We start from the raw sequence: 67366 nt of genomic DNA on the forward strand, positions 1-67366 counted from the left end.
TTGCGGCGTTAAAGTGCGTTGCGTATTTTAGAGAGTACAGCACGTTATAGAGAGTGCTAGATTTTGCGGTTATCTCAGAATGCATATTATTTACAATTGTATTCATCAATTTACGCGTTTTATAGAATACTCAGAAATCCGAGGGTTTCCCAAAATTATAAAAGTGCTTAAGTATTAAAAACAATAGTTATTAATAAAATTAACTGTTTTTTTTTTTTTTTAAGTGATTGTGTCTTTTATAATCTCCAAATCTATACAACGAAGCCCATTTGGTTATCAGGAATAATGTGCACGATAAAAAAAAAAATAAAAAAAAAGGAAAAACCTCACTGACCGTTTTTAAACATTTTAGAAAGTACGTGCGCCGATTACTCCTGCTACAGATACGTTTTGCTTCCGAAATAACTCATTTGAACAAAAAAGAATCAGCCACGCCGAGTCCTGCGCACTGATAAAATAAAAAATGTCCGTGTTTTCGGGTCATTGTATGGGCCTATAGGCTGTATAGGGGGGTAAAGATAGTGTTTGTGTAGAATGTGGTTGTGAGAATTTTGTAACTTTCTAGTGTTTTTCTTGTATTGTATCACAAAGAAAATAGTGACTTCACAATTTCACTAGCTTGTCACAACACACAGACGTGTGTGTGTGTGTGTGTATATATATATATATATATATATATAGAATGCGCACTTTTTAATTTGTGTTAAACCCGCCACACTCGCGCTCTCACACCCCTGCACATTCAGAAACAAACAATGAGAACTTTCAATATTTCATCCATTAATACATTAACTAATACCCCCGCCCGGGGGGGGCTCACACTGGCCCACACCCTAATGCCACAGACACCCGGCTACCCACAGACTCTCACACTCCCTCACACACTCACTCACACTTACACTCACCTTCAAGAAGGTAACAGCTGCAATAAAAGGGGAGGGAGCAGCATTGGGAGATGTGGGGAGGGTGAGCGGCAGCCTGTGATTGGCCGGGAAGCTCCTAAAGGCGTGGTTTATGTGACTGCAGCATATGAGGAGCCAACGGTGTGAGAGGGGGGGAGAGAGAGGGAGCGGGAGGGATGTGAGAGGACAGCAGCCTCCCTGAGCACAGAGCTGATTCCTGTTCATCGTCAGCTGCCTCTACCTCTCCTCCTCTCTCTTTTTTCTCTCTTCCCCTCTTTCTTTTTTCTTTCTCTCTCTCTCTCTGTCTCCTTCCCACCTCTCTGGGGCTCGGTCTCTGTCCCACCACTTCCCTGAGGAGGATTCCGGCCACATCTGTTCCCTGCCTGGAAAAAAGACATGGGGGTGAGTATGAATCTTAACAGACCCTGAATGTGAGTCTTTGTAACTACGAAGGGTTGGTAACGTTCCGTTTGGAACCCTGTGTGATAATCTGCAGCTGTCTATGGTCCCGAACAGCTCCCCATGACATCTACCGCAGCTGTCTATGGTCCCGAACTGGTCCCCATGACATCTACCGCAGCTGTCTATGGTCCTGAACTGGTCCCCATGACATCTACCGCAGCTGTCTATGGTCCCGAACTGGTCCCAATGACATCTACCGCAGCTGTCTATGGTCCTGAACTGGTCCTCATGACATCTACCGCATTCACAGCCTGGGGTCTCTGTCCTTGGTCCTGAACAAAGCCTGCTTGCGGCACCTTCAGCTCTCCATGAACAGACGCCCTTCAATGCCCTAAAAGCCTTTACAAGCCAACGGGTTCACATGGCTCTGCGTTGTCTTATATAACGCTCTGCCTTCCAACGGGTTAGAAGGTGAACTCCATAGGGCAACTCTGTATAGGACTGATTGGGCGACTAAGGGTTAAAGAGCCCCAGGGTGATTTTGCTGGTGGATAATTGTGTGCGCGGCGCACTGCGGTGTCTGTCTGTCTGTCGTTGTACGAGGGAAGGGAGGGTTGGAAAGGAAAGAGGATGAGATGAGATCATTCTTCAGAGGGAGACGGAAGGGGCAAAATGGGTAGGGATGCAGGAGGAAGGATGGAGAGATGTTGGGGGAGATAAGGAAGGTGAGGCAAAGGGGTGGGAAGAGACCAGATAAGGGAGGGACACCTGGGAGAAGAGAGGGAGCGGAGAACTGCTAAAACCTCATCCTTCCCCTGGGCTTAGAGGGCAAATGAAATAATTAACCCTATGATAGGGTATAGGCAAAATAAATCAGTATATAATGTGAGAATAGAAGGGGATCTGGGGCAACGAGGCACAGGTCCCCATGTTAGGTGAGGCAGTATGCCGAGAAGGGCACCTGAAGGTCAAGGAGAAATTTGGCGCAGTGATAATCTGCAGACCTCCCCCCTCCTGCAATATACCCCTTCCTATCTGCCCCTGCAATATACCCCTTCCTATCTGCCCCTGCAATATACCCCTTCCTATCTGCCCCTGCAATATACCCCTTCCTATCTGCCCCTGCGCTGTCACACAGGGCAACCGGCGTACGAATGAGTTAATGTTTTAATTAAGTCTCCGAGGATTTAAAGCAGAAGGGCGGAATCCCAACTGCTGGCGGTTTACACGGCAGGGAATTATTTCCCTGGAAAAAAATGAGAAAAAACCCGTAATCAAGGAATTAACCCCTTCCTACAGGCAGATCGATACACTTATAGGTGTCGATATCTTTATTGCCAGCCGCTTCATGCCCCATCTCAAACCAGAGCAGGCCTCTGCGGGGTCATCCAGAATAGGGCAGAAGAGATTGGAACGATTTAACCCTTTGTCGGTTGGAATGTTATATTTTAGCTATAAATCCGTTTCCTGATTGGAGGGCCAAGAAACTGCTTACTGATTGGATTAAGATGCTTGTTGGTGTTGAAGTAGATGACATAATTGTATTCGGTTTATTAGATACGATTTGAAGGGCATGTCTGCTAAATATTGCGATAAGTGGCGACCGGCTGCTTAAACATGTGATGAAATATTACATGCTTCAGACCTTGTGTATGATGTCATCCTCAAGGTCACAATGCATGGCCACCGATACGCTTTGCCGCTGCGCCCCCATTAATACAAAACATATATATATATATACTATAACAACACAAACACCCCCGGCCCCCGGCCCCTGTATACAATACCCATATAGAGTCACATATACACAGCATATTCCGGTGTGTGTTTTATGTAAGGTTTTTATCTCGTTCGGCGCAGGCTCTGAAATCCCCCCCCCTCCCCCAGGAGACTGGGCTGTACTGGGAGTAACGGGGAGGGTGGTTGGAGGGAGAGACATATGGCGCGGATGTAAGAGTGGATAATCCCCACACTAGCCGGGAGGAGGGGGTCCGAAGCAATAACTCCGTTTTGAATGAGGCAAGAGATCAAAGGGAGAGACGTCAGATGGAAGAGCGATAAAAGGAAAGGAGAACAGAATGAGGAAAGATGAATAGGGAGGGAAAATGTAATGGAGTTTGGTACAGGAGCGGTGGAAGGTTGGGGATTGGTGATGCAAATGATCCTCAAGGCAGTTGGGCGCTATTGAAGAATTAGGATACTGGAAGCAGGGAGAGGTACAAACACTGAGGTGGGGGGGGAGAGGACAAATGATGGGAGAAAAAAAAAAGAGGATGGGGGCAAAAAAATATATATTGGAGGTAAAAGAATTGAAATTTTTATGTCTGATTGGTGAAGGTGACCCCGATCAGAAACAAAATCCAATGATTCGTGAGACAGTGTATCACAGATATGGGGCTGATTAGAGAGAATCAGGTAACGGTGGGGTATGTTAAAGACATGGGGAGGAAAAATACAAAGCGAAGGTGTGAGGATGAGGAGGGAAAAGAGGGAAAAGAGTGGGAGACAAAATGGAGGCTGGGAGAGGAAAAGGAGGTTGAAGATGGATACAGCGAGGGAGCGATTGTTGGGTGTCGAAGGAGACGCTGGGGGGAGGAAATATACATAACGCTGTGAAAGACGATGTGGAGGGCAAATCGGTAAAAGACAGAGAGGCGGTCATTTTGCTGACAGAATCCCAAGATGGCTGCCCTTCCGCTGTATAAGAGGCTCCGCTGTGCCTGTAGTAACTGTGATTTTTAGGCTTAACCCTTTTGCTGCTGGAACCGCCATTCATTGATTATTTGCATATGAACCAGACACCCCACTTGTGCACTCATTGCATGTTATTATTATCGTTTTATATAGCGCCATCATATTCCGTAGCGCTGTACAACGGGAGCATGTAGACACATTTAGTGTCACCCCTTTGCTCGTTGGTTCACATAGGGTTAATGTATAGTAATTACCCGTCTTGCATATTGACCAACGCTGTAGATTCTCGGCTGCGGACTACAACTCCCATCATCCTATCTGGATAAGCATGATTGTCTTTTTTTTTTTTTAATGGGTAGGTTTAACGTTGTTTATCCTCGGCTTTGAATGAAAATTTGTGAGGTCATTATGCATCGTGTGTGTTTTTTTTTTTTTTTTAACGATTGACAGAATTGAATATTTTTAAATAGAACAGAATACAAAACGGCAGAACTTTAAAACGTCTGATACGCGTGACTGTAAGAAGCGACAGAGCCCTGTAACCTTCACAAAGTCACGCACCATAATGCATTGCGACGGCCTCCACCAAATAAAACGATGGATCGTACGATCAAGGAGAAGACGGAGCAGCGGCTTCTCCAGATATCGCACCAATTGTCACTCCCTTCAGTAACCCATTCCCGGGCAGCAGATAACGAGCTCCTTGAAGTGGACTTTAATTGATCTGTGGCCCCGTCCTTCTACTGGGAGGTGATTCCATGTCTCCAACACCCTCTCAGTAAAGTAAAACCTCCTTCCATTCCATCTCAGCTTCTGACCCTCTAGTCAGGTTGTGTCAGGGAATATAAGGTGTTATATGGAGAGATGGGCGCTATAGCGATATGCTATATGGAAAGGCATTTCTAGGAGAAGACATTATAGGAAGGGGCTTTATAAAGCAAGCAAATGCGTTAGGGGTTAAACCCCAGCCCCTTCTCCCCTGTGTATGGGGCGGTTAGGTGTTCATGTGGCGCATTCTACTAACAAACACGTAACAGGGAGTTATACGGAGACGTTAATGGACCAGTATGTAGAGTTTTAGGGCACTTATAGAGCAATAAACATTTTTTGCTAGGTGGTAAATGATAAATGGAGGGAAGCAGAGAGACGCCATAAAGATGGTGGTGTGAGTGGTGAAGACGCACGGTGGATGCCGGCTGGGTTGTTTGGCACAGTTGGTGTCCGGGCGACGGCAGCGAGGTGTTGGCTCAACTGTAGTTTAGGTCCTCACCCCCAGCACCCGTTCTGAGACCTGCCGAAGCCCGCTAGGTACTCGATATTACTTATAAAGACTTTAATTTCTTCAAACCTTCTTGACGTTCCATACCGTCATGAGAACATGTGCCAGAAAACATATCATGGTGGCCTGGAACGTCAGGTTCTAGGTTTTTGAGCACCCTCGGTAAAGAAGGGGTTAAAGAATGGAACTATACCCACCATCATCCCCGGGGTGGACACACAATGGGGGAAAAGTACATTTATTGAAGGCATTGTGAGAATAACCTTAAATTATCCAAGGTTACTACAGAGTGTGGTGCCATCTTGGGCCAAAGCACCTGACCTCCTCTTCTGTATGTATCAGGTTTTTTTTTACTTGTATTACACTTTTGTGTAAAAAAAAAATACACAATAGAAGAGACCAACAAGTAAGATGAGGCCTTGTGTACGCTGGTGTTACGTTTAGAATAAGATTAAGTGTTCCAGGCTGAATAGAACATGGCCTCTTAACCCACATTTTTAAGACGATGATATCTTTTGATCTGATTGGATAATGTTCATTGTTACTTTGTATATATTATTATTATTATTATTATTATATTTATTTAATATATACCCATTACAGATGGCCCACACCTCCACATACTTATATTGTAACTTAGGATTTTCCAGCAGATCGGCCCTATTTGGCCCGTCTAGTCACTCGTCTTTAAGCCATGCATCTTTAAATCCCCTCACTGTATTAACCTATATCACTTCTGCTGGGAGGCTGTTCCACTTAACTACTACCAGCAACAGGAAATTAGAAGTGGATTACATCAGTACCTATATCCAAATATCATTTTTTTCCCTCAAAACAGGTGGGTTGAGATCATTTATAAAAATATAGCCCTATAGTTTTTAAAACTTGGACAGTTCCGAGTATGCAGAGGAATCCTCCTTCTTAAGGATTGGGGTCATTGAGATGGACGGCTGTTGGGTAGACCATTTTGGGATGAAATCTTCACTGGTGGTGTTGATTTGTTTCTTGAGAATTAGGTGTCATTGTGGAACTCCGCAGAATTCCACGGAGATAACCCTGTGGTTAGTTTGGAGGAACGTCAACCATATGGTCAACCGAAATGGGGGTCATCATTTACCAATTGTTGAGAAGGCCATTGAGTAGTTGATGATGTATAGGTGTAATCTAGGTAAACACGGTTTGGCTGTAAGGGAGTTGACCCTTTGCTGGTAGGTATGGAGAAAAGCGTTGAGAAGCTTGTTTCTTCTTGTTGAGTAGATGATTCCATTATACAAAACAGAAACATTCTCCTTGGCTGTTGGGAACAGATGGTTCTGTTTTGAGGAGTCCAATCAGGATCATTAAGAAGACAAATTTGCACAGGGCAAAGTACATCGGATGATATTATTACGTCTGCTTGTTGTAGAGGGTTATTTTATCAATGTCAGAGCCAAGAGTTTGAAGGGATGATGTGTCTGTTGAGTACATTGTTTAGGGTCATTGTTGTTTGTGAAGGATATCATTTGGTGTTGGGCACCAGATTGAGGCTAACTCTTGGGGTGGGCAGTGTGCCTTCCGGGACAGTAATTCTGTGCCAGGGACGCCCATCCTAGGTGTTTATTTCTTCTCTTTAGAAAGGCACGATCCGTAATCAATGACACAAAGTCACTCGCAAAATCTGTTTTGAATGTTCTGGAAAACATGTCAACGGTCTGTTGTTTGGAAATCGAACCCTATTGTTCAAGAGATGTCTCTTTCGAGAGTTGGATTTAAGGTCCTCACCAACTGACTCAGCCTTATCCATGGAATGATGATCCATACTAGACATTGTTGTGTCTGTACTTACTATGGATGTTGGGATTAGAGTAGATTGAGGTTAAATTGCATATGGAGCTAATAGGTTCTGATGACTATTGGGGTGCAAAAGTTGGAACTTTGCACCGTTGAGTTGATCATTCCGTTTTGAGGTTTAGAATTAGGTGTGAGATCTTTTTAGGGTGGGGGAGATAATTCTTTATTGGTTCCTGGATACCAAGACGAAGGACCTTACATCCCAGGTGTATGTCCATACTGTCTTTAGAGGTGAAGTTCCAATGCTAACCTTAACACTACATAATCCTCACGTCTTCCTCAAACTTAAATAACACATTTATACGGGGTATATTTATTTATATAGGGGTATGTACAAAAATCCCTTGGTTGAGGATATATTTTATTCGGAAAACATTGGATTTATTAACTTTTATTATTTCCCGGTTACTTGTCCGTTGTTAAGAAATCTGCCAGCGTGTTAAAGAATAAGGCACTAGGCTATTTTTGGGGGAAGAGTTTGGTTTTGAGCTGCGTTCTTGGATTCTACAGGGACTTTTCAGGTAACTAAATTCGAAAAACACCCTGGAACATGAGTGTAGAAGTACGGATAGCGTCTTATATCACCAGGGTTATACGATGCTTGAATCAGAGTCGCGTGTGGTCCGACGCAGAAAGGTCGAGCATTGTATCAATTAAAGTACAATGGTTGCGTCGCTTGTCCAGACATTAATAAATGAGTAGGTGACAGGTGGTCACCTGCACATAGTGTGCTGTAAATAGGGATTCCGTGTCATTATAACTGGGGGAGCCTGCTAATTTCACCCGTGCTCTCTGCGTGCTTCAGTGGTCGCAGCGTGCTGACAGCGGGATCCGGTTACTGCAGTATTGGCTCAGATCCAGAGGACTTCCTCTCGCTCCGGCTTCTCCCGCAGTGCTGTAAAGGCAAGGTCATTATAGGATTATCGTGAGCAAGGTTATATGTGACAGAGACAGAGAGGGCGGGGATGCTTTATATATTTTTTTGTCTTTTTTTAAATTCTGTATAGTCCTGTTTTTCCAGAAAATACAGAAACATTTAATAGAAGCAGATAGAGAATAATAAAATGTTGATTAGAATAAAGGGATTAGGTGGTGTGATTGGAATAGAAGCGAGACAGACAATGAGAGGGTTGGCCGGGCTTTGGGGCAGGTGGAGATGAACAACGATAATGACAGCAGAGAGAAGAGAAGAGATAATTGGAGAGATAGAGGGGTTGGGATGGGAAGGAGAAAAGAAAGCGGGGGATGAGGGAGTAAAGAGGAGTGAGAGAGAAGGAGAGAAAGGAAAAAAAGGAGAACAGTGTAGAGGAGAGGAAGGAGAGAAAGAAACACAAAGGCAAAGAGAGAGAGAGAGAGCGTGAAAGCATTGAGTAAGAATGAAAATAATTTCTAAAGATCTAACAGCCTTAGATAGATAGTTGGGTGGAGGAAGCAGGACCGAGGATAGAGGTTGCAGGGAGAGGACATGTTTATGGAGAGGTACTGTGGGGCAGGAGAGGGAGGGGAAGCCATCGCTGCGTCTCTCCTGCCTATTCGTCCGTGGCTTGGTTTTTCACCCGGCGCCATTTTAGGATGTTGATTTTCTTTCTGGTTCTGCTGCTCTCAGGGAGAAATTGAGTTTCGTTGTTAACCCCTTTCAGGCACATCATCTATTTACCAATTTAGAATCTAATTGTGGTGTTCAAGGCCAAATATCCCAAATATACAAAGTGACAGAACAAATTTCACAAAATCAACATATTCCAAAATGTCTCAAACAGATATTCAAATACAATTGTTGTCCGACACCTATCAATACATCTTGGAATCCTCCAACTGCTAAATAAGGTCCCAGTATAAAAGGATCATGTAATCCACCGAGCAAAGGTCGAGAACCCAAATAACATCAATGTTGGAAATCAAGTAAATCTGACCCAAATTTCTAATTTGACCCAAAGTTATTGCCAATAATACAATTTCTTTCTCAGCTCAAGCTGTTAACTCTCAAAATGGATCAATTTCCTTTGGACTTGTCACCTGAATGTCACCAAATAGGACATCTGAACCTTTTAGCCACAAAGTCTCCGTTGTGCTTATAGGCGATCGTGCTCTGTCGTACATAATATAGATATCATAGACGTTAGCGGCTTAATATAGTTATGGTTATAAGTGTCGGTTATTGCTCAGTTTATCGCCCAAGCCGAGTTCATCTCGAAAAATCGATAATAATTCTAGATGGGAAAGCTCCTGGTCTGATCTAATAACCACCAATTAAGGCCACATAATTAAACTATCTGTGGTCTGCGTGGATGATAATTAAACTGTGTGGTTTGAGATTCATTCACTAACCTCAGTAAGCAAAACAAAATATAATTTCCCTCTTCATATCTCTATTACCAGTAAGTGCCTGATTTTCCCTAAATTAGTCATCGATGTATCGTATTAGTGTAACATTAGGTGGAGATGAATGGATGTGACTTGAGCTGCTAAGGGGGCTCCCCTGTTGGGTATAAGCTTCATATAGAGGATCCAATGTGAGGTTTCATATAAAGCTATGTTCCTTGAGGGATTATACATCTAGTATAGGATCCATAAAGGGGTCCATAAATTATATTATATCAAGTGCCATGTTATTGAAGCCAGCATTAGAACATTGTATCTGATTACAGTAAATGTTTCAAAGACAGAAGCTCCTTGGGGATTAGTCTAATAGTTTGTACTGGCCAGTAATAAATCACCCCAAAAATCACATATATTAAATGAGAGGAACAGCAGATCATGGGGTTAGTTTAGGTTTCTTTATTGAGTTGTTCATTTACTTTATTCTGTTTGTTTTGGGTGATTCATTGTTTTTTTGCTTGACTTTCAAAGTATCGTCGGGGAAGATTCTAAAAGTTATCTCTATTTTTCATCATCCTCTATCAATTCATCATATAGAGATGTTCTTTGGTTTTTTTTTGATGTCCTTCGTCCACCATTCTTTCCATAGACTTCCTCGTGTTTCTTGGGAGTCTCTCCATATTACAAAGTTACCTCTTCTCGATTAACAATCAAAAGAATGTCGGTGACGAAGCTTATTGATGTGGAAAGTTAGTTATAAAATCATAAAATGATCACAGGTTGCCAAATTTTCAACTGGGACATGTATGAATCCAACACCGTGTCTAGGATACCTACAGTTTTTGGGCATTAGAGTTGATATCACAGACAGGAACCGTGTGAGATCGCAGGCTTATGGAAGATATAGCTGACGCCAATTATTAGTTTCTTATAACTGTTTGTTTTATTTTACTGGTGTGTTTTGGTTTTTAAGACCATTTACAATATTTACCCGATTTTGTGTGTTTTGAGTGGTTTAATTGATTTCTTTCTTATCATGGAGACCCTTAAATTGTTTTGGTCATTCTAGGTCATTCTGCTTTTGAGGAGTTATCTCAAAGCCCTCGCTGCTCTCTGCTTTTTGGAGGATCGTTTTGGTTGCATTGTCTTCCTGTAGATTTTTCTGAATCATGAGGGTCGGTCAAGGCTCAGGCCTCCCTGTGATTCAAGGAGATAATTTGCTTGGGCAGGCTGGTAAATTTAGACCCAACTTGTAAGAAAAGCCAGTGACCCAAATTCTTCAATTAGTTGCAGATCAGAAGTCCATAGTATCTTCTTCCGCCATTGTCAACCTGTTATTCTTATTTGTTTTGCTGGTTCTATGTCCTACTTGTTCCTCATCTCTATTTGGTTTGTGGTTCCCATTGTATTTTTTTGACATTTCTTACTTATAGATATGTCAATTTTCTACTTCCACAGTACGGCCGGTCAGACAGTTACCGCGTGGCCACCACGCAGGACAATAAGGATGACAACTCCCCTAAGAAGGGCAAGGGGGTGCAGAAAAAAGAAATGGACGAACTCAAGAAAGAGGTGGCCATGGTAAGTGAAGATCTTGATGTGATTGATGGGGCTATGATGGTAATGTCCTCCAGAATAGGTCTCTTTTCTCCTCGTCCTACAGAACCGGTGCTATAGAATAGGTCTCATGTTATCTGAACCTAGAGAGTAGGTCTCTCTTTTCCTGGTCCTCAGTCATCTAAGAAAAGCAGAGTGGACCAGTATAAAGGAGGAAGTATGGTTGATGTGTGACCAAAGAACCAGAAAGAATGATACAAAATGCTGAGGGACTGTGTATTATCATTTTTTTTTAACTTTCCTTTTCCTCTGCCCACAGACGGAGCACAAAATGTCGGTGGAGGAAGTGTGCCGGAAATATAACACGGACTGTGTGCAGGTCAGAGAACTCACATTGACTCAATCGTACCTACAGAGTCAATAAGACACGCCAATGTCCTCTCTGCCAACCGCTCCCTGAATGTCTGTCCTCTTACTCCTTCTTTATTGCCTTTTCAGGGATTGACGCTGAGTAAAGCAGCAGAGATTCTGGCTCGAGATGGTCCCAATGCACTCACGCCACCCCCCACAACACCCGAGTGGATAAAGTTTTGTCGTCAGCTGTTCGGAGGATTCTCAATTCTTCTATGGATTGGGGCTATCCTCTGCTTTCTGGCTTACGGCATCCTGGCTGGCACAGAAGATGATCCCTCGAGAGACAATGTAAGATTGAACCCCTGCTACGTAGTTTTAGCTCCCTCTGTAATGAGGCAGGGGTATTGTTTCCTATACAACAACAAACAAGATGCAGTAAATAGGTTACATTTCACATCATATGTATAAAATGCTATCGGATGGACGGCAATGCATAGTAATTAACGGGATACAGGATGACGGTAGAATGGACCATATTCCTTTAGTCTGTCCGAGGCCATGCGATATATATTAGTTCAAATGTCTGACTGCTGAAGTAAAACCTCCAGGTCTCATTGTCTCCTTTATTTCCTTTTCAGCTATATCTGGGCATTGTCCTTGCTGCGGTCGTGATTATCACTGGCTGCTTCTCTTATTACCAGGAGGCCAAAAGTTCTAAAATTATGGAATCCTTCAAAAACATGGTGCCCCAGGTAAGGAAGAGTAGAGCGAAGAAACATGAGCATGGCAAGTGAAAAAACAAAAGAAGGAGACAGGGGATTGTTGAACTCCAGCTTGGTTATTTTGTATCTTCTTCTTTCATCTGCTCTTCTTCATTCCCTATTTTATTCTACTTTGTTCATTTTTCCTTCTCCATCTTTTCTCTTCCAATGCCTCCATTTCATTGTTGGCTTTCCTCTCTCTCTCTCTCTCTCTCCAGCAAGCCCTGATTATCCGTGAAGGTGAAAAGATGCAGCTTAACGCCGAGGAGGTTGTGGTTGGCGACCTGGTAGAAGTTAAGGGTGGAGACAGAGTGCCAGCCGACCTTCGCATTATATCTGCCCATGGCTGCAAGGTGAGGTTCTAATACATCTTACCCCAATATGAAAATGTACTCTGTGACACTATCCTGAACGCACATTCTATAAATCGTCAAGACCTGGCTACCAAGTGCCCCAGTGGTTGACTTCTTGAAACCCAAGCTGGTTTCCACAATTACTGGATCTGTTCTCAATGTTTTTATTCACCCCTGACTTAACTAGTTTGGCAACTCTTTTATATTTTCCCTTTTGTATTTGTCATCTTCCAGGTTGATAACTCTTCCTTGACAGGTGAATCTGAGCCCCAGACAAGGTCACCTGATTGCACTCATGATAACCCTCTCGAGACGCGAAATATCGCTTTCTTCTCTACTAACTGCGTTGAAGGTAACATTTCTTTCACTACAAACTATATCAAACACAGGCAGATCACGGTTTCATTAAAGATGTATGAAGAGGGAATAATAATTTAAAGAACGCGTAACCAATCGGTATCATGCTGATTCATGTTGCCGACCAGTAGTTTTTGGATGAGCCTCAGTAGGTCTTTGGCTGGCCTGTGAGAGTAATCAGCGATGGGAATGCTGGCTAATGAGTATGGGGTTAGTGCGTAAACTTGGTGCTGACGTGAGTTGGTGGCAATTTGCAGGTACGGCTCGTGGAGTGGTGGTCGCCACAGGAGACAGGACTGTGATGGGTCGCATTGCCACCCTGGCTTCTGGTCTGGAAGTTGGGAAGACCCCAATTGCCAAAGAGATTGAACATTTCATTCAACTTATCACCGGCGTGGCTGTCTTCTTGGGAATCAGCTTCTTCATCCTCTCGCTCATTCTGGGATACTCCTGGCTTGAAGCCGTCATCTTCCTTATCGGCATCATCGTGGCTAATGTCCCGGAAGGTCTGCTGGCAACTGTGACTGTGAGTATACGGGGCAAAGGCCCCTTCTTTACATGTCGGGTCTGCAGCTGTGTGATATTATCAGATGGAAATTGGCATTATATACTCTTTACTGACCACAGAGGTATGACATCTAGTCTAGCTTCATATTTATTCATAAATATTGGGAAACCTAAATGATTATTTGGGATCAGATACTTTGTAGCCCTATCTCATCACATTCCGGTAGCGAGGCGACGGTCAAGCGTGAGGAAGGGCACATAGTCTTAACTTTTATGTCAATTTGTAAATTCCGATTTATGGTAGATACAATGGAAGAGGTGTTTGGGGACTTTAACCCATTGGGAACATAAGACAATGCCAAGGACCAGGACTGGTAGAAAAATGGCAGACTAAGTGATACCATTGGCGAGAACTGGATTATGACCATCGACCATGTTGTCTACTAAATCTGTTTCCTCGCTGTGTTACTAGGCCTCTCGGCTAACTTGATACCCTCTGGCTGAATACTTCCAGCCCTGTCCTGACGATATTCACAGGGTGCAAAGGCAGGGGCAGTTAAAAATGCTATTTCTGACTGCTTGCCCATCGAACGATGTTAGTTTTTGAAGGGATGAGACCCTGGTGGAAGCAGCAATGGATTTTACTTACCGCGCTTACTCTTCCCCTTCCCAGGTCTGTTTGACTCTGACTGCCAAGCGCATGGCCCGGAAGAACTGCCTGGTGAAGAACTTAGAAGCCGTGGAGACGCTGGGATCCACGTCTACCATCTGCTCTGACAAGACCGGGACCCTCACACAGAACCGTATGACTGTGGCCCACATGTGGTTCGACAACCAGATCCACGAGGCAGACACCACAGAGGATCAGTCAGGTACAGAAATAATAACACATATAGCGATATCACCTTTCACACAACATAACACTATAGCTCCTTTTAAGTAATTATAATGTCTATTCTTTTTATTTGTTTAAAGTTTTCCCCATTTAATTAACCAAATGTATCTTCTTATCCTGTTTGTACTCCCTTCTCTTATCTCCTTTTTTCCTTCTATGTCTATTACTGTGAACAATCTCCTTTTTTTCCTCCCTCACCAACCGTTGTCTCTTTTTAGGCGCATCATTTGATAAGAGTTCTCCTACTTGGGTGGCCTTAGCTCGGATTGCTGCTCTGTGCAACCGCGCCGCCTTCAAAGCAGGAAACGATAACATTCCCATACTGAAGGTGAGAGCCGTCACTCATCCACGGAGCGGGCAATGAGCTACGATGTGCCAATAACGCGCCATACGCCGTTACGCAGAGCATGTCGTCTCCTATCGTGTCTCCGGTTTCGGTTATGGAATGTTAAGGTTAAACCTCTTGGCCTAAATATTAATGCTTGACCTCGTCTTGATTTCCGTAGAGGGACGTTGCAGGTGACGCTTCTGAGTCTGCTCTCCTAAAGTGCATTGAATTGTCCTGCGGGTCGGTGAAACTCATGAGAGAGAAGAACAAGAAGGTGGCGGAGATTCCATTCAACTCTACCAACAAGTATCAGGTTAGTTACGCTTTCCCAAAACGATCTTCACGGAAAAAGGATCCTGAGGTGGATACTCAACGTTATTGGAGTAAACATAAAAGTGAGAAAATATTATATAATCATATAAACGATTCCAGCTTCACCAAAGAGAATACATCTAGTCTTATAAACTGCAGTATCTATGGTCTAATCGGTCTATGAGGTTTTTGATGCCATTAGAAGGCTCGTATCCTAGCTCCTCACACCTGCTCCTACCACCCTGACCTTCTGACTTTGAGTACACGCCTTCGGTGAAGCACATAGTCTGACCGCAATCTTGTACAAGGAAATGTGACTTTTCCAGAAACCATTTCTCGCTCTTGCATTGTCGGCATTATGGTGGGAACGAGAAGAAGCAAGAACTTTACATCCAGTTCTCCAACAAGGAATGGAGATAAGGGCAACTTATAGGCTTAATGCCACCCGTTGTCACTTTACACAAGATGACGTTAAAATAGTCATGCCGACATTATAAAGACCGGCTTCTTTTCTGTTTGGCAAGATAGTTCTCACCCACCCTTACTAGACCCCTTTCTCACCAAATCCACATCCCTTACTGTGACGCTCTTCCCCTGCCGCCTCTTTCATTGTTATCCCCCCTGCAGATTAGTCACAGCTGGTGCAGGATCCCGGCTTGATCCTTCTTAGCATTCATTTTAAAATGACATAAAAGCTTTTTAACCCTGCGTATTCCAATGACTAGTCCGAGCACCATGATCACACCATGTATTGTGTCTTTGTAAGGGTAGGCTGTCAGAAATTATGTATGTATGTATATATATATTATATTATATTATATTATATATAATAGTATTTATATTAGAAGAACATTTAAGAAATCAGCATAAATCATTTATTTGCCTCTCAAATCTGTATTTTTTCTACTATCCAAATGCGTAACCTTGATTTATTGATGTTATTTAAATGCTACTCGACTGAATAGTTTAGTTCCCTTTTAATGAATATACAAACCACCTTTCTCCTATCTCAGTTATCCATCCACGAGACTGAGGACCCCAACGATAACCGCTATCTGCTGGTCATGAAGGGAGCCCCAGAGAGGATTCTGGAAAACTGTTCCACCATTTTAATCCAAGGAAAGGAACAGCCATTGGACGACGAGCTTAAAGAGGCCTTCCAAAATGCCTACTTGGAACTGGGTGGCCTGGGAGAAAGGGTGCTGGGTATGTTGAAGAACTAGATAAATTGTTGGAGCTGTATAAAAAAAAAGATTATAATAATAATGCTAATAAAAATAATAATAATGCTAATAATAATGCTAATAATAATGCTAATAATAATAATAATGCTAATAATAATAATAAAATGCTTGTGTTTCTGGGACATGTGACTTCAGTGCATTTCTCTCCAACAGGATTCTGCCACTATTACTTCCCCGAGGAGCTGCATCCCAAGGGCTTTGCTTTTGATACAGAGGACCTTAACTTCAGCACCGAGAACCTTTGCTTTGTTGGTCTCATGTCCATGATTGACCCTCCCAGGGCAGCCGTGCCAGACGCCGTGGGGAAATGCCGAAGTGCAGGAATCAAGGTGAGGAGGGCACAGGCGGATATTATTGCACCGCCGTATAATCTATTCGTTATCACCAGAGCACCCTGGTTGTCCCCGAGGCCCGTGTCCAAAGATGTAGACGTTACATTTGGACCGAACATTTCTGAAAAAACATTTTATTCTCCATGTTTACACTTAAATTTATGGTATCCCACAGTCCCTTTTTCCCAGTACCCCCAAATCAACTTTTTTTTGCAATCTTGGGGTCAACAGTTCCAGATTTGTGTTAATGCTGCCTGTAAATTGTTACATGGAACATGGGGAATTCTAATCAGATTGTTCTTCTCATTCTAGGTGATTATGGTAACTGGTGACCATCCCATTACAGCCAAAGCTATTGCCAAAGGAGTTGGGATTATTTCTGAGGGTAACGAGACTGTGGAGGATATCGCAGCCAGACTTAATATCCCTGTCAGCCAAGTGAATCCCAGGTAGGTCATACAGGATAGACAAATGATTGGGAGCACGGCACTGTACTGTGTTACAGCTGTGCAGGAGAAGTAGTACAATGACGAAGCATATGGTCTAGATGCCAAGACAGGTTGGGATCCTAAGACTTGGTTGTAGTAGATGGTTGGGCTACTGTTTTATGGCTTCTGGTAATGTTAGGACTTCTAAGGACCACTTTCTAATCTAAAGGCTCTAGAATACATGAAAAGAAGATTCTGCACTTATAATTTAGCACAATTACTTATTAAACCCCCAACACTATCTCTACTAAAAATAAAAATGATAATATTTGGGATACATAAAGGTCCAAAATCTCCTGGGTTAATGTTCTCGGCGATGTCCTTCTTGAGAATTGTAAGATTAGACCTTGAGTATCCAAACGTTGCGGAACAAAAAACCATTAACCTTCCCCTTACCAGTAATGGAAAGATGGCTCCGATGTCTCTGTTGCCAGCTCTTACCACAATGTTTTTGTCTGTATTCTCCCCCCGTCAGGGATGCCAAGGCCTGTGTAATTCACGGGACAGATTTGAAGGACATGGGCACAGAGCAGATGGACGAGATCCTGCAGAATCACACAGAGATTGTGTTTGCCCGCACCTCGCCTCAGCAGAAGCTCATCATTGTGGAAGGCTGCCAACGCCAGGTAAGGAGGATGTTGACATGGTCCTTCTTAAAAGCGCTGCTCCCCAATCTTAGCTAAACTCAACACTATTTTCATATAAATAGATCTTTACTTCCTCAGTAACCCCCCAACAGGTTGCATGTGGATTTTGTAGATTAGATTAAGACCTTTTGATTTCAATTTACATATTTTTTCCCACCAGTCTGTAAGAGATAGTCGTCCATGCCCCATCACAGTAAGGCTACCCCAGCCTACTGCCAGAACCATTCTAACGCTCCTGCCCCATTAGGGGGCTATTGTTGCAGTCACAGGTGATGGTGTCAACGACTCCCCGGCTCTGAAGAAGGCAGACATTGGGGTGGCCATGGGTATCGCCGGTTCAGATGTCTCGAAACAGGCAGCGGACATGATTCTCCTGGATGATAATTTTGCTTCCATTGTCACAGGAGTGGAAGAAGGTAAGCAGAGAAATATATGTGTAAATTAAATTAACCCTATAAAGGCCAACTGAGAATTTATATTGTGCTGGGGAAGAATTTGGAGTTTCATGTGATACCACCCACTAACCTGCAGGGCGCCTTATCTTCGACAACCTGAAGAAGTCCATCGCCTACACCCTGACAAGTAACATCCCAGAGATTACGCCTTTCCTACTCTTCATCATGGCCAATATCCCACTGCCTCTGGGTACCATCACCATCCTGTGCATTGATCTGGGTACCGACATGGTGAGTAGGAAACTCAGACCTGAGTATCTTTTTTTGGATAGTTGTGTAAGCAGTCAGGTCTACAAAGATCATAGGGATAGGTGTGTATGATGTCATCCTCGTGATAACCTATGATGTCACATTTTTTTCCCCTTGCAGGTTCCTGCTATCTCTCTCGCTTATGAAGCTGCTGAAAGCGACATCATGAAGAGGCAGCCTAGAAACCCTCGCACAGACAAACTGGTCAACGAGAGGCTGATCAGCATGGCGTACGGGCAAATCGGTAGGGGAAAATACAGTAAAATATAATAAAACTAAGATAAAATTAATGTCGACAATGACCAATATTGTATAAAAAGCCCCAATGCGTTAAAGACACTCTATAGAGAAGACACTACTTTTGCTACGGTGACATAGAACATCATAGATGTAGCCAGATACACGGAAGCTTCTTTTTCTCCATTCCTTTACCGATCCCCATCAATGTCCACTAATTGTTTTTTCTTCTCCTCTCGTCTTTAGGTATGATCCAGGCTCTGGGCGGCTTCTTCGCATATTTCGTAATTCTAGCAGAAAATGGTTTCCTTCCATCTCATCTGGTTGGAATCCGATTAAACTGGGATGATAGGACCTGCAATGATCTGGAAGACAGCTACGGACAGCAATGGGTAGGTTCTCCAACGGCCCAACGTAGAGCCGCGGCGGTCCTGGGCTAATGGAAAATGTCAAGCGAGGTTGACACAACGCTTCATTCCTGTTTTCTTCCCCAACCTCAGACATACGAACAACGAAAGATTGTGGAGTTCACATGCCACACGGCCTTCTTCGTCAGTATCGTGGTGGTGCAGTGGGCAGATGTCGTTATTTGCAAGACCAGAAGAAATTCTGTGTTCCAGCAGGGCATGAAGTAAGAGAAACTGCCCCCCCTTTACTAAATGCCCTCAGGGATGGTTTGACTATGGGGGCAAACTTTTCAGCCTTCTAAGCCCTTGCACATGAACGGTATTTATGAACGGCCCCTGCTTGCTATTCGTGCGCTAATACCTACGCCTCATTCCAAGACAATAACGAATATGTATCATGACCTGACCTCATTCCATAACTTTGCCTATTTCTCCTAGGAATAAGATCCTCATCTTTGGTCTGTTTGAGGAAACAGCTCTGGCGGCGTTCTTGTCTTATTGCCCCGGAATGGACATTGCATTGAGAATGTACCCTCTAAAGTAAGTGGCAAGCACAGATGCCCTATAGGGCCATACTAACATCGTGCCTCTATTTAGAGCTAATTTTAGGACTTTTGCATTCAGATTCGAACACATTTTAAATTTAAAAATATTGTTTAATTCATACACATGTCCAAAAACGGCCAGAATGAAACCAGCAACAAGCTCTGAATTTTCGTTTAACATTTATTTTCTCACTTACTCTCGCCCTGCCTCCTCCGACTACTGCTTCCATGTCTCCGCTTCCCCCCGCACTCTTCCCTTTTTTTCATTTTTCTTTAAAGTACTTCCGCGAAAGGGCGGAGCCTCCACGCGCACCACCTCCTTCCCTCCCATTGGATAGGGGAAGAGGTTGTCCTCTTGGTGTGCGTGGAGACTCCGACCTGTTGCGGCAGGACTCCGAAGAGTGTGGGGGAGTAGAAAAGAAATTAGAAAAGGGTAAAAAAAAGGAGACAAGAAAATGTTTGTCGGAGAAGGCAGAGACAGAGCGGGGAGAGTTTGTGGGTGAGAATAAAAGAATTTCTTTAACGAAAGAAAAACCCTCCAAATTTCATCCGAACCGAAAGCGATCCTAGACCGTTCTTGGTCTTCGTGCACGTGTCCAGTTTTGGGGTCAAATCTCCAGAATCTATTCTATCGAGTTTGAAAGAACGTCCGGAGTATCTACTAACCTATTGGATCTCTGTCTCTCCTACAGACCCAGCTGGTGGTTCTGTGCCTTCCCATACAGCTTCCTCATCTTTATATACGATGAGATCCGAAAACTCATCCTTAGAAGACACCCAGGAGGTAAGAGCGTGAATGAGGTCTAGACCAGGATGAATCACGTGGTTACTGATGGACAGTAATCGGCCATATTGGATTATGGTTATCACTGTGCAACCACAATGGGGGTTAACTCACCAGATCAAACCAGGGCGACGCTAAACGCGGTCATTTTGTTACCCCCTTTCTCGAAGGGTTATAGGGCCAGATGTGGCTTGTGGGGCTTATGTCCCCCCCCCCACCTCGGTGTTATTATGTAATACGATGCTGCGGGTTTCTCGTCTTCCGAATAAACTAATATCTATGCTTTTTTTTTTTATCTTTATCTTACAGGTTGGGTAGAAAAAGAGTCTTACTATTAAGTTCCGAGAAATCTCCTAGACCTGGATCCTCGTCGACCTATTAACCCTGCCCCGAATAAAGAAAAAAAAAGAAATAAAAAAAATAAACAAATAAAAATAAATCCAAACAAAGTTCCCTAAAAAAAAAACCCCATCAACTAACAGTGGTTAACAAAGAATGCAATGTCCGGTATAGAACCCACTCTCCAGCTTTCTGTTCCAGATTCCATTTTGGTTCTTTTTTTCAACTCATTTCTCTCCCCTCCTTTTTCTGTAAAATTATAAATATATATATATATTATATATAAATATAAATAGAACCAGGTTTTTTTTTTTTTTTGCGCTTTGTTGTTTTTTTTTTTTTATGTTTATTTTATTTTTAATGATATAATATAAAAGGAGGGGGAGAGAGAAGGAAAGAGAGGACACTAGAAAGAGTGATTTAAGAGCTAAATAAAAGACGCGAAACGGGGAGAAAATGGTTAAGAAATGGTTAATGTTTGCAATGGAAGCCATTGTGGCCTCGTGGGACATGCGATCCGCAGCGGCCCCCGAGCCGGAGGATCGCTATCCCTGTGGATGAACGCGAATTGGAAAGGGTCGCCTACGTAGTGTTTACAATGTGAATTTGGAACAGGAGAAAGGATCTTTACAGAGATGCAAGCACATTTATAGATCTATATCTAAAAGATTATTTTTTCCGCCCCTTTTTTCCACCTAACATCATGCAGTGCCATATGCAAATTAATGTATGCTAATTTGCATATGGCACTGCATGGTGATGTCACAGGCAGGGTGTAGCCAGCAATATGATTTTTTTTCCTTTTATTTCTGCATTGTATTGACCTTTCTTAAGGCGCTACGTTCACATTGTAGGGAAGCTGTCTTTGGTGACGGGGTTCCTTTAACCTTCTCACTCCCTGAGCACTGGTAGTGAAAAGGTTAAAAATAGAATAAAGAGAGAAAGGAGGCAAGAAGTGAGAGAAATGAAGGGGAGCCACAAAAAGTCAACAAAGGGGCTTCGACAGAACTCTTTCTATTAACCTCTTTGCTGCCAAAGGAATGTGAACGCACTGCTCTGTGTATTCCAGATGTAATGAGCTGCTGCCGTGGCAGCTAATAGAGCTAATCCAGGGATTTGCAGGAGCATCCTAACACGACTCTTTCCGAACAACCTGTCTGGTGTACAGCGTAGGGGGTTTTAACGGGGCACTATGCCTTTGGGTCCCAGAAGGGGCAAGTAACACATTGTAAAGCAATACATTGTTTCCGCCCCTCCCTTGGGCCCTCAAAAAGTGTTGTTAACCCTTCTATTTCCTGCAGAGCATTTCTCATATCGGAGTCTTGTTTCTGTAACGATACAAACCCCCCCCACCCCATACACACCTCGCCCGCCAAGCCCCTTCCGATTTCTCCATATCTGCTGTATTCGGCGTCCGTGGGAGTGAGAGGTTTACGTGTTCCTGCCGTGTGTATTAGCAGGGGGTGAGAGATATGTGTCCTTACGTCTACGTTCTAGGAGGGGGGCGATACGTACATGTCCCCCATGTCTATGTACTAGGAGGGGTCGGGAAGTATGGGTCCCCTCTGTATATTAAGAAGGGATGAGAGGTGGGTGATTTCTCTGTGTATTATTAAGGAGTGAGAGGTGGGTGATTTTATATTAGGAGGGGGGTGCCAGTTGGGTAACGTCGGTTTAGCAGGGGTGATAGGTGGCTTATGATGGCATTAGGTGGGATGAGATTGGCTGTTTTTGTAGGTTTGGGGTAAAACCTAGAAAGTATGTTTCTGTCTCGAGGGGAGGCTTCCCTGCTGCCGGTTACACGCGGAGAAGTGATTGGCGTTGATGTCGGTTTTGTGTCTCCACCCCCCTCTTACATTAGTTTTGTCAAGTTGTCAATTATCTTTTTTTTATCTTGTGTTTTCCTGCCATTTTCTGTGATTTACAAGAATAAATAATAATAAAAAAATACCCCAAAAAACGGCAAAAAGTCTTAATTTCTGATAAGCACACAGATATAACGGGGTTAACACCCGCCAAAGCAGATCTACCTCGATGGCCTCCTGCAACTGAAGCTCACTAAGGTTGGCCCTTCACAATGTATAGTGAAGTCTAGGATCCCGTACCGAAGACTGTTGGCCAAGTTCCCAATGGGACGTATGCCAAAATAACACATTGTCCACATGACCATTATCAACACGAGTTACCCCCAATCCTCTTGCACTCGGCTGTGACCTTAGTATAGAGTCATTATATTAATTATACGGCGTACAAAGACATTAGCAAACACTTTGTAGACGATCTCCTCGCGATGCATGACATGGGAGTCTACAGAGCCGAAGGCTTGGTGTTTGATACATTTTTATTACATATTAACCAAGATCAAGGGTTTACAGGAATAAAGATCCAATACAACACAATTATGACACTCACAGCCAACTATGACTTCAAATCCTCTACCTGCCCCACACCGGGGTAAATTAAAGGTGTGCTGTCCTTGGCCGGCCTGATATGGATTTTGTGCAAGTTGGGTAAAACTACACCGAAAAACACCCAACATAGGAAATAATCCACAAGTTGACCGTGAAGACGAAGGCTTTGCGGGGGGTCTTCTATGCAATTATGAGGGTATTTACTGCCGGTTACTGACCTTTCATTTAGTATAAGTGCAAATACTGCTGGCAAAGTGCCCGGTGGGAAAGGAAACGTTACACTGAGCAATATTGGAGAAGGTTCCCCCGTTGTGCCGCGCGTAGAGCGGAACCCAGAGTCTGGCTGTTAGACGGGCTCCATCTGAAGCTCTTCGACATCCCCCTCCAAAGCATGGAAAGACGCGTGAGATCCGATCACCACAAGTGTGGCCCCTGGAAAATGAGACAGAGGGTTAAATAAGAGAGATCCTTTCATGAGGCCAATGACCCAAAGGGGTCAAAAGGAGCAAACGCTTACCTAAAACCCAAAATACAGCAGCTCCTGCGCCGGCGAGCCAGAAGAACGGGAAGGAAACCGCTCCGGCTACACCGTACTGATTGGCGGCACTCAGCTCCCGACCTGCCGAGAGAGGAGATTATGGAGTACGGGGTAACGGGACGCTCATGGCCTTGTGTTAAAATTATGGGAAAATTCCAACTTACCGAACAGAACCAGCTTAGACTGCAGAGTCTTCAGGTAAATAATGTAACAAGCTCCGAAAAAGATGGCTATGGCTATGAGCAGCATCGGGGAGGTGATGCTACAAGACAGAAAGAGAGCACGGGGTCAGGCGAGACTGAGAACAGGACGAGTGGATGGTGCGAGACGCAAGATAAAGAAAGGGGGGACAGGGATGTACAAGATGGTGAGGGTAAAGAGATGGAGAACAGACAACACCTGCTCCATACGGGTGGTTAAAGGGTCCATTAAGGTGGTTGAAGCCAACAAGGAGCAAGACAGAGAGGAAGGAGAGGGTGGGGTAGAAGGGACAGACAGGGAGGGAGGAGTAGATGAGGTAGAGGGGCAGACAGAGGGAGAGGAAAAGGTGGTGTAACGGGGAAGACAAGGAGGGAAAAGTGGGTGGGTAGAAGGTGCAGACAGAGAGGGAGGAGTGGGTGGGGGAGAGGTAGAGGGGGCAGACAGAGAGGGAAGAGTGGGTGGGGCACAGGGGCAGAGAGAGGGAGAAGTGGGTGGGGGAGAGGTAGAGGGGGCAGATAGAGAGGGAGGAGTAGGTGGGGCACGGGGGCAGACAGAGAAATGGTCAGAGTGTGGTTTATTGTCACTCACATGCAGTACATGATGAGGCCCAGGAAGATGAAGATGTAGTTACTCTGAAAATGCTCCACGTTCCCAGTCACCCGCTTACACAGCTCCCCAAAGTTTTGTGGGCGAGAGAAACGCCTCTGATCGACGAAGTTACCCCAGGGGCGGATGTGGGCCCGACGGCGGTCAAACCAATCTCTGGCAGTAGTCTGGGAGATCATTTTGGGAAATATCCTGCAAAGAACATAATGGAAGGAGGGGAGTGCTTAACAGTAATGGAGAGGAGAACTAAAACAGGTGAGAGGACATCAAGCTAAATCCTCCTCACTGTATTACTTTTTTTTAATCACTTTTTAGGCTGATGTTGATTTAAATCACAAAAGTTTATTAATTATTTAGGAAGTTCCGTTAAAGAGGGCCTAGGAAGCCAACATGATAACCCCCTCAAAGCAAAACATGACATTCTGAAGGGACTGATGAGAAGAACTTCCAAAGGGAAACCAACAGACCACGTCTCGTACTTATTAATGATGCCAGTCGGTCCCTCTTCAGCAGCGGCACCGAAGACGTCCCCGTTCTTTCCTGCCATGTTCTTCTACGTCTGGTGGGTTAGGACTTCCTGCCACAGGAAAACGAGACACACGGGGCTTTATTAAACTAATTCAACTGCCGCCTTCCCTATCCAGGGGCAAAACCTATCCGAAAATCAATTCTTCATGTATCTAAGTCTCTTTATTTACATTGGTCTTTGAGGATGAAGGAAGCTTTCTACTGAGGGGGAAGCAGAAGCTTCAACAAGGAACCAACTGTGAAGTCCAGCCACCTGAAGCTGTCCGTTTCTATGAAGACATTTAGATAAGGAGGGACTTCGCTACTCTGCTCACCCAATGAAAGCTCTGGCCCTGGGGATCAACCGGAGTTCACTAATTCCACACTACAGCTTGGCCCTTAGGACACATCGCTATACGAAGAGGGAGCCGTTGTCCTTGGTAGCAGGAAAGTAGAAAGGTGACAGGAGACCCACCGCTATTAAAACCAGTAATTCCGGAATCCCGTGGAAACCAGGCGAGTGACGCATTTCCGAATCAATGGGACATCAATAAACACCCAAAAACATGCCCTCTGAGCTAATGCGGACCTACGTAAATAGACGGTAGTTTATTTATTCTCTTTTATTTTTGGCATTCCAAAAGAAACTTTTAGAATACAGAACTATGCCCATATTTTATCAGAAAGAAAAAGAGGAAAACAACGAAGCACCAAAAAAAAAAATATTTGAGGTAGGAGGTTTTATTTTACGGGCAAATCGGTAGGTGACATCATCCCTTGTGATGTCATATTTCCTGTTCCAGGATCTGTGTATTTATGGCGTTACAGGAATTTCTTTCCCCTTCGATAAATCCCAAAATAGTTAGAAAAACAAAATCTATACATTTTTTAGTAAGGGGACCCGTCACTCAAAACATCCTCGCCAATTAAATACAGACGTTTCCTGATCCTATATGATGAGCCGACACCGAGATGTGGGAAATTTGGACTTTTATTACACGTTTCTCACATAACTTTTTGATGAAACTTTGTAACTTATGGTCTGATAATATTTACATTTCTATTTGTAGATTTAATAAACAAACCTATCGTTATGAGTTTTGTTGCATAATAATAGCGTCAGATTTAGCTAATTTAATTCCTGATAAAATCAAGTGGGAAAATATATATATATATATTAAAGCAAAATAATAAAAAATATATATATTAAAGCAAAAATATAAAAAATATAATTTTGTTTTCAACATACATCTCTGTATCACAGCAATAAAACGCCAACACTTTATACACATATATGAATCAACATTAGTTATTTTACAGGATATTCATGTTTACAATTTCATGGTGTAAATTCTCAAATTCATATCTTTTTCTTGCCCTCAGTTATCCCTTATTTACCCCAAATAATCAATCCTTACCTCCTCCTCTGTCAGCCACCGGAAGTGACCTGGCACAAAGAGGAAGAAGCTGAAGAAATATTTGTTTCCCATAACAGCCAAGTTCCACGTCACCGGAAGCAGCTGGCTTAATAGCCGTGAATGACGTCATTCATTGTGCATCACGGGAGATGTAGTTCTTTTAAACTCAGAGGCTGATGTAATTTCTACAGATGGACACTAGGTGTCAGCAGAGCACCTATGAGTATTTATATGCATGTAACAGGTTCCCTAATCAGACTAGTATAAAAAAGGCCAAACATTTTCATGTTTATAAGGTTACATTGGTTACAGTTTCTAAGGCTCATTATGACTTAATATGAATTAGAGCTTGCCGTACCTACCAAGTGTCTTTTATCATAAAGGGCAGTCCTTCTTTGGGCCCCAAATCCCTGATACCGCTCTTTCCTCCCCGATGTCCCTTTTTTTCTAGGAGTTCAGAATGTTTGTGTGGGTAACAGGTTCTACAGCCTTAAAAACCCCAATAATATGAATAGAAACAGAAAAAATTATTAAGTCACATTAGAAAATCTTATTATCAGGTAGGGAGAGAGGGGCAGTGGGATTTGGGTCCAAAGAGGGACTGTCCCTCAGAAACAGGGGCACTTGGTAGCCATGTTCTTGTTCCATTCAAACTTAGGTTCTTGACTTGTATATTGTCTGTCTCTGGTAAACATAAGTGGTCCTAGTCCTAAAAAACTGTTTCTTTACCCTCAGTGCAGGGGTAGCCTGTGAGTGAAATTATATTTGTGGGTGCATTCTGACATATGGCCACCAGAGGGGGCACACTGTCTGTGTCTTGAATCCTATGGTCTTGAATCACTATGTAATCTATGTAACTAGGTATATATTTATGGATGCATTCTGACATCTGGCCACCAGAGGGTGCACACTGTCTATGGTCTGGAATCCTATGTGTTTGATATTAAAAGGTTATTCCATTCTGCCCCTGAGACTCCAGGGTGGGTTTTGTGGCAGACATTTCACTAAATGCCCCAGATACCATAGAGCTGCCTCCACAAGGGAACTCTATGATACCTCCACACTCAACAATAGCAATTAGTGCAACTTTGTGACCTCCAGCTCTCTGAGATGCAGGAAGTAGAAGCGCTGAAGAGTTGTATCTGCTACACTGTATCAACATGAACTGTCATTACAGGTAAATGCCTCGTTTGTTCAATAAGGATACCCATAACCCCCCCTTTTTACATATAATGATGTTTTGGAAATGTTTCATGTTTTTGCTCAAACAGCAGATTTATCGGAAATTAATTTAAAAACTGGACTTCTAAGAATATTGATTTTATTAACTTTTTTGAATATATTTTTATATATTTTTTATTGATGTTGTGGGGTGCAGGTGCTATCCAACTGGTTGTACCCTAAATCCAAAGAACCGGCCGCCCCAATAGTTTTTTCTTTGGCAAACCTGCATGTATGCTGACCGCAGTAAGGGGTAGTTTTTGAGTTCAAATAATGTATGGCGATGTCTGAATTCATGGTTCTCTCCCCTAACTGGTTATTTTAGGGTTCTATTCAATAAAGCGAGAGTTCCACTTTTCAGCCACTGGGTTTTACAAAGTTTTTTAAAACTTTTCCCAAGTTACTCGTAAAGGAGGGGTTCGTCCTGGACAACACATAGTTAAAAAAGTGATTTCGTAATGTATGCATTATACAGGGCCAGCTGTATAATCGTATAGGTCGTTCACTGAGTTTCATCCTTCATGATGTATAGTGAATAATACCATGTAGTATATCCCCATTCTGTAACAGGCCTGGACTGGCTTACTGATACTGCCCCTCCAAGGGCAGAGTGGGTACTGCAGTGTGGGGCCGCTGGCTGGATATGCACAACCTATAAATACCCAGACTGGCCGTCTGGCACGCGGGGCAAATGCCCGATGGGCTGCTGGCCGACAGCACCACACACTCACCCGATCTGCCGCTCCGCTCCTATGGCAGATTGGGTCCTGCCATGTGGGCCCCCAGCTGAACGCTACATATGCATTAAAAAAAAAGAGCTTTTGGTTGCTCCTGTCCGGCCGCTGGCCTTAAAGAGCCGGTGTCATCGCCACCCTGTCCCGTACGTAGGGCGCCATGCTGGAACCGTGGTGATGTTGGTTTGAATGAAAAAACCTATATATTGGGAAATTGATGAAAATGTCAGGTTCTTCAGATCTTTAGATAAGTTTTGTTGTTTCTTATACTTTTTGGAGACGGCAGTCTATAGCCGTATAACTTGTTTCTGCTGTCTAATCCAGGCTGCCTATCGGCTCGCAAACTCATTTCATTTATGATGGACGGGTTGTGCCGTGCGACGCACGCCGTTAAATACCCTTTGTTTGTGTTACAGGCGGGTTGTCGTTGGGGGTAATTGTAATGGTGTCTTACGGCGGTTGTATCATAGGAGTAAAAATTATCAATATAAAAGCAGGATTTTCTGCTTCATTTGATCCTTGCGTCTTTATCTTGGAGAGGAAGGGTTAAGAGGCCGTCTGGGGTCAGATAGAAAGCGGTTACCGTCGGTCTCCAGCAGAGACCAAGGAGGGGGAAACCCTCAGGGGATTGAGGAATACAAAGTGACAGATTTAATCCTTAAACCAGCAGAGGGGTGAGGAGGGGGAAGCTTGCAAATGATGAGAAAAATGGTGAAAGAAATGAGTTTGGAAAGATGTGATTCTACTAGTGCGGGTAACAAACTCTCTCTCGTTCTCTCTCTCTCTCTGATTTTTTTTTTTTTTTTTCTCTCTAGTTTTGTTTCTCTCTTTTTCTTTTGTTTTTTTCTCTTTATCCCTTTTTCTCTCTCTTGCATTCTTTTTCTCTCTCTCTCATTCTTTCTCTCTCTCTCTCTCTCATTCTTTCTCTCTCTCTCTCTCTCTCATTCTCTCTCTCTCTCTCTCATCCTTTCTCTCTTTCTTTTTCTCTCTCTCTCATTCTTTTTGTCTTATTCTCCTTTTTTCTCTTTATCCTTTCTCTCTTTTGTTCTCTCACTATTGCTTGTTCTCTCTTGTTCTTTCTACCTTCTTTTTCTTTCTCATCTTTCTTCCTTTTTCTTTCTCATCTTTCTTCCCTGCTCTATCTCTATCAGTTTATTTCTGTACATATTTTTTCATTCATGGAAACTTTCTTTTGTTCATTCTTACGCCTCCCTGCATCATTTTTTTTAAACCTCTGAAGTCATTACCAGTTTCTCTTCCTCTTTCGCTTTTGTCCCTTTCCTCTCTCTCCCTTTTCTCTGTCCCCTTCCCTCTCTCTTTCCCAGCCCCCCCCCTCCTTTCTCCGGGGGGCAGCCATGCATGGAAAGTCCCTTATTTAATTTAGACGCAATGAAAATCGATCCTGCCATTCGATACAAAATAAGAATCAAGCAGATTAAGGGACGGAAATTAACTCTGAAAATATTTTTGATGGAGTGCCTTGTACTCTCCCCAGCAAATGGACTGCAAAGTGGAACAAATGACGAGAGGCAAGTGTCTCAGACAGGGGCTCTCCATCTTTCTATTAGTGGGTAATGGGAAAGGTCCAGCACTGAGCCTGGGACCCGCCATTAATCACAAACTGCCTTTATGAAGATTTATTTCCTCCTGCATGCAGCCTGCGCTGGGAATGAAGTCATAACGCAGCAGCGAGGGGGGGGGAGCGGGGGTGACAGAGAGGGACAGTGCCGCCGGCCACACGGGACGCCAAAACTAACACTTCGCACCCGGATGGCAAACAAAGTGCCGGGGCAGAGAGGAAGAGGAGGAAAAAGAAATGACATCGGCTGTAAGATTCTGCGAGGACGTGTCCGCCGGATGAGCGTCGACTGGGGCGTCGGGCTGACTTAGGATCCCAAAACAATTTTGGGGTTGAAAGAATAGATTTTGAGTAATCGGAGAACAGAATGAATCGGGTTATTTCTACGGCGATTCCTTCCGAATCTAATCGATTGAGTGAAAAGAAAGCTGACGGTCGGGGGGGGGTCAAACAATTGATTCCATTAAGTCACAAATAGGATGATGATGTCACAGAACTAAATTTTTTTTTTAATGATATTTGAAAGGTTACGACCTAAACGCCCTCAAAATAAGAAAATTCGGTGGCAAAGAGGGTTCCCAACTTGAAATAAGAATTTCTGGGGTTTACGTGAAAAGACGAGCTTTTTACTTCCCCAAAAATGGTTTTATAATCCAAGTGCGGCCCCTTATATTATTTTGAGAGATTAGTAGATACGCAGAACATCCTCCTGGCAGAAGTGGTAGAGGGTAATACAGTGAGGGTATTAAACATGCATGGGATAGACATACGGCTCCGGAATCTAAGGCGAGACCAACGACTGATTAAGGTTTGAGTCTTTACAGCAGGAGAAATGGGCTGACTAGACGGGGGGCCGGATGGGGCCGATCTGCCGGCAGGTTCCCGTGGTGCTGGAATGTGAGAGGAGGGATGTCCGTCTCCGTGGTTTCTCCGTATTAGTGGAGGGCATTGACTTTTATTATATTATACGGAGCGCTATTGATTTTCATGTTAGGAATTACGGAGTAAGATGGTGGAAGTCCTTAGCGGAGAGGGTCCAACTCGCAATGAATTATGGGTACTTTAGAATTTAACTCACCCCAGTGCTGCCCCCCCCGTGCGAGACGAGGGGAAACGGGGCCAGATGAGCGGATATTCTAGGAAATGAACCCATACGTTATTATTTTTATTATGCGTTTATTTGTATAGCGCCAGCATATTCCGTGGCGTTGCGCGTTGAAGAGCCCGCGATGTGGGATTCTGACTCGAGTTTGAGAACGTAGATGGGAATCGGGGGGAGAAAAGTCATTTCTGGCGAATAGTGATTTTCGGAGCCTCCATTACTTGTACGTCGGTTTAATCTGTAATCCGCTGATGGCCGCGCTGATTAGCGGCGAGTAAACCCCCCCCCCGGCGGCCTCGGGGCGCGAGTGTAAGTAATTATATTTTATTTAACGTTTCGAGGGGGGAGAGATGGCGGCTGATTGCGTTTTATTTATAGATCCGGCTGTCGCCAAGCAATGCCACCCAGCGCACTTACCCACGGAGGGGGGTAAATACCACCCGCTGACACCCACCTAGGGGGCAATGCAGACCCTCCAAGCACACCGCTGGGATTCTGCGCGACGGGGTTTTTTTGGCAAAACCGTCTCAAAATAACTGTTTTCTTTTCCCTCCGTCACATGCGGGGGCATCGCTTTTAACCCTTTAATCACTGATAGGGGGGAGCCGTGTATTGGTGGGCAGTATGTGGGATCTTCCAGAAATACTTTTTTCCTGTTAATCGATTAGAGATACCCGGAGCCAACCCTTGCGGGACGTGGCCAGTGCTGCTTTCCATCATCAGTGGGCGTACCCGCCGCCGACATCAGTGGGCGTACCCGCCGCCGACATCAGTGGGCGTACCCGCCGCCGACATCAGTGGGCTTACCCGCCGCCGGCATCAGTGGGCGTACCCGCCGCCGGCATCAGTGGGCGTACCCGCCGCCGGCATCAGTGGGCGTACCCGCTGCCGACGTTGTGGGAAACACACCCACTTAAAGGGGAAATGGGCGGGGAGTGGGGCTTCCCACTGCTTGTGAGTCTCCACAATGTGATGGGTTCCCGGCGGTTGTCTCAGCCGGTCCCGATAATACGCAGTCACTGTGAACCCGGCCCATCTGGGCCTGTCCGGATAATATGCGTTGCGCGGCGTAACGCGCGTCTTCGTGATTTCCAGTGAAAAGGTCTCTATACGCCGCATAAAGAATGATATAGAGAGCTGTGATTGGGCGTCACTCACCCCGCCGGCGTTTATTTAGACAGGCCTGGTAACGATGTATTGTGTTTGTTTGGCGCTCGTTGGGCGGGGGGGTGCTTGGCGCTCGTGGGGCGGGGGGGTGTTTGTTTAGCGCAGTCAGTTGGGATTGATGGGGTATTGCAGGGAATTTGTCCCCCGACGCGTCTCTATGAGCTTCTGATGGATTTGGGTTTATTATCTATTAGGAACAGCGGGAGAGGCGGCCACCCGCGCCCATTCATCAAAGAGGGGGGGGCATGCAGATTCCTAATCAAAACATTTTACTCTAAATGGTCTCGAACTAATTAAGTAACTGTTAATTAAAGTTCAGCAGACAGGGGATTGTTCTACGCCTCGTCACGCCTTATCCATCTACCCGTTATTGATAACATCCGTTCATTCTTGGTGGGGGGGAGGAAGGGAAGAGTGTCAGGCATAGAGAGGGACTGGCAGAAAATGAAGAGGGAGAGATGAGAAAAGAGGTAACCCGGGTCGGGTCCCTGGAGTGCTGCGGTCATCCGGGGAATGAATCGTTTCTGGGTCAAGAGGTCACATAGAGAAAGAAGCTAACTTTAGAGAGTGGTAGATAAGTGGAACAGCCTCCCAGCGGAGGTGGTAGAGGGTAATACAGTGAGGGTATTAAACACGCATGGGATAGACATACGGATCCTGAATCTAAGACGAGACCAACGACTGATTAAGGTTTGAGTCTTTACTGCAGGAGAAACGGGCAGAATGGGGGCCGGATGGTGCCGATCTGCCGGTGGATTCTATGTTTCTCTGACGGATGAGGGTAGATATTGAGGAAGGGTGGAGGGGCAGGTGTTGGCGGGTTGGGTAGATTCCCGGGGTCCAAAAGATGAAGAACACACAATGTAAGCGGTATGGAATTATTGGGTAGGCAGGACTGGCACAACTGAAACTGGGATGTTTGCTAGTATACCTTAGCTAACGCAAGCGTGATGAAAACACTTTGAAAAGTTACAGATTTGGAAAATACCCCACTGTATCCTGGGGCTGGGGGCAATTTGTTATTGAAGGGTAAATGTTGAGGTTCATCCAGCGCCCTGTTATCAATAGGGTTGGACGGAAGGGGGGGTCGGGGGAGATGTATTAAATACACATACATCCCTGCTTTCAGGCGTCGAGGAGTTAAGTGATTGCCTGGGATTGATGGGAGCTGCCTGTGAAAGGCGTCGGGAGTTAAGTGAATAGATATATAACCGTGCAGGATTATTACAGCAGGCTTTAGACTAATTAAAACAAATTACCGCGGAGACCGGCTGTTGATAAGCAAAATCTCTTGTTCTGGTTAGACACTTTCCTGATTGAAGTCAAATTATCATTATAAAGATGAGGGGGGAGGCGGTGGAGGAGGGAGATGGCGCAGGCAGCGGCGGTGCCGGCCTCCCCTACGGTAACAGTGCCAGACCGTATACACCCAGCGGCGGTGCCGGCCTCCCCTACGGTATCAGTGCCTGACCGTATACACCCAGCGGCGGTGCCCCCCACAATGGTAACAGTGCCAGACCGTATACACCCAGCGGCGGTGCCGGCCTCCCCCACGGTAACAGTGCCAGACCATATACACCCAGCGGCGGTGCCGGCCTCCCCTACGGTAACAGTGCCAGACCATACACACCCAGCGGCGGTGCCGGCCTCCCCCACGGTAACAGTGCCAGACCATATACACCCAGCGGCGGTGCCGGCCTCCCCTACGGTAACAGTGCCAGACCATATACACCCAGCGGCGGTGCCGGCCTCCCCTACGGTAACAGTGCCAGACCGTATACACCCAGCGGCAGTGCCCCCCCCAATGGTAACAGTGCCAGACCATATACACCCAGCGGCGGTGCCGGCCTCCCCTACGGTAACAGTGCCAGACCATATATACCCAGCGGCGGTGCCGGCCTCCCCTACGGTAACAGTGCCAGACCATATACATACAGCGGTGGTGCCGGCCTCCCCTACGGTAACAGTGCCAGACCATACACACCCAGCGATGGTGCCGGCCTCCCCAAAAGCCCTTTTCTCCAATGACACTGAACTTAATTGAAAACGCAGTCGGATTTGAAGTCTTGTTCTGGATTTGAGGACACGGATTGTGCCTCCTGCCATCTCCTCCACCCATTCTCCATTTCATCTCCTATAGATCCCACACAAGGTTTTTGAACTCTCTGCCCTTTGGACCATCCCCTACTTTTCAGCGTTTTGGGAAATATTGCTTTGTAATTAAACAATCATAACTGAGAACGTTCAACATGTTACTGTAATACCTGACAAAGGGAAACAATTCAACTAATGATAGAAGGCGGCTGATTGAATTCATGTGTCTAGCCCCGTCGGAGTCATCCAGAAGATGGTTTACTTGACACGATTCTTGGCCCTTTCCTTGGATTCTGAAGATACCTGCTCCGAGGTGGCAACTGAGAAGATAATTGAAATCTCTTCGCGAAAAGAAGCAATACGTTGTCAAAAGGCTTTTTTTTTACTTCTCACGAAAGACCCGGAAGATTGTAGGTGATCGTTTTTATCTTCTCGTTAAACATTTTGTCCCAACGAGAGGACATGGTGGATGGAGCGTGGTGGCCATGGGTCATATACCCTAAAATTCCATGATTGTAAGCTGGATTCTGTACAACCAAAACCAATTTCAAGCTTCTGTTTTAGGAGATGGAGGTAGAAGTGGGCAGGCAGTAGAAGAAGATATTGGAGATATATCTTGGAGAAGATTATTGGAGATATATCTTGGAGAAGATTATTGGAGATATATCTTGGAGACGATTATTGGAGATATATCTTGGAGAAGATATTGGAGATATATCTTGGAGATATATCTTGGAGAAGATTATTGGAGATATATCTTGGAGAAGATTATTGGAGATATATCTTGGAGACGATTATTGGAGATATATCTTGGAGAAGATTATTGGAGATATATCTTGGAGAAGATTATTGGAGATATATCTTGGAGAAGATATTGGAGATATATCTTGGAGAAGATATTGGAGATATATCTTGGAGAAGATATTGGAGATATATCTTGGAGAAGATATTGGAGATATATATTGGAGATATATCTTGGAGAAGATTATTGGAGATATATCTTGAAGAAGATATTGGCGATCTTCTAAGCTGAGCATGCCACAGAAGCCTTCAGCTTTTTCTCCTTACAGAAGGTCCCAGAGACTGCTTATACTTCACTATGATAACTTGGTAACAATGTTTTTTATCAGGCTACACAAGAAACTTGATTTATGTTTATCAAATAAGTTCCATGTTCTGCTGTCTTCATGTATGTAGCCTGACAGCCTCGTTGATGGTTATTTTCAGGAGCAGCCACGCCATCCAGCCGGATCGTAACAAGCGCGAGTTACTATTGATTTTAACAAAATAACACCAAGAAGAGACACGTGTATGTTTTTTTTGTCTCTGCTACAGAATGACTTTGATGCTATAATTGGAGTTGTCAAGAATCCGACCCACGAAGACAATGGGATTTCTAAAAAAAAAAAAAAAGGAGAGACCGGCTGACCTTACAGAAAAAAAAAGTATCCACAAAAATGATTGACCTTAAATCGGGAAGAGAACTTTCATCCGTGTTCTAAAAATTGGGGAAATCCTACTTTTCAACCTGCGGAATCTTTCGCCGAATCTAGTGTTTCCGTCCCGATTTTCTGCAGTCGGTTACATCATCCGCGGAGGTCTAATGGCTAAAACCAGCCGACCACAAATCGCTCGTATTCTAAACAAAAATGATGCCAATTATGACTAATGACAGCTAATTATTGACGGCGCGGGTCGGATATTAGATTGCTGGGTTTTAAGGACTCTACTTTGATACCTAAGTATGATTCCTCTAAAGAACTTCTATTTCCAAGAGCTTACAGTCAGGATATGAACTTGCTGCTGGGCTTCAGAAGTCCCTAGCTCCCAGAGCTTGCAATCTACTTAAGTTTTGTTGAAACTGTTAACCCCTTTTTGGTGGTGGAAAGATACCCCCCCCCGTTCCATAACATGATAGACAATAGAAAAAATGTCTATCATCTCGGTACCTAGTGAGGGGGTTAACCCTCCCTCTGCTTTATCCACACCAAATTGGGTGCCAGAAATAGCCCAGGGTGCAAGGGGGGGGCTGCTGATTGGGTGTCTCGGAAGCCGTATTCTGTGTGACCCATGGGGTGAGAGCCCATATATCACCCACTGACAGCTACAGAAAAGCCGCAGATTAGCAACTAAATCGGTTATTGATCAGTCAAGCGCTTGGCTGGACAGGATGCGTTAGGGACGCGTCAGCCGATCCCTGGGAGCGCAGTGTGTGTGTTGGGGGAGCGGGACTATCCTCGGGACCTTTTAACCCCTCTACTGCCAAAGCGCCCGGTTACACTTTGCAGCGCAACATGTTGTAGACCCTCTGGGGTGGTAGACTTGTTGACCTGGACAGGGAGATGCGCAAGAGAATTTGTAACCCCTTATAACCCAGGAGCCCTCACAGCACAAATAGATGCACTTTTAACCCCTAACTTGCCAAGAAAGAGAATTAACAACAAAAAAAGAAAATTTTTTTATTTTTATTTTTTTTTTGCAAAAGAGAGAATTTGCCTCATAGGACAGCTTGTTATAATGTCCAGTTTATCCTAAAAATATTTACCAAGTAATCGGACTTCACCCTCTACCATTTAATCTGAGTACCGTCATCAAGGAAGGTTATTGTTGTTATATTTTATTTATTATACTTTCTTTAGCACTGTTATAATTAAACATTAAAACTGATAATGTACAAAATCGACCAAACCATAAACACACGTTAAGACGTAGTGACCTGGCAGGAGAAGAGGGCCCTGGTCTTGTGAGCTTACTATCTAACTTTAAGTTCATTCGCGTGGTCACTGCTACAAGGGGCGATTGCCAAGAAGGGCGTTGGAGATAATTCTTTTTATTAGGCCTTCATGGCGAGGGGCTTAGTGCTCCGCAGGGGTGGGGACCAGTGGGCTACAGACTTTGTGGGGGCAGCTAGAGACCCAAGGCTCCAGTGGGAGAGAGGTTCAGCGCTCTGCAGGGGTGGGCAGCAGTGGGCTTACAGGTTCTTTTGGCAGGGAATGGAAGGCTGAAGGATCTGTTGGGATGGGCAGGATGATGCAGGCTATGGGTAGATGTGGCAAGAACCTTAAGGCTGTGCCGAGGGGTTTCAAGGTTGTAGCATGGGCAGAGGATCTAGAAAAGTGTTGGTTCCATTAGAAATGGAGCTCTGAGCACGTACTGAAGCGGCTTATTTGATGTCATCAACACTGATATAATGCTAAATTGATTCTCATTGTCACATAGCAGAATAGTAATTTTCTCACTCCAGTATATAATGAGCTTTATTATGTAGATTGAAGCCACACTGTGATTTACCTTCTATCCTCTCATCTACTTTGAGTCGTTCTCACCGTCTTCTCTCCCATCTCTCCATCTCCCTCCCTTTCCCTCTCTTCTACTTCCTCCCCATCTGTTTCCCTGCATGTCTTGCCATTGATTCTGGGTATAGCAGCGCTGCACCTTTCTTCTCACCTCGTCACCTCGTGCTGTGCGAGCCCCCAGGTCTCTTTAGCGATACAGACTGCATTCCCGGAGATGAGACCCCCTTCGACGATGATATTTCTCCCCGCCTTTGAATTTTCTAGTCTTTCTGTAGCCAATGTGTTCAACTTTAAGATCTTTTCCTTTGCTGGTCACTTGAAATTAGGCTGAAGTTCCTCAAACTAGCTTGAAAACGAGACAAAAATGACTCCTGTGATCCTTATTTACAATACCGTCCACTCTCATGTTTCTAGTTAAGGCGTTTGAACAAAGAAATAAATGTTGGGTCGAGAGATGATGGTCTGGAGAAGTTGGTGGCCCCTTTAGTATCAAACCTCACTTTGTAAACTATAGGAACATAAACCTTTAAGACCTCGGAATCCCTTCCTCTTTTACATCAGAAGAAGGTAAATCAGAGTTCAGATGTTCTAGAATTTTTATGAGGACCTGGAAAATCCTGACTCCTGACCATTGATGACCCTCATCTTTGGGCTGCAACTTCTGGGTGGGAGCAGATGTCTCCACATCATACAGGAGGCCAACATTGCATACATACATCGCAAGCATTAGAAGATGACATATCTACCCTACTGGTCGTATCTACCTTACTGGTTACCTCATAAAAATGTGTCGGTCGGTGAAACTTGGATGTGTGCAGGTCTCATGAGGTTCCTTTGACCATGTACCCAATGAAGTCCCTAATACCTGGTGTGGAGACGGTAGGACCTCTTTGCACCTGGTACAACATGTAACTAGTTCTTTTGGTGTAGCCACAACTGGTATAAAATTAGTTTTCTACCATAACCGGTAACCTTGGCGAACAATTTGGTGGGGAACCTTCTATGGGTGTCTCTTTAATAAGCGACCAGGACCTCTTACTGCCTCATCCCCTCCTCGTTTTTTTTTTTGATCATCAATATTAATTCTTATTTTACAAACAAGGATAAGAGTTAATTAGTTACCTAACAGAAATGATAAAAATCATGACAGAGATTTATCTGATTGCTCGCGACAGAGAAAGTGAGTGGGAAGGAACGAGGAGAAGAGAGGGAGAGGAATGATGAAATCATTAGCGCCGGGTAGGGAATGAGATAATAGAATATTAGATCAAAAACGACAGACAGCGGGGGGTCAATTTTATTTTATTATCGAGTTTAGTGAGGAATTTTCACGCATTCTGTATTTTTTTCTCATTTTTTTTATTTGTTTATGTAAAAATGACGCTTTGGATTGTCGCTTCCTTAGGGACAATAAATTGACAAATATTACATCAAAGGGATGATGCAGGAAATCCAACCATCCAGTTCAGACAATTGATTGTGATTATATCTGGTGGGTAGAAGGAACACTTCGAGTGGGAGTAACGTACAAACCCCTGATAATACGGTCGCTATTCAGGAATCTTTTAGACGGAACTGCAAATAATTATTATTTTTATAATAATAATAGTAATAACGTCCACCTAGGTCAACGTAATGAACGGCCGTTCTTCTGACGTCTAAGGCAACGACCTATCAGCGTCACATGGAAATTAAGCGTAAATTAATAATAATGTCTCTAGTACTGCATTTAGTTATGAAAAATGTTAAATTTAGCACTTTTTGGGTGTATTTTATCCATGATTGGATCGGCCATCTGGCACAGGGTCCATAGCGCTCCATACCTACCTCCATGAGTATAAGAACATGCGGCCACCATACCTGGGCACTCTACGGATTTCGCCCCAGAGACTCTGGGGGTAGAAGCGCCGCCTCTCTGGGTCGCCACCGGAAAACTCTGGGTCATGGGAGTGGTGTTCTGGCAGAGACTGGTGGCAGCCTATGGCAGAACCAGCAGTATCTAATGATTTTTTTTTGTTCTGAAGTTCACTCCCTTCTCCTCCCAACCTTACAATCAGCAACAATCAGGAACTTTAACAATAATGCAGATCCTGAGAACAGGAAGTTCAGAAATATATAATTAATATAATCCTATGATATTGAGAATTTTTTGAGACTGTTTTGTGGAGTTCTGGGGATTATAATATAAGAGACGAACCAGAATTAAGCAGGGAATGGGAGAAGATAAATCGTTGGAGTCACTGAAGAACAGAAAAGCCGTTGCTACATTTGTTACACGTACGGAAATAAAAGAGATGGAACTCTTCCTGGGGGTCCGGGGCAGATTTCAGCGTGGGAGAATAAATAAAGATGAATCGGAAGAGATAAAGGTTAAACCAACCAGACAGAGACGGGATAGAGTGAGATGGATTGGGGACGTGGACACGGTTATTGCGTGATAGAGTCATCTCTGCTCTGCCTGTGACCTGGGACCTGACCCCATGTCCTTTCGTGACCTATGACCCATGAGATTTCTTCTACTGCCAGTTAAGGAGCTGTAATTCCATCGACAGACACCGGGTGGCGCTGTGATAGAAGAGGAGACACGGCAGCTGCGGGACCACGTACCTTATATATCCAGACCTGCTAGAAATCTCACGCAAGAAACACTCACCCGGGCTAAGAAGTCAATGGGCTACCAGTTTAACCCCAGATGTAAGCAGGACAATATTAGCCCGCGTCTGGGTTGCATAATGTAGGTTTAGAAGGTGGATATGTTATATATATATATATATATATATATATATATATATAATATATAATGTCTCAGGATAACGTGCGGATGTCCGGAACTCATACATATAGTACTTATTGTTCAATCGTTGCTCTGTAATATAAGCCGGATACTTACCCATCTTCCTTTCTAAATACAAATTACTAAATTCTAAATTGTCCTTGTCAAATATTTTCTGAGCGCTACAGAATCTGCTGGAGTTATAGAAATAAAGGCAATGGAGTGCAAAGACAGACATCGACATGGACTCTCACCTGTTAGGGCAGCCTCGTATCATCGAGTATATAATAGATCCTTCTTCTCTGTAGCTAGAGACAATAATCCTTCTGCCCGCATGTATTTAAGGACCTCAAGGCCACCTACCTACCTAAAAGTACACTATCCACATTGACAGCGGAAAACCGGCATGGACCTTCTAAACCAAACCACGTGTGGACAACAAAGTCTTCTCAACACCTAGACTAGGGAAACAAATGTATCCCCTGAAAGATTGTGGGGCTGGAGAAAGTTGTTACATTTGTAACCATCAAACATTCTGAGCTTCTGGAAAAGGCAGACATCTTGGGAGGAAAAAGAGACAACTTGGGGCCCAAAGACAGACTGGCCAAACTTGGGGAGCGACGTGTAGAGTTTGTCTCGTGGGTCATCGTTTCTGAACCCTTCCATGTGTTTTCAGTCTTGTTTGAACAGCGTCTGTGATGATTTCTTCCAGTGTTCTGGAGATTAATTTTGGAGCCCTCAACATTTTTTGCAAAGTGATAATTCTGTTTGAAGAACGTGGAAGGGCTGAAGATACACTTCTTAATTCCCAGCCCTAGCAGATCAGCCACATTTTCAGCCTCTGATTGATCTTCGATCGTTTGGTTTGTCCCATTTACAGATCCGCAAGACTCCAGTAACGTTACTGGAGCGGCCGTGTAGTTACACGCTGTTGGGTTGTATGTTCAGATCTCCGTTTATCCCGTCCTACGCGTAGAAATATTAGCTGTGAGTATAAATCACATTTCTCCGTGCAGCTTTTCTGGTAAGTGGCTTGATCTGAACAAATTTATCAGAAACCCTACTGCATGAATATATCTTTACAGAGATAGTTTGGAGGGAGCACGTCGCTAGCGGAGAGACGGCAGAGAAATGTAATCTGAGAGAGTCTATTGTACCAATCGGTCTCCGACATGTACATGGCGTTATTGATTGATTCATTGATACGAATTCCAACTCGGTATCCTTTTTTTCCCCTTGTTAAATGTTTGTTAAATTGTAAACTTTACGTCAACTTTTATTAACAAATAACTAGCGTGTTTACGGTCATGGAGGTGGGTGAAAGGCCAGGGCTCAGCAGAAGACAAGTCGGGCAGCCACCAGCTCTCTTAGATGGACTCTTGGGTCCTTGTCCAAGTCTAGAAGGAAATCTTAATGGCCCAAAGACTTGAAGGGCTTGAGGTGTTAAGGCTTGGACGTCTCTAGCTGATCTTGACCGGTTGGGCTGGGCCTGGTGTTGAAACCCTTAATGGAAGGTAGTGAACTTCACATGTTAGAAGAACATGTCCCATGTTTCCAGGACCGAGAGGTCTACTTCTGGGTCATCAGATGTCTCTTCCTCATAAACATGGCGTTTGTGGTTTCAGCTTCTGGACTTCAAAATCCATCATGAAAAAATAGAAGAGCTTCAAGTTTATGGTGGCCAATAATTTAGCTGAAGATATATACGTTTACCAAGCAGAATACCCCAATGAGTTAAATTCTAAGCCGTCATTCCAAGCGGAGGCAAACATTTTAAGTACTGGAGAAATAGTTTTAGCCCAGACGTGCAAAAAGCGCTTCCCTGGCTTTGTTCGAGACATATTTTAATTATGTCTTCACATGCTCAATTAGAAATCATTGGTCTTGTACATCAAGAGTGGCAAAGGGGATTTTAATGCCGAACTAATATCACGCTAATTATAAGCCTTTTTGTTCCGATGGGCGAGTAGTTCTGAAAGCGGTATTCAGGTAACCCTTAATCGTCCAGACTTTATAGATCTACCGGAATGACTATCATTTAGAATGACTTTTTATTCTTTTTTTTTAATAAAAGGGCGATGGCGTAAATTGTGTTTTCTACCGTAAATATAAAACAGAAAAAAATATATATTGTGTTAGAATTAAAGCCAAATGTATAGATCAATATATTGCATGTTAGAGTAAAAAAAATCATTCCTTCTACGCATGTGAGTGTCGGTTGACCCACTTTTGTTTAAATGATCCCATTCCGGTGGAATTACTAAATTGCCAATTACTAGCAAAATGACATTTATATTTTATTTTAATGTTTTTTATGATAAAACTAAGCACAATCTCATTGTGTTTTAATTTAACTTTTGTATTTCGAAATGTAAATATTGTAATAATAGACATGAAAAAAAAAAAAACCTCAATCACCCAGACGGACTCTCTGACTAATGAAAGTCTATGGAGGGACGGACTTCATTAGCATCGCCATAAAGCATCAGCTCAGTGTGGTGTTTGAGCCGGGAAAGTCACCCAAAATATCACATGACTGACAGCACCGGCGGCTCCAGGTCTGCAGATAAAGGGAGTTTATTGGAACAAAATGGGATAAAGCTGGGGGGTTATGCTCAAGCAGGATAATATTTCACTTTTAATTTATTTAAAGGTGCTCTTTTAAAACGGAGGTAAAGTCTTGTCTTTAGTGGAATTATAACCTCCGTGAGGCTTAGCCCACCTATTTCCCTGGCTCTGTTAGTGTAATAACAGATGGTGAGCTAAAGGAACCGAAACAATGAAAATAACTGCTAAAAAATAATGACAAATCCCAGATAAATTAAATCTAAGCAACAGAATGGATACAAAGGTGTTTTGCAAACATGAGAAGCGTGTTCCTGTAACTGTCTCTGCTAATACGTAACCAATGCTGTCTCTCAGTATAGTTTCTATATAGTTTAAAAAAAATACGACCACCTTTTTTTTTATTCCTTTAGGACCTGTATTCAATTTAAAAAATAAAAAAAAAATAAAAATAAAATAAATAAATAATAATAAAAAAAAATAAAAAATAAATATATATATATATATATTATTATTTTTTTAATGTGTGAGTCGTACAGCCTCCTTTATCCTATGTCTTTGAGTCTTCTTAAAAGAACGATGTGTTATCAAAGCCAATACAATTCTCGTATCAACATCTACCGGTTGTACAGCGCCGCGGAATATCACGGTGCTATATAGATCAATAAATATTAATAGGGGCCCAATGAGCAGCCTTGGTCTACACCAATGGGTATACCTGGGAACTTTCTATATGAGCTGGCCCTGAGACCCTTTAATAGCCCGTTGTGTTACCAAATGGCTCTAATACTTCATTCGAACTCTAGTTTACCGTTATTTAAAGATACACTTAATGGAGTCACCTGCATTCAAGCAGGGAGATCAACCATCACCCACTGGTAGCCAAGGCAAAATCTACCCCTTCACCCTGAGACCCTGAAATTGAGACAAAAACCCCTGAGCCTCGGCGTCATTACTAAGAAATTATTTCAATGGCCTTATTTATTCCAAATGCATCCTAAAATGTTTCCAGAATGAGCTCCAAAACTATTGGCGAATTACAAATTCAACGCTGAATCTGTCTCCACGCAAATGTCACAAATGGTTAGGAAATTCAAATAAAACGTCCTCATTCTTTGTAATTATTTTGCGGAATAAGAAAAATTGGGTAAAATTTCTACCGTATCATTTTAATTTCTACTTGACTGCATATCTAAGACCCATGAAGGACCCTCCGTTTCCAGAGCCTGACCTATAGAAATATAACCATCTGGTCCTATAGAACTTTTGCTCGGGGGGGGCACTCATTTGAGGGTCACTGTCGATTTAAATAGTATAATGAATTATAATTTTCCGAGACGAAGGGGGTTCTACAAGATCGCATAGGGGCTTGGACAATTATTCTAGAGAAGAATGAAATTTCATGGTATAGATTTTTTTTTTTTTTTTTTAATTTTTTTTTTTTTACGTTTTTTTATATATATATTTATTTTTAATTTTTTTTTTACATTTTTTTTTTTTTTTTTTTTTACTATTTCTGAAAAGGTTGCCTTTTTTTTTGTCTGAGCAAGTGATAATTCCGTGCCTCTTCGAGCCAGAAATCCGCTCTTTTCAGACAAATAATGTGTTTTTGCAAAATATCTCCATTTATATCAGAAAGCCGACAAAAAAAAAAAAAAAAAATATATGGTGCTGCAAACCTGTAATTACACGGTTAATAAGAGGTCTTGTGGCTCTGTACCGAGTCGGTATCTGGTAGCATTTTGGTTTTAACACTCGCTTGTCTAGTTAAGCAAATAAAGAAGTGACCCTGTAGGCTTTTTATAAATAAAATAATATATAATAAATGTTTTATTACTGGTGATAACATGGATAGTCTCTGACATTTTATCTGGCTTTATAAACCCATAAGACCCTTTGGTGAGCCTATGTTGGCTTTTTGTGGCCAAAAGTAGATAGTCCCTCTAAAGAAGGGTTGGACGGTGACAGAGTGATGGGAGTTGGGGTTATTTCCAAATAGTGGTCCTTGTAAAAAGCCCAGTTGCAGAGAAATGGTCAGCGTTGACGTTGGGAGTTGGTCACTTCCTTTGGATTTAATGCCTACGTCCCTCCATTGGCATACGCCAGTTTATTAATTTTATTAGTAATTAAGAGTCTGCCGGCAGATCGGCCCCCATTCGGCCCCCCGTCTAGTCACCAGTTTCTCCTGATGTAAAGAGTCAAGCCTTAATCAGTCGTTGGTCTCGTCAGGAACCATATGCCTATCCCATGCGTGTTTAAATTCCGCAGTGTATTACCCTCTACCACATCTGCTGGAAGGCTGTTGCACTTATCTACCACCCTTTCAGTAAAGTAAAAAATGTAGTGTTATTGATGGGGTTAACCATACTGGTATTTAGTAGATAATGGCCACATAACATGGAGTTGATTCATGGTTTATTTATGATGGGAGTTGCAGTAGAACTTCTCCACATCCTCTTCCCAAATAGATACATACCATCTGTACATATTCTTGCAAACGCTCAGGTGAGCTTATCAAAGTCTCAGTCATATCAACACATACATAGGTGCTAATGATAACAGCACCTGTGGTTAAGCAGGAACAGCCTCAGGCTTGAGGGCTGACATTGTAAAAATGGTGATTATAGCCCATGCCCTATGTTTATACTAAAATAATGCTTTTTTCCGCATAGAAAAAAAAGAACAAGATAAGGAGAACAATACGTAGGTTTCCATCATATGAATTCTGATTGAATCCCCCAGCGAAGTTGCGATGGATGAAGTGTTAATATTAGAGGCGCATCATACGATGCATGATTACATCACAAAGTCCAAATATCAATAGCGGCTTCCAGGACAGCGCTAGGAAAACCAATTCGTTTTATTCGAAGGACTCGTCCTGGAGACTCCGGAGCAGCCTGTTGAAAGGCGGATTGGGGTTTCCCATTGGGTGATGAGACGTCTGACCTATAGGGCCACTCGGCTGTCGGGGGGCCACCTGTTTAATATGGCGATCCCCAGGTCTCATGTTCAGGTTTTTGTTAAATTTAGGTCATGTGATCCCAATACTTTGTCAAAAGTGCAGCAGGTGAAATTCTAACAATAATATATATATATATTTAAAAATTGCATACTGTATGTGTGTGGCTATATATTATATTATATGTTAGATTAAAATTATAAATCCAATATAAAATATTAATAATATAACTATAAAATAGTATATAATATATTTTACATTGTAGTTTATAAATATATGCATATTTATACATGAAATACAAAACAATATTTGATATATATATGAATTACATATTTTTAATATATGTATATTTTTTATCACACATCTCATAGATAATACACATTATATATTGTTGTAGCTGTCTATATCAGTATTAAGATATGATTAAGAGTGTGTGTATATATAATATATATATATATAGTGTGTGTGTGTATATATATATGCATGTATATATATAGATAGATATATATATATATATATATAGTCCATTTAATAAACTTTGTGATAAGTGTGATGTATATGTATGACATTTAATAAGATGCCCCCCAGTATGTTGCACCCCAGACAAACCCCTTCTCTCCTTCACAGTGTCCTGCTCTTTCTCCTCTCCCTTTATCTCAGTATCTGTGGTCCTCTCCCCTTTATCCCTTTGTCTCCCCCCCCACCCCCCATCCCTTTGTCTTCCCCTCTCCTCTTCTCTCTCCCCCCTTCTCTCTCCTCTCTCAAGTGTTTTCAATTTTATTCTGAGTGGAATTAACTACCCCTGATGTCAAATTGCCGCCGAAATCGATAATAATATCTTTACAAAAGAGGATATTCTTCTCTCTCCGAACGGCTTCTGAAAAATGGAAAATTTAGTCGAAATTGATTCATTACTTGACACTTTATAGGCCGGGCTGGGTATTGATCGCCTCTTGTCATGTCCCATCAGGCTTAATCGAAGCTGAAGTCCAATGTCGATGCTGGTATTTTTCATAATTCCAGGAGTGCAGACAGACACAAAACAGACGCAGCCCCCTCCAAATGCCCCCTCTGCCCACCGATACCCCCCTGATCCGGAGGCAGATGCTCCCATACCCCCAGCCAAAGACCTACACCCCCCCCACCAAGAGGCAGCTGCTCGGGCACCCCCACTTCTAGACAGGGAGCCCCCTGAAAACATGAATGCAGCCTCTGGGTGCTCGGTGGGCTTCAGCTAGAGAGAGACCCCACAATATGCACGCATACCCCCAAAATGTGTGACCCCAGGGGTGGGTGCAGAACGGGGACCCCCAGCACAGAATGTTAAGTAGCAGTGTGAGCTCCCAACATGTCTTAGAGCAATTAAAGACCCCAGATGAGCCAGAGCCCCCCAGATAAGAGATCCAGGATCCTACTTTAACTCTTTAATTCCCGAATGTGCTCTTTTAGTTATGTTTTGTCTGGAATATGCACCTCAAATAAACTTTAGCAGCTGAATACCCAAACTCTCAGCCCTGGGTACTCTCATCAATACTCTCAGCCCTGGGGTATTCCCATCAATACTCTCAGCCCTGGGGTATTCCCATCAATACTCTCAGCCCTGGGGTATTCCCATCAATACCCTCAGCCCTGGGGTATTCCCATCAATACTCTCAGCCCTGGGTATTCTCATCAATACTCTCAGCCCTGGGTATTCTCATCAATACTCTCAGCCCTGGGGTATTCCCATCAATACCCTCAGCCCTGGGGTATTCCCATCAATACTCTCAGCCCTGGGTACTCTCAGCAATACTCTCAGCCCTGGGGTATTCCCATCAATACTCTCAGCCCTGGGGTATTCCCATCAATACCCTCAGCCCTGGGGTATTCCCATTAATACTCTCAGCCCTGGGGTATTCCCATCAATACCCTCAGCCCCGGGGTATTCCCATCAATACTCTCAGCCCTGGGGTATTCCCATCAATACTCTCAGCCCTGGGGTATTCCCATCAATACTCTCAGCCCTGGGGTATTCCCATCAATACTCTCAGCCCTGGGGTATTCCCATCAATACTCTCAGCCCTGGGGTATTCTCATCAATACTCTCAGCCCTGGGGTATTCCCATTAATACTCTCAGCCCTGGGGTACTCCCATGAATACTCTCAGCCCTGGGGTATTCCCATCAATACTCTCAGCCCTGGGGTATTCCCATCAATACCCTCAGCCCTGGATATTCCATCACATGGGGTTAACCCCAGTATTCACAGCCTTGGATTCTGTCTCTATTTTCATACCCTTGGGCTCTTCTTAAGACACTGATCCTAAACCCCGTTCCCTCCCCGTGATTCTTCTACCCCTATCTCCTGCCCCTCACACTATCACACCCCTAAACAATGCCCCTACAGTATATACAGAGCCCAGATCCCCAATACCCCAATTACCTGCCCATTTTACTGATCCCTGTACTTCTGGCTGTTACCTGCGCCTCTTAATTACTCCTTTCTCCAAATCCCATCCCAAGGTCTGTTTTTAGCGATAACTCCATCGCATCTCTGTATCTCTGGCGATCAGTAAGCGCTCCGTCACAAGTTACTATTACCCGGTTATTGCATACAATGTAACATTATTGGACACTTGTAACCAGTTTAATTTACTGCATGTTACTATCCCATTTCCACCATTACTGATGCAGAAGAAAGAGGTAACGAGGGGGTAGCATGAATAAATACATGCGGCATGGGGCAGATGGGGTGTGATATAAGAGGGGAGTAGTTTTCTGGGGTCCCCAGTGCGACAAATCCCCAAACTTGTGTGTTCAGTCTACTTTGCACAGGTTGGAGGTACCCTGTATGTACTACTTTTTGCATAAGGGTAATTAATTTAGAGACTTTCCTAAACTAGAGCTGGTAAATGTGTTCAGTATTAGAGGGGTAGGGGGTATCCTGCACTCAACTCTCACAGACCTAAAGGGGGCAACAACATAGAATGTGTGAGAGAGATTTTCCAAAGAGAGGGATTTGTTAAAGTGAGAAGAAGTTAAGAGATCGAGAGAGTTATGGAGAGACTACAAGAGGAGAGAGTTATGGAGAGACTACAAGAGGAGAGAGTTATGGAGAGACTACAAGAGGAGAGAGTTATGGAGAGACTACAAGAGGAGAGAGTTATGGAGAGACTACAAGAGGAGAGAGTTATGGAGAGACTACAAGAGGAGACGGTCGGGGATCCAAAGAGAGAACTAAATGCAGTCCAGACAGAGAAATGTGTGGGGGAGGCTGATTTAAAGAGAATAACACGGTGTTAGAGGCTGAGCGAGCTGTCTAGAAAGAGAAGAGAGAGACAGAGCTCTATAAAGAGAGATGAGTAATAACACGTGATGGAAAAAGTTCTGTAAAAGTGAGAGTTTCTGAGACAGTAAGAGATGAAAACACGGAGACTGCCGCAAAGAGAGGGCTAAACAGAGAGGGGGGGTGTTGTTGCATTATGGTTTGTGGTTGTTACATTGTCACTGGTATTGTTTGTGATTGTTACATTGTTGTTTGTTATTGTTACACTGTGATTGATGCATTGTTACTGTTTGTTATCGTTGCACTGTGATTGATACATTGTTACTGCTTCAGAGTGTCCCCCCCCCTCTTATCACTTTTCTCCTTTCAATCTCAAAGTTTTCTCTGACCCCCCTCCTACCTCCAGATGATTCACTTGGCATGGATGCACTTGAAGGTACTTTGTAATGATGAATCTGTGTCCCAGGGACTGTGCACCCCCCCCTCCTGCGTGTCCCCCCCTGCAGCCCCTGCAGCCCCCGCTTTATAATAAATAAATGGGGAGCTGGTAGCGCAGGTCTGCAGGAGAAATACCTTGGGTGCTTTTTGGCTGCCTCCGTCCCCACCTCTGGAGTGAGCCGGGATCGATAAGCAATTGTTATTTCGAGCAGGGAATGTGGAGAGAGGGTCCGGCTAGAACAATTCTCATTTATTTGGCAGATTTTTTTTTTTTTTTTATTGTTGGTGGGGTGGCATGTACCCCCCCCCATACCTCCACCCTCCCCTTTCTACCCTTCACTGATCCTGCAAGAGAACAGAGCCCAGGGGGTGACATTCATCCATCTCACTTTAGGGGTCTCTCTCTCAAAAAAAAAAAATACAGCAAACAAAATATAGGGAGAAAAAAAAAGGAGAAGGGGAGGGAGAGGAAGGTTGGGGGGGAGGGTAAAAAAAATGCCATTTGCTGCAAAACAAGTTTTTTTTTTTTTTTTTTTTTTTTTTTTTTTTTTTATCTAGCACTCCCTAACAGCCCCCTTTAAATGAAATCACTCATTTTCATCAAGTGGCAGGCCAAATATTATCTACAGTGCATTGAGAGGGATCGAATCCTATTTAGAATCGCGATTCGACATCTGTTTTCAAATTTGATCATCTATGAACTTTATTTTCCGAGTTTGGGGAAAATTATATTCTATCGATCCCTGACACTGCCTGCCTGTACATATATTTTCTGCTGCTGCTCAAGGGATGAGTGCAGAGGAAAGGGGTTTTTATTCTGGCTACAGCTTCCACACACACACACTTCCTCTCTCCTCCTCTGTTTCCTTCTCACACTCCTCTCTCCTCCTCTGTTTCCTTCTCACACTCCTCTCTCCTCCTCTGTTTCCTTCTCACACTCCTCTCTCCTCCTCTGTTTCCTTCTCTTATTCCTCTCTCCTCCTCTGTTTCCTTCTCACACTCCTCTCTCCTCCTCTGTTTCCTTCTCTTATTCCTCTCTCTCCTTCTCTTCATCATTACCTCCAATCTGTTCTTCCCTCTCCATCTCTCTTATCTGTTCACTCTTTTATCCCTCTATCTCATTTTTTCTCCTGCACTCTCCACCTTTCCTTCCCTCTCTCTCTCTCTTTTTTTCACACATTTGGTCTTTTCTCCCATCCCTTGACCAAAGCTTGTGTCTTGGTAGAAGTATTTTTGAAGGACATTCAAGAAAAGATCCATATTATGACCTCACTCTTTTTTGCTTAACCTATTCTGGTTTCATTTTTTTCTAAATAACTGAACTCTTCAGGATAAGAAGCTCCTGAATCACCTGGGTGCTGAATGCCAGAGAAACCGTGAGTTACCTGAGAAGGGGGTCTTCTGGTTATTTTATGGGGGGGGTGGTCTACACATGTGTTTCTTGGTCAGTCTTTGTGGAACTTGGTGTGGCTGTTGGAGGGTCTGGGGAGGGTTTCTATGCTGTGTCCCACGTGTATGACAGGTACTGCAGAGAGTTTTGGGAGGAGATGGTAGGAGAACTTCTCTGGTGTAGACAGAAGACCAAGGGGGCAAAAGAACAGATGCAATCTTGTTCTAATGGGATGAAGCCAACTGTTCTGGGGCATTTAATCTACTCCAGTGCTTCTTACTGAGGGTAGGAGGACACATCCAGTTATTGTGCAGATACAAAAGTTGCCTTTTTGGTGGTTTGGAGAAGGTAACCCAACTTCTGCAGAGGTCCTGCTATCACAGGGCAGGAAGAGAAGGATCTTTGAGGAACTTTTTGCAGCTCCCTCCTAAAAGTACTCCCAGGTGATCTCACCTGCGTTTCCACCTTTCTTCTCCAGCACCTCTTGTGAGTTTTCCGATCTTCTCATCATTATTTTTTTTTCTTCTTCACATTTTGCTCTTTAGCTGGGCAGAATTTCTAACAATCATCCCCAAATTTGCCCTCTTTAATTATAACTTTTTCTATACCATTCTAATTCCAAATCCCCTAATTTTTATAACCACAATAACAGCTTTTCACATTCTTTAAAATGATTTATTTTCCCTTTCTCCTTTTTTTCATTTTAACCATTCCAATCTCTTATTTTAACCCTTCATCACCCCCTGCTGAGCCCCCCCCCACCCCAAGTCTTTATCTCTCCCCTTATGTGTTTTCCCCTCTCTGCAGCTATAACCGGGACTGGTTTCCGTTTAGATTAAGCCGGGGAACCTAATTCCAGGGCAAGGATCGAATTTTCTGGCAACAAAGGGAAATAGTGTATTGATCAGGCGCTCCGGAGATTAAGAGACAAGTGTGTGTATCCATCAGAGCTAAACTGCCTCTCTCTGCCCTCTGCGGGGCTGCCTGCGGACGCCTGCTGCATGCCAAGAGCCCACCTGGCTTAACCCTCCACTCACCCACTCAGGAGCCACACACTTCTGGCCCTGTGACCTTTAACCCCTTTAACTGGCAGAGGAGGACCGTGACCCCCATCACTGCCTATCCTGAAAAGCAGAAACCTCCCAAATTCAGGGGCACCCCACATCTCCAATATCCCCCCCCCGGGTAAGGTATATGAGGAGCCCCAATACACCCCCAAACCTGAATACCCTCATATAACAGGGTCGCCCTAAATCTACTGTACAGTAAACCACTAGGTACATTATATGAGGAGCTCTAATGGACCCCTAAACCTGAATACGCACATAATATTACAGGGTCACCCCACATCTCCAATACCCCCCTAAGTAAGGTATATGAGGAGCCCCAATACACCCCCAAAACCTGAATACCCTCATATTACAGGGTCGCCCTATATCTACTGTACAGTAAACCAATAGTTACATTATATTAGGAGCTCTAATAGACCCCTAAACCTGAATACGCACATAATATTACAGGGTCACCCCACATCTCCAATATCCCCCTAAGTAAGGTATATTAGTAGCCCTGGTACACCCCCTAAACATGAATTTACACATGCACCCCACATTATTTATGGGAGTTGGCTTAATGTCCTATAAGCACCCTAAAAAGGATTAACCCATTAAAGTCCTCATTGACACCTTCACTTTAGGGGCACCCCTAAAAAAGTTGGTGGCCCTAAAATCAGATTGCAATGAGGCTTTTCATTTGGTTTGTGGCATTTCCAGCCCTAACTATTTGAATTTGGGGAGGAAATATCTCCTCCCTTTGGATTGTGGGGTCAGCCTGTAACCCTTTCAGTTTTTTTGGCTGTTCCCTGCACTTTCTATGGCCATTTCTTGTTTATTAATACTGTTTTTTTTCCTTTACTGGTTTTGTTAATGTGGATGAGTGCTTTTGTATATACTTCAGAAGTAGATGGTTTTTTAATTAAAGGTCACTGGTAGAGCATTCTGCTGGGGACTGATGCTTTATAAATGTAGTAACCCCTAAGGTGCCAGCATGTATATTGTATTCATGCAGTTACAGTCCATATCTAACTGGTCTTACATGGAGATCAGGATTGGACATATTGGATACATGCAGACTGTCCCCATATTGCTTTGGCAGTCACGTTAATTGCAGAAATCTTACTATATATATCTTACTATAGGGCAGCTATAGCCAAGTGTATAGGATGATTTTGGATGTAGGACTAAAAAGGGTTAAGTATACCCTGCTAGGGACCCCAGTGTGGGGTGGAAGTTGGATTTGATAATATAGATGCTTTCAGTTTAGAAAGTGTTTGCACATTGCTGGTGCTTAACCCCTGTGGTGCCAGGGGACTGTTCAACACAGAGATGCATTGCTCACCACTGGATCTGAAAGGGTGTGGAGTATACTTTGGACCATAGGAATCTGGCATTTTCTTACTATGTGTTGCCTGTCCTCTTGGGGGTCAATTAATTTGTTTGTAGGAAATACTTTTGGATACTTGGAGGGAACATTTTTTTTGGGTGGGGGTTTAATTCTCCAAAATTTTAACACTTATCTACATTATTTGCACTGCATAAAATCTACATCAAGGTTGATAACATATAGATATTAGATTTAGCTTAAAGTATCAATTCAATATATATATATATAATTACAATCTATCTACCAAAAAACAAAAAATACTCCTTCTAGTTGGAGAAAGTGTTTTTAACCCTTCTTACATTACACACATACATGGGTTAATAACAAAAGCAAGACTACGTTTTACTTATACCCTGCACCTTTTAGGCTTTACTATATATATTTTTTATTAATAAAGGGTTAATAGAGAGGTGATTTTGAGATTTAAAAAAAAAAAATCACATTTATTAACTTGTGTGAGTAACAGGGTACTTTCAAAAACTTATAGTATATTAAAAAATTCAGATAAATTCAATCCCAAATTCAAACCTACCCCAAAACCTATGCTTTTAACTTTAGTAACATTCCATTAAAACGTGCAGCATGACAGGAAGAATGCATTCTACTGGCATCGCTAATACTGTATTCTTTATTGATTTATAGAGCGCCATCATATTCCGCAGTGGTGTACAATAGTGTGTAAAAAAGGTTATTTGGTACTAATTGACAGACCACATATATTTGCATATAGCCAGGGATCATTACTGACAATTAAGTTGGAATCCTTGTCTGAGAAGCTTGCAATCTAACAGTCAATATATATATAATACTGAAAATACAGCTAGTTGGCACCCTCCATGGTGCTAAAATTTGGATCCTTTTAAATGCACACATAGATCAGAAGGGTAGTTTGGGGTAAAAACCCAACTGAGGAGGGTATTTACTAAACCTTGAATCTCCTTTCAAAAAGCTTCTGTAATACGGTTAGATTGTAAGCTCCCGTAACATTTCTGGCGCTGATTATATCATAAAATCTAATCAGAGATACTGTTTATAATGACGATGGCGACCTCGATCACCCACGGACTGTGATAACGCTATAAGGGCTGTTTAACAAAAGTGTGAATTTGTGATCCAGGATATCGGATTTGTTTTTACCCCGCTGAGCGACCCCCTTATAGAACACAATGGTTTTAACACCTGTCTTGGGAAGAACTTGTAGCCTTTGGGGTACATTCATGAAAAATGTCTTATTTACCAAAAGAGAGATGACTCCGGCGCTTATAAATCAAATTGTTTAACTATCTCAGTTTGATGAATATGCTCTCTTGAATAACATAGAGCGGTACGTCATTTATCTCACATGTAATGAATAAAAATCTTTGATGAATAGCATTAACTAGGCATCATTTATTTTAATATGCCAGTCTTTCACTTTTAGTGTGGGTACGCGATAAATTCAGCATTGTTAAACGCGTTGGGTTTCCTTTAAATACATCGAAAACTGTTGATATTGATTTGTATGATTAGAAAAATAAAACTATAGTGGGGGGGGGAAAGTATAAAAAATAGTCAAATTTAAAATGTTATAAAAGAAAAAAAATTTTAAAATAAAAGAAAAAAAAAAATGAGAAAAAAGTGTGAGAGCTGAAAAAAAATCAAAGGAAAGGGAAATATAAAATAAAAAAAAAAAGCGAATAACAAATATAGCCGAGAAAAGATGAGTTAAAAAAAAAAAAAAAGGGTGTTGAAAAACATAACGGTTGCATGACATTGAGAAATAAAAATAATAAAAAAAAAATCCTCAGGAGAGCAAAAAAGTGTAGGACAAAAAAAATTCATCATTAATTCAAAAACACGCTTCGCGAGTGTGTATTTCTTAGCCAATATTTGCTATGAATTTTAATATATTTTATATATATATATATATATATATATGTGTGTGTGTGTGTGTGTGTGTATATATATATATGTGTGTGTGTATAGATATATGTGTGTGTGTGTGTGTGTGTGTGTGTGTGTGTGTGTGTGTATATATATATGTATGTATATAAGTATGTGTGTGTATATATTTATATATATATACGCACATATAAATTATATTGGGTTATTTGTGTGTCGTCTTTCCTTGAAATTTTGGGATAAATATGATTAAAGTTGGGTAAATGAGAGCAAACAGTTTTTTTTTCCAATTGAATCGTTTCTCGCGTCCTTCAAGCCGATATGTAACTGTATCGTGGCAAAAGAAACCCAAGTATGTATCAAAATTACCGAGAACATAGAAAGCCGGCCACACAAACGACTCGCATTCATGATTATCTTTCAGGGCTGTCTTTATAATTTCGTTAATACCATTGTTAAAATATGTCCAAAGTTTCTCCATAAATCTATTGATAATATATAGTAATATTTTTGAAAGCTTATGGCGATACTGTAAGTAAAAACAATCGTAGAGTTAAAAAAAATAAAAAAATTCCATGATTGTGCGAATATTTGTGATATGATTGGGGTGTTAGACACCGGAGAACCCGTCGTCTTGGTTTGTAATTTCGGCATCGCACCCCTTGGGAATTTGAGAAGAATCTGAAAATTATTTTCTGAGAGTCGGTCTTTTGGGAAGCGCACAAATCCACAAATATTTTACCGACACCGATCAAGAAGACATGTAGTGTCGGTACGGAGAGAGCTAATAAATATCTACTAAAGCCTTGTTGAAGACGCCTTACACTGTTACCCTACCCAGGGCAGGAGTGTGGTGGAGGACACCTAGGTGCCAACCTCTGTAGGCTTTGTGGGGTGTTTTTTGTGTTCTGGAGAGCATTTACCACACATGGTCCATATTCTCCAGAATCTTCTCTGAATTGAGACATCTTGAACTACCAGCTAACGTTTCCATGATATATAGACATTGCTGGTTTACCTAAATTGTTGGGAAATATTATCTTATTATGGGTTGCAGCCATAGTTCTGATTCTTCTTGGTGTCTACATACCTCTACGAATCTCCCGTAAAACTGTCCAGTACTATAATGGCAAAATCCCGTGTGTACATCCGAGAACAGGGCCAAGGGTGAAGGTAGTGTGGCTTTGAGGCCTCCAGCCTTAGAGGTTGACCTCGTTTGGAGTAGGCAACCCTCTCTATGTCCACCCAACTAAATACTGGTACCAAGCCAAGGTTAACCAACATGTAGCATGCATACTTACCTTGGTATAGTGACTGTGCAAGAGGCAAAAGAGATGTTGTATGGGTGATTTTGTTGGTCCTGGCATATAATCATTGTGTGTCAATTCAAGGTCCTTCAAGGAAATTAATATACCAATGTTAAGCTACGGAGGGAGACCTTATTTCATGAAAACCCTGCTTCAGCTTGAATTAGGTTCTTATCTAAAGTGGAGCGGGTAGGGAAGAGAACTTTTTTTAATGGACTTACCATGTTTGTATAGAACAAGTGGTGTCTCATCTATAGCATTGTTCATTTGACCCGTGAAGGACCACGTTGACCGTCATGCTGTCCATTTCTGATCGTTGATGGATGAAAGACTGAAACCAACCTTTGTAGAATTCAGAAATGATAACGTCTGTTTCTTTAACCGTTTGTCACTGGCTTCCGTAACCAATTTCTAATATCAGCCGAGGATTTTGTCCTAATGTCTTCTAAGTTCTCTAACCCAACGGTGGTAATGAAGCGAAAGAACGTATAGAGGTCAGAAAGGTGAGACAAAGGATGGTCAAGTGGAACCTATGTTTTGAGCTTCTTTTATACATAACGGCCTGTTTTGGATCAATCTGATCAGAATTGAGATGAATGAGTAGAATCTGGTACCTAAACCCAAGCTTGCAATATGGTGGGTCAATGGAGCCTTAACCGCATTGACCTCCATTTCCAGTCGGAAATTAGCATTTCACCTAAATTCGCCGTTCGGTGGATATATCACGGAACAATTGATGATGACATGTACGTAAATACTATTACTATGATTTATTTATGAGCCCTGGAAGTGATTAGGGTATGGATTCATCTATGTTTCTTGTATTTGTTTACACAATGAATGAATCCAGTGTATACGCGTTCACTGGAGCTTACAATCTAGAGGAATCGAGAGAAGAAAAGCAGCTGAAATAAAGGCTAATTGCACGCATGATGGATGGGTGGATGCGGGGAAATTGATAAAGAGATACAAGTGATTATAGCAAAATGTCCATTAGTGTCAACACGATCGTAACACTAAAATACTCATCGACTGCGATCATTTTCACCCTAACGGATTCAGCTAGCATGGCAGAATGCAGGGGTATGGAGATAGAACCGTAATGGGGAGAGACTAATAGAAAGGGACAGCACCGTAGATGGGTTCGGATGGTGAAAGCTGCGGATACAGAAGTCAGGAGACTCGGGTGACGGGATGCCGGGATTCCGACACCAAGTTATAAAGAAAGAGACGTTGATGAATATCGCGGCTGTTTGATACATACGTGTAGACACCGTCGCTCCAGCGCGTAGGAGAAAATATGTTCTTCGTGAGATTCGGGGATATGAAGAGACGTACGGCGTGGACGGATTGAGGTGTGAGGTCTATACGCGCAGATCGGGGGGCATGGAAAGCCAGTTTGTGGAGTTAATTGACGTTGGCCACGTACAGTATGCGCGGCTCCTTCGTGCCTAATGACTAATTTACAAAGCATTTAGACCCTCAAACGGAGCGGTAATTGTGATTGGTCTCTTAAATAGTGTCCATAAGCAATGCTAAAGGAGTCTTAAATAAAATCTGTTCCTCCCCTGTATAGTTACTGACTTCCTCCGATGCCACCGTGTCTGAGTGTTCCTTAATTACCGCCTTCCTGGTGGTCTTGTGGATTCGCAAAAAGAAAACCCCCCGGACAACCAGGAGGAACTCCTGGATCTGCTCCTCTAGTGATTGGTTTATTTTGGTTTTTCTCCTCTCTCTATTTCTCTGTATTCTGCCGATTTGTAAACGCCGCCTTGTAACTTCTTAAAAAAGCGCGTGCATTTTATTTTAGAACATGTGGGAAGCAATTGTTAGGCGCACTTTTCACTTCCTGTTGTCTCTTTGAGTAACTTCTAGTGCAAATATACAACTCAGACCGAGTGCAACGGGAAAATGCTTCCCCCGGCTGCTCCAGGAAAAGCGCAATTAGCAATTTTTAATATCGTGGATATTTTTCGTAGCTTGTTAACATATTTTATATATTAATTTCTTAAATATTACAAATCATAACTTTAGCTGTTGCATTCCTTCAAATGGACCTTTTATTGGATGCGATGTATGTATGTGTAATATTTATCCCGTACGGAGAAGGGACATTGTATATTTCCTTCAGTAAAGGTATGGATAGGGCAAGGGGGCCTTTATTAAAATCTGAGATAATGTGCCGACATGCAACAATAAAAATGTCTAGAAATCTAAAAAAAATATTATATATAAAATGAAATAACCGACATAAAAAAACCCAAAAGCATATATTTTCATATAACGCCTAAAAATGATTGCAGCTAGTTTAATACGCCGTTAGTCATCGGCTCCTTTCGGTTCCGGGAAATATCCGTCTGTCGGCGGCAGTCCAGAATTAGAACGTTATCGTCGTGTATCTCGGAGTATCGAGAAATAGAGCTCTGGCGGATCGGAAGGCGTTAAATGGGATAAAAACTGAAAAAAAATAAAAGATGGGACATTTTTGCTGTCCCTGTGGAAAAGCCACCTCTGGAGGGTAGAAGGTGTAGGTTCTTGGAGAAGAAACATCAACAGGTGAATTCAACCGGCTCGATATTCCTTTGGATCGCTTTGTAAATTATAGGGAAACCAAATTGGATTAGGGATCCTTGCCTGAATCTGCCCCACGGCGAGGGTATTTACAGAACACAATTAAAAATACTCATAAGTTATTTCGGAGACGGCAAGTCTCCGACCCCCCCAAAGCACGCGATCCAGCTCCTACGACCAAGGTTGGTTGAGGTTGCGTATTCAATGTTTTTTGGAGACCTGGAATATTTGTCTAGTTGGGGGGGGGGTTGAAATAGAAATTTCTAGCACAAAGCTTTGTTTAAGGCTCTTGCTATGTTTAATGACAGGGATGGATGATACGACACAATAGAGGTCTCGCACCAGGAAGTAGGGAGTCAACTCTACGGGAAGATAAATGAAGCCAAGGAGAGAGGGTAGAAGATAAGGTGGACGATGGAGAGCACAGAAGACGCGTAGGGTTGTAGGGATGGAGAGACACAGAGGACGCGTAGGGTTGTAGGGATGGAGAGCACAGAAGACGCGTAGGGTTGTAGGGATGAAGAGACACAGAGGACGCGTAGGGATGGAGAGACACAGAGGACGCGTAGGGTTGTAGGGATGGAGAGACACAGAGGACGCGTAGGGATGGAGAGCACAGAAGACGCGTAGGGTTGTAGGGATGGAGAGACACAGAGGACGCGTAGGGATGGAGAGACACAGAAGACGCGTAGGGTTGTAGGGATGGAGAGACACAGAGGACACGTAGGGTTGTAGGGATGGAGAGACACAGAGGACGCGTAGGGTTGTATGGATGGATTGAAGTGGAAATTTGAGAGCAAAATATAAAGATTGAGGAGAAAAAAAAGGAGAATGGAGTGAAGAATATGCAGGGGGGAGAGCTACGTGAGAGGGGCAGGTGAGGGGGGATAGGTGATTGGGCTCAGAGAGAGGAGACAGGGTTAGGTGCCTCTAGCTTAAACTGCAGCGAGCGGAGAGAAAATCAATACGTGGATAGGAGCCGCTGAGAAGGAATGTATCTTGTCAAAATAATGTATTACCCTCATCCCGTCTGATCGATGCTCTGAATTAGCAGAGCTGCAGCCTTAATATTTACCTCCGCGCAACACTTCCAATCTAAATTTTAATTGATTTCGACACCACCGGGGCGGGAATGAGACGGCGGATCGGGCAGGAACGGACCATAATACAAGAGGCCGCTGGGTTTACCGGGAGAGAGGCGAAGGATAGAGAAATCCGGGCTCGGACTTGGAATAACCAGGACTGGCTTAGACTCGAGTGACACTGGGAACCAGTAAGGGGCTTTCATCTCGGATGTGGAATATCCACATGTTGACAGACTGCAATAGGACGAGCCATAGCCTCTCCGTTTGTGATAGCCCTGTCCAATCAGTGAGTTTGTTTCTTAAGTCAACAGTAGAACCCACCAATCAGTGTGACTCTGAGATCGGTAAACGAGTCCATGCATTACATGTCACCCCAAAACCCATCACCCTAAAAGTAACCATTGTAGCCGCGCATTAATCTATAGAATGTTCAGGACCACCAGGCCGCAAGGTGGGCCTTCGACCCAAAACCCCCCCGGAGAATAATGACTTTTAATGAATATTAGAGGGTAATGCGTAAGGAATCTTCCTCCAATCACAGAGACAGACAGACAGAGGAAAGAGACCGCAGCGAAACGCATCGGTGTAGTGGCGGGAACGAGAGGATAGCCGCTCGGCTTTGTGAACGCGTTCCGCTCTTTAATGTTAGCGCCGGCGCGTGTCTGGAATAAAAGTATCGTTTTGATATCACACGCGAGTCTCTTTTTATCTCTTTTCTGTGAATTAATATTCCGTATGTCGTTTTTAAGTTTAAATACTAAATATTTTTATACTATATTGACTGGTTTTAACCAGTTATTTGCCGGCTCGGTGCTTGGATTTACTACCCCCCCCCTTGTAAAATAAATAAATAACTATATATTTGTAGAAGAAAAAACTAATTTTTTTTTGGAGCAAACAAGATAGTTTGAAATGTTAATGTATTCCTTTATCCTTACAGGGTCACTTCTGGTGGCGAGATGTGTTAATCAGTGTAACAGACAGAGCTTTAATTCCGGTGTTTTTAGACAAAATCAAGGTCGTCCATTGCCCCGGTGATGATGTCACAGAATAGATATTATTCTCACAAACCGCTGCGACGGCCGTGTCTCAGAACATGCGCACGCGTGGGTTAAATTCTGTGCGGTAACATTTTAGGGCAAATAAATATAAAAGGACCGTTTTGGACAAAAATAAATAAATAATAAAAAATGGGGGGTAACTAATGCGGTGGCAGACGTAATTAGTTCCCGGGTTTAATAGGCCTACTTGAGCCCCAGTAAGCCTAGGGAGGTGCCTACATAGTAGGGGCCTATTTTACTTACCCCATGGAAACTGGTAAAAAAGCTAAAACCCCTTTGAAGGTCATCATCGCCACGTTTCACGTGAGTCCATTGATGATGTAACCATCGCCTGTTGACATCTCTGCCCGCTTCGTGCCAAATATTCATATTTTCAGTCGTGATTGTTTTGGTACAAAAAAAAAAGTCAATTTTAGAAATGTTATATATATATTTTTTAATATTTTATGATTTCAACAGAAAAAAAAGTGTAAAAAAAAAAAAATAATAATAAAAAAATAATAATAAAATAAATTAAAATAAAATTAATCTGATCCCACAAAATTCTTTATTTCGGCATCGAATGGTTAAAGCAACCACGGCTAGACATTAATAAAAATAAATGGCGTAGACTGTAAACAAACGTATTTCCACGGCGCTATCCGTTCTTACCGCGTTCCGCCGTTGAAAGGAAATAGATATACAAATCGTATAAAGAAAGAAAGCCTTTAGAAATGAGGGCGCCCGTCGAGAGGGGGCAGGGAGGGGAGTTAAACGTTCTCCTGCCATTCAGATGCCTGAAATTATCCAGGTGTATGATTGGGATCGGCTTGCTGTTTATATCTTTAATGACAAATTCTTTTTTAAAGTGTCTCGGCGATGTGTTCCAAACCTTTATCTAAACACGGATCTATACCACGCGAAATTACCTCCAAGCAAAACACGCTCGCCGGTCGCCACTCTGCCCGTCTCATTGTGAGAAGAGGTCAAGTGAACAATGGGAGCGTTTATACTCCTCGCCTAATCCCTGTACAGACGTTAAACATACCCCTCACCTAATAATTGCACCGGCAGCATTAGACATACCCCGGCTGCGATCCATACACAGACAGCAAGCCGTGTGCTTGTCTCCGTACCGATGGTAGAAGAAGACCTACCTCCGCCAAGTCCCTCTGAAGACCAAAGGACTCGTAATCATTCTGAAGACCTCTCTCAGTCCATCTCACCCACTTATTGTACAGTTGGTAGGGAACCTACCTCTCGGCTAATAATTGAGGAGAAAGTAGGGCTCAAACCCCTGGAAGAAATGGCTATGCAGAGCAAAAACCCCTTCCAGAAGTATAGGTCTAAGCTTCAGGTGAAATTGTGGTGGGCCTTGTTCTCTCTTGTGTATCCTAAAGACTCGCCACACTGGTCTTTGAGGCCAAATTGTTTTACCACTACTAGTCTAGTAGAACTGGTAGTACAAGATCCATCACTTGATCCATTATTGGATTCTTACAATGATTATAAATCATTCCAGTGACCATTTAGGTTGCCCTCATCCTCAATATTCCTTTTGTGGGGCTTTGATGGTGTGATAAATCCAAAAAAAGCCAGGAATTCCAGCATAGAAACATCTTAAAGCCTTCTGTCGGGGTAGTAAGAGGGGGAAAAAAGGCCTTCTATCCAGATGACACTATATTTCTCTTTTTTTGAGGCAGAATGGTAGTGAGAATCTTTATGAACACTGAAAGACACGTAAAAGAGGCTAATTTTAGAACACAAAGAGGGGGACGCTAAAGTTTTTTTTTTTTAATGAAGTAGTGTGTATTTGGTAAGTGTGTACGAGGCGCGGGGCAGTAGTGTGTGTGTATTGTGGTCATGTTGACGTACATTGATAAGCCTCGATGTTTTGAAGGACGGGTTTCGCGGGCCGAGACAAACTTCGCGCGGGGATTGAGAAACAAAGTACGTCCGTCGAAAAGCAGCGCTCGTCGTTAGATGTGTGGCGTGCTCGGTAATAGGTGGCGCGCGCAGAGTATGTGCCGAGGGCCTTCCTGACAGGGTGAACAAATGATGCTGAGCTGGAGAAGCCGAGAGTTCAATTAGTGAACACACTGAGTGAGTCGTCGGTGTAAGTGACCTTACACGTTTAATTAACATCCTATCATTATGAAAGATGGGAATCAAAGTTCCGTCACTTTGATAAATTAACAAATTATCTGCGACTCCTGAACTGGGGGGCTAATGTCCAAATCCCATCTCTCGCTCAGCACTTTCTATACCTCTAGAGATGGATGAATAGCTAGGTGGGTGGATAGAAGATACGATGTGAGTTCCTGAAAGCATAGGTAACAACGCATTTTTCTATGTTGACCCGATAAGAGGTATCAACTTTATCTAAAGACTCCATTCAAGTCTTGCTTAACATAGAAGAAATATTCCGGAATCCTATGATTTAGGTAATACTCCTCCTGAAATCACGGTGCTGTGTAATATGTGGCTACGTAGCGTACACCATGCTGTTTCCTCTGTCACAGCTGTCAGGTATAGGCAACAAACATCCATCACGCTGTACAGAAGCGCATAAAAGACCTGCGCTCGGTGCGTGGTTTGTTTCTGAAGTTACGGCCGATCAGCCTGCCGGTCTCCAGCGTGGAATGGACCCCGGGTGCAGGTTGGCTAAAAAAAAAAAAAAAACTGTATGGGTAACTGATCAAACAGAATGGGAACTGCGGTTCAATAATTACCCATCTATTGATTTAGTATACGTGTTGGACACTAAATAATACAATTTTTTTCATTGTTATCCAGAAAAGAAATAAGAAAATCCTTTCCTGCCGTTGGGGTTCAACTGCCCCTTGGGCTACTAGTTTGGTCGTCATGGGACACCACCAGAATACCTCTTTGTGTGTCTAGAGTAACATAGATTTAACACATAGATTTCTATGGTCCAGTTGTGAGACCTCTATTCTCTGCAGCCCCCTTTTTTGTGAATTTGGACAGGATTGGACACCAAAGATTGTTGGGTTGATGGGCCAGTTGGCTTAGGGTTCTTCCTGTGCCAAGATGGTGCACAACCTCTCCTGTATGCAAGTAATCTGGGTCATAAAGAGTCCTGAAAACACTAAATGATGGATCCTTTTGTCATTCACCAACCCAACATTGTCAACAAGATGCAGTCCATTTAAACTTCTATCTTTTAAGCTCCTCCTGAGGGTTGTTGGGATGTATTACTTAATCTCCATAACCGTGAATGCGATAATACATTAACTAAAGAAATAACGTCATGTATATATTTCACAGGATTTATTTCGCAGGATTTATAGGAAAGAGCTAAAAAAGAGCAAAGCTAGACATTCCGGTGCAGTGATAGGAGCAGTCAAGTTGGATTAATAAAGGGGGTATTGGGCAAGATGACATGGGGCAATTGGAGGAGTTTAGGGGACAATATAAACATGCATGGACGATAAAATACTGTGTGGGATATGTATAGTTAATAGTAGATGGTTTTCTTCCTGTTTTCACTTGTATTAGAGGCAATTAATTCTATGTATACCTAGAACCCTGCGATTCTTTAAAGATGGAATAAGTTAGTTACACAAACATAAAATTGCACCATTTTAGCAGCTCCTGGGATATTGATAAAAGCCACAGAATTGTGTAGGAGTGATTTTCTGTGGGGAGGGGGCTGTAGTTTGCCCCCCCTTCTGCTCAGAGACCCCTTTGATTTTCAGGCTTTCTGATTCTTTGCCTCCAGCTCTGTCCCCCTGGCCAGCTCTTCCTTTGAAGTTCAGGAACCCCACTTACTGTCCTTGCTATAATCTGCTGCATATTACAGGAGCCTAATTAGAAATCGATGCCACAAGCCTTGGGGGTGTTTGCAAAGTGTTTGTGGATGTTAATAAAATTCCCAGCTCGATGCAACTCATCCTAAAGCTTTGGGAGAAAAGAAAATACTGACTATTGGAATAAAATAAGAGAGAGGGTGAGTGAGAGGAGGCATTGGGAAGGAACATAAAAGAAAGGAGAGAGAGAGAGGGAGAGAGAGAGAGAGAGGGTGCTGTATTGGGGGCACTTTGATTATTTTTTCTTGGAACTTTATCCAAGGAATAAGGTTCAGAACAGGTCTTAATGTATTAAACTCAGGGGTTGTATTGGATATGCAGGAGAGGGGAAAATAACGTCAGAGTTAAGAGGTGGTGAGAGATTAGAGCTAGAAGGAACCTGCTGTTGCATGTTAAAGAGTTTGGGTAAAAGAGAGATTGTGAGAGGAAAGGAAAAAAGGAGGTAAAAGGAAAATAAGAGAAGGCCAAGGAAGGGAAAAGAAAATAGAATTGAATACTCTGGAAGAAAATAAAAGAAAGGATAACAAGGAATGGAAGGGGAAGGAAGAAAATGGAAGAAGAAAATGAGGAAAGGGAAAAGATGAAGAGGTGAAAACAGAAGAAAAGAGAAAGTGGAAAGACAAGAAATGGAAGGATAGAGAGAAGAAAGGGAGGGAAGGATAGAGAAAGGAGAGGAAATGAAATAGGAGAAAGTGAAATGGAGGAAAGAAAAGGAAAAATGAAAGAAGTAAAAGGGGAAAAAAAGAAAAATGATTGGAAAGAAGAAAAAGAACAGAGGAGAAGCAAGAAAAGAGATTAAAAGGAAAAGGAAAATACGAAGAGATAAAAATGAAAGAGAGGACAGGGGGCGATAAAAGGGGAAGGAGGAAAGAAGAATTTCAAAGAAAGAGAGAGGAAATGGACAGAGTAAGAAAGAAATAGGGAAAGAGAAGAAAGGAGGAAGGGACACAAAGAAAATCATGGGAACAGTAGAAGGAGTGGCAAAAGAAGCTAGAGAAAGTTACAAGGTGTTAAGTGTTGTTAAGTTACCGAATAAATTGCAGACTTTATGGCGATGAGAGGCAGAATGTTATTATTTATCGCTGAGCAATTATTCCGGAGCAGATACTTCAGGGCCCCCTTTGCAATGTCCCAGCCCTGCACCCTCCCATCTCACACCCTCCCATCTTACACCCCCCTAACCCCCCAATTTTCTATTTTCTTCATTATCCTGGGGCACCCAGACCCGACCCCGCTGCTTGGGAAATGTAGGTACCATTAGCGCTAAATTAGCGCTAACACAAAGTGCTGTTACGCCTCAAGCCCTTCCTGGAAAATTAAATACTAAAAACACCGTTAAAACAAGTACTACATCATGGGAATATAGCATATTAACCCTTGCCTTGAGTGTGTAGGTCGTGTTCAACGAAATGCTTTTAACCTTTGATGGACAACAAAGGGTTATCATCAGACTCATACCCAGTTGTTTAAGGGTTAACCAAAAAGAGCCAATCTATGAGTAAATGTCCTATTATAAAGCGATTTGATAAGTGTGTGTGTGAGCCTGGCAGCTTTATAAAGCGGTTACCGGAGTCATTATTCAGGTGTCAGGAGACCAGGAGGGTGAAGGGGTTTTTATGAATGGGTTTACAATACTTAGATGGTATATTGAAGGGTGGAGAGGGGGTTCTAGAAGAAGGTGGTCAGATCCTCATCACAAAACACTCACTTTTCAATTCATAATCCAAGAAAAAAAAAAGAGCAGCTTTGACATATATTTTTTGGGGATGTTTAAATCAATTTTCAGCAATTTGTGTTATAAAGATAAGGAAATATAAGAAGATCTTTGAATTCAGCTTAATTTATGTTCTCATCATTTGTTGTTTTTTCCTTGATTCTTTGTTTTTCTACTTCTCAATCACTTTTTATTTCTGATTTTCCCCTTCTCCACTGACCCCCTTTAAATACCATGACGGTGACTATTGATCTCTACCACTCTTTGGTACTCAGTGGGTTAAATTATAATGAATTTCTATTTTTTTTTTGCTTTAATACAATTTAACTCGTTTTATACTAAAACCCCATTTCATTTAAAATGTTACATACTGCATACATTGAAACAAATATCTATTATTTATAAAAACACAATACAAATGTGGGGGGGGAAGTATTTTTGCCACAAGAGCTTATTATCAAGACCCAAGAGGGGAGCTGGAAGAGTTAACACCACAGCCCCAGATCTAAAGTATTAGTTTCTTACATTTCTCAATTATCTTACAAGTCTAGAATCTAAGGATTTTTTTTTTCTTAATAAAAAAAATTAATTTTCTCTGCATGTTCCAAACATTTTCATCAGCTTCTCAAAAAAAAAATAAAAAAAAATAAATCAAC

The 67366-nt window shown here is 42.9% G+C and overlaps 2 protein-coding genes across 2 annotated transcripts; one reads left to right on the plus strand and one right to left on the minus strand.

Annotated features, from left to right (window-relative positions):
* Nucleotides 1–1054: 1054 nt before the first annotated feature.
* On the plus strand, nucleotides 1055–21034 carry ATP1A3 (ATPase Na+/K+ transporting subunit alpha 3). Its single transcript, XM_053452693.1, has 23 exons — nucleotides 1055–1304; nucleotides 10885–11007; nucleotides 11303–11362; nucleotides 11482–11685; nucleotides 11976–12089; nucleotides 12317–12451; nucleotides 12686–12803; nucleotides 13066–13334; nucleotides 13989–14187; nucleotides 14429–14538; nucleotides 14717–14851; nucleotides 15864–16056; nucleotides 16248–16423; nucleotides 16739–16875; nucleotides 17390–17540; nucleotides 17809–17977; nucleotides 18093–18247; nucleotides 18386–18509; nucleotides 18749–18894; nucleotides 19003–19133; nucleotides 19348–19449; nucleotides 20147–20238; nucleotides 20548–21034. The coding sequence occupies exons 1-23, from the start codon at nucleotides 1299–1301 to the stop codon at nucleotides 20574–20576; spliced, it is 3078 nt and encodes a 1025-aa protein (XP_053308668.1). The 5' UTR covers nucleotides 1055–1298; the 3' UTR covers nucleotides 20577–21034.
* Nucleotides 21035–22900: 1866 nt separating this feature from the next.
* Nucleotides 22901–26286, minus strand: RABAC1 (Rab acceptor 1). The gene is made up of 6 exons (XM_053452694.1): nucleotides 26259–26286; nucleotides 24813–24910; nucleotides 24316–24525; nucleotides 23691–23788; nucleotides 23506–23607; nucleotides 22901–23420 (listed from the first exon to the last, which is right to left on the minus strand). The coding sequence occupies exons 2-6, from the start codon at nucleotides 24878–24880 to the stop codon at nucleotides 23335–23337; spliced, it is 564 nt and encodes a 187-aa protein (XP_053308669.1). The 5' UTR covers nucleotides 24881–24910; nucleotides 26259–26286; the 3' UTR covers nucleotides 22901–23334.
* Nucleotides 26287–67366: the final 41080 nt, after the last annotated feature.

This window comes from Spea bombifrons, chromosome 12 (genome assembly GCF_027358695.1).
Source record: "Spea bombifrons isolate aSpeBom1 chromosome 12, aSpeBom1.2.pri, whole genome shotgun sequence".
NCBI classification, from domain to species: domain Eukaryota; kingdom Metazoa; phylum Chordata; class Amphibia; order Anura; family Pelobatidae; genus Spea; species Spea bombifrons.

Bases quoted from the DNA above. Each gene is read 5' to 3' on its own strand.
- RABAC1 (XM_053452694.1), bottom strand. From the start codon at position 24,880: ATGGCAGGAAAGAACGGGGACGTCTTCGGTGCCGCTGCTGAAGAGGGA. The intron at 24,526-24,812 runs GTACGAGACGTG...TGTTCTTTGCAG, and splicing joins CCGACTGGCATCATTAATAA to GATATTTCCCAAAATGATCT. The intron at 23,608-23,690 runs GTAAGTTGGAAT...CTCTCTCGGCAG, and splicing joins GTCTAAGCTGGTTCTGTTCG to GTCGGGAGCTGAGTGCCGCC.
- ATP1A3 (XM_053452693.1), top strand. The intron at 16,424-16,738 runs GTGAGGAGGGCA...TTCTCATTCTAG, and splicing joins GCCGAAGTGCAGGAATCAAG to GTGATTATGGTAACTGGTGA. The intron at 19,450-20,146 runs GTAAGTGGCAAG...TCTCTCCTACAG, and splicing joins TTGAGAATGTACCCTCTAAA to ACCCAGCTGGTGGTTCTGTG.